The following is a 57,306-nucleotide window of genomic DNA, read 5'->3' as shown; positions in this document are numbered from 1 at the left end:
GAGAGAGAGAGAGAGAGAGAGAGAGAGAACAGGTGAGGGATATTAAAAGCTCAGCAGAAGAAAAAGAAGATTAGACCAATTTAGGACCTTATAATATATGAAGACAGTAGAATGGAAAAGAAGTTTGAAGTCTTGAAACGTTATATGTCCACAAGACAAAAAGAAGATGGACAATTACGTCTTCCAAAATTAAGAACGACACAAGGTCAATTTTCATTGTCTTTTGTGGGCAGTGAATTTTGGAATAGATTACCTGTTGATGTCAGACTGACAAGGTCTAGAAATCGGTTTCGGAATTCTGTTACAAGTCAATGGTTGAATAAGTCATGAATGAAATATCAAGTGTACACAATTCATAATTCATATTTTACATTATTAGTTTGTATATTGTAAGACATTGTTGAGTACTGATTCTTGTTTTGTCTAAGTATCGATTGTAACAGTAAATTCATTATTTTTTGTTTTGTTACGTTCTCTAAACTGATTTTTAACAAAATACTTTGTTTAGCTGTTTAAGGTGTTAGGCTCGACTAGCACATGAGCTATTATCTGGCCCCTTTTACCAACCAATCTTTCTGTATATGTAAATTATTGTATAAAATGTATGGAATGTATTGCTGTTGGTAAATAAAATAAAATAAAATCAAATCAAATGTATGCTAAGTACACTATAGGCAAATGGGATGAAACGATTGCCCCAACTGAAGAAGGAGTGCACGGCGGGGGAGGGGGGGGGGGGGGGGGGAATAAAATATAGAGAGTTAAAAACATGTCCCGTAGTAGGTATCCCTTTTCATGTTGCCCCTCTGCCCCTTTAAGATTTTATCTTTTTTTACCAGGGACGGTTCCAATATTTTCGATATTTTCCGAAAGAAAGGCCGACAATCAAGTTGAAGATCAGAAAGACAAGTGATTCTTGCCAACGTCTTGTTTATTTGAAAGGCAGTTGTTAAAATGTCTTCAATAGGCGTACTATCCCAATGCACTCAAAAGGCAGTTACGACACCTTAGTACGTCATTGCATATGGGGAAGCGGATGGCGATTAATTCTGCAATCCCAAATTCTCTCTCTCTCTCTCTCTCTCTCTCTCTCTCTCTCTCTCTCTCTCTCTCTCTCTCTCTCTCTCTCTCTCTCTCTCTCCCTCCCTCCCTTTCTCTCTCTATATATATCTCCTTTTTATGTCAGCTCTCTCTCTCTCTCTCTCTCTCTCTCCACCCGTGCATGCTACCCCTCCCCTACATCTGTGCCACCGATCTCCCCCACCCATGCCTCTCTATATGTCTCTCTCTCTCTCTCTCTCTCTCTCTCTCTCTCTCTCTCTCTCTCTCTCTCTCTCTCTCTCTCTCTCTCTCTCTCTATCATTAAGAGAGAACTTAAATCGGGGGAAAGCAAACCACAAAGTGTGACCACTACTTTTCAGACATTCTACATTGCCATATAAAAGAGATATATCGTCCGTCCTTGCAAGTCACCAGTGAATAAAAAGTCACCAATTTGTCGAGTCTATTTTATATCGCGTTCTCCTCGTTTTTCTTTATTTCTCAATACAAGCATCACAATTAACATGATTTTTGTAATGCTAACGATGCTTTCGAAGCAAGCATGTTATTAGATTTAAAAAAGTGGACAATTTAAGGAAACGGTTACGAAACCGTATCTTGAATGTTGACATGGTTTCGTTGGCAAAGAGAAAATCATAATTATAAGAATTGAATTGTGATTTTATTTTTCACAATAAATGGGGTTGAAAAATGTACATACATATAAAGCAGTAAGTGCAAATAAAAACATTAGTGATAAATTTTCAACATTATTTTGACCTGGTTACCATTAGAGTCGTAGAAATTGACAATGAAAGGATTTTTTGACATTGAATCAATAATGACAGTTCTGGTCTTGCGATTGCATTGTGAAAGAAACGTTGTGGAATCGATCGGAAAAGGTTGATCATGTAGCATCAGGGGCGGATCTAGGCGTTTTAGGGGGTTTAACCCCCCCCCCCACCCCCTTGGGCTGGCCTCCCCCCAATTTTTTTTTTTTTTGTAATGATTTTTTTTTTAGTTCTTTCTACCCCCCCCCCCCCCCGAAATATTGGTCGGCACTTTTTTTTCAAATTTCGGGGGCAAAATGAAAAGAAACAAAAATTAGAGTGCTCACTACCCCCACTGAGCAAAATATTGGTCAGGGCGATTTTCAAATTTCGGGGGGGGGGGGGGAGGAGGGGCAAATGAGGAAGAAAAAAAATTAGTACTTAATATTCTGCCATTAATAATAAGCATAACAATAGTAAGCACTGGGTTACAATCACAACAATATCAACAGATTTATTTTTTAAAAGCTTATAAAAGCGGTTTTATCTATAGTGTAAAACCATATCTATTTTAAATATCTATATACTTAAACAGAATCCTGTATGTCGATAGTATACGTATAACATCATGAAAAAATCGCATTGATGTAGTAGTGATTTAAATCACAAAACATGAGAAAACAAACATACTGTATATATATATATATATATATATATATATGAAGTCATAACACAAGTCACAAGTTACAAGTCAAAACTAAATTCGTACATTTTCTAGTTCATCCAAAATAGTATACATGCAGAGGAACAATAATCAAAATATACATACATTAAAATCAAACAATACTTTGTAAATTCAATAATAATACTCTTTAAATAAAACATAGTATTACCCCTGAAGATAGAGAATCCCCCCCCCCCCCCAGAGTTTATTTTGGGGAAGTCTTTGCGATCGTGCTAATTAATTTTGAGCAGCCTACACCTGGGATTGGTCATTGGTTGATAAATCTATAGCGCCTGTATTCACTTCCTTGCTGTCATCATGGTCGTCAAAGCCTGCAAAGACTGACTGTCCACTAGGTGTGGAGACGCCTTTGAAGAGGTCTCTGAGTGCTTTTCTGAATCTGAGATTCCTCGAGGCGTAGATGATTGGATTAAGGCACGAGTTTGCGAAGGCAAGGGTAACAAAGCAGCGGTAGATCGGGCTATAGAGATGGCTGACGTCAACGACGCCGAGGTTGAACATCAGATAGCCGATCTGATCAGGAGTCCAGCAGATGATGAAGGTGATGACGACGACTAAGAGTATTTGGAGGACGCGATGTCGTGCCTTCGTCAGCTTCAGCGCGTGCTTCTGTCGCTCCTGGCCGACGGCCACCGGGCTTGCGCGCTGGCGAAGGCTGTGGATCGTCAACCCATGCGCGGTCAGCATAATGATGACGGGGGTAATGTATTTCACAAGAAACAACGTCACGCCATTGATCTTTTGGAACGTCAACGTCGGGAATATTGTGACGCACTTCCCGTCTTGGACGAAGTGGACGTATAAACTAGACGAGTTGATGGCGACGGCAACGAGCCAAAGAACGACGATGGCGAGGACGCTGCGTCGCGGTGTAAATATGCGCTGGAATGTGAAGGGATACCGTATCGCAAGCAGCCTCTCGACCGAGATCGTCGTCAGGGTGAAAATGGACGCGCAGATCGATATCCACATGATCACGGACGAATGGATGACCCGGCAGTAGAACTGACCCGTCGGCGAATCCGGGAGCGTCGTCGCGTGCGGATGCGGTAGGACGAAGACCGACGTCGTGAAGTCGGCGGCGGCCAGGGCGCCAATCAGGGTATCGGTGGAGTAACTGTGACGTTTTCGACGAAAGAGGACAAGCATCACCAGAAAGTTTCCAATGATGCCCAGGACGGCTAGGATAACCTGCACGATCTGCCACCATTGCCAGGAGACTGGAGACCAGACCCAGTCTTCAGAGGACGCCCTCGTTGTCAGGGTGTCGTTATCATTCAATGTCCCTTCCGTTGTAATGTCCTCCATGTGACCAATGCCACTTGTACCGTTCCATGCGTCATTTGTGCCGTTCCATGCGTCATTCATCACGTACCATGCGTCAGTCGTATTGTCCAATGCGTCAGTTGTTCTGTTCCATGCGTCATTCCTCGATTTCCAAACGTCACTCGTCATTTCAGGTTCCAAAGTCGTTGACGTGCTAGATGCACCGACTCCATTTGTGGTTGGGTCCACGCTAGATGTGGGTTCTCCAGTTGCAGCCGTTTCCATCGTGACTGTCTATTTCATTCTCATCAAGATCATGTGGATTCAGAAAAAGAAAGAAAAAGATGACATACTCATAAAATAATCGAACAAATAAATAAATGCACTGTTAAATTATCTGCTGCACTCCAAAACAGTCTTGCAATATATATTTTGTTTCACAATTGCCATTCATTTCATCCATATCTATTCATGTTTCTCTCCTTCTCATTCCCCTATCTCTATTCTCTCTCTCTATCCCTCTTTCTCTCTCTATCTCTCCCTCTCTTCCTCTCTACCCCTCTCTCTCTCTCTCTACTCCCTCTCTTTCTCCCTGAAAATACATTATTTTGCAAATACTTTTTCAAGATTACAGTATGTGACTCCATTCAAGGCCGTCACACCCGATACAATCTTTAGACATTGTTATTAGCTTTTAGTCTGATTTGACAGGGTGTATATTAAACTCAACACAACATAATGCTCCGAACCCTATGAAATATAAGAAAGGAAAACGCACCAAATTAAAGCGTTACTTTGAAGAAGAACACAATCTTGCCTTTCGTACACAATAGCATACTGTTTTTATAAAATGGATAAAATTCGACCATGCTGACCAAATACATGTACTATTTTTGTATAGAGCTCTCTAACTGAAAACCGTGCTAATTTTCGATGGTTTTGTGCTCACTGATGTACCGTGTGAGTCAAAAAAAGTTTACACCTAGAAAATTGCTTATTATTTTAAGAATCATCTATGAATAGTAAATTATTATACATCTAATGAAAGAGTGTTTTATCCCAAATCATTTGGTATCATTTTCATGTGGTACATGTTCACGCTTGGATGAACAGGAGGCATTGTTTGCGAGAGTGCAAATATCGACTTGCGCCAAAGTGATGCCAACAGCATGTATTATGTTGGGATTAGCGGAGTGAGAGAATGAATATTGAATGTATCAAATGAAATGCATTGCATATGCTTTTTGCAGAAGCTAAGTCACACACACGCGCAAAAATATGTTTGTTGATATTTGATATTCAATATTTGATACGTGTGGCATGATTAATTTAGTTAGGCGAGGCGTCAAAAATATCGATACCAGCAGGCTGCCGCCTCACGTATTGGCGCATCGAGGCTGCAATTACGGCCGAAGCCTGGCTGGGGCAATTATTTTTCACTTATTAGCCCAGCCAGCTTGCGCCAGGCTGGGATCTGAGGCTCGGTTTCCATTCGAAAGGCGGCAGCCGGCGCATGCTTTTGTTCGGAGACCATTATGATGACATCATGAGTTAATTGAGGGTCCTACCGCCAGCGGTAGCCGGCTGAGCTAATTAAAAAAATGCAGCCAGGACGCACAAGTGCAGTTAGCTGCCGCTGGCTGGTATATTTATTTTTGACGCCTCGCCTTAGGGATGTTATTTGGATCTGCAAAGACCGAATTAATACCCAATTTCCAATTGTTTTATTCAAACATCACATAAGCAAATTTGGCGCAAGTCGATTTTCGCACTCTCGCAAACAATGCCACCTGTTCATCCAAGTGTGAACACATACCTCACAAAAATGATACCAAATGATCTGGGATAAAACAATGTTTCATAAGATGTAGAATAATTTACTGTTCATAGATGATTTTCAAAATAATTAGCAATTTTCTAGGTGTAAACTTTTTTTGGACTCACACTATACCCGATCAGAAACAACAGTACCATCCCGAGGAAATCGAATTTGCATACACGTAGGAAGTATTCAAATAATTATGGTGTGCAATTCTCGATCTTTGGGCATTTTAAGCACTGCCATACATTGGGCACTTCAAACTTATTTGCATAACTTTGAGGCCTTGAAATTAAAATATGATTTGAACATAATTCATTTACTTAAATTCGCAGTATTATCCTTTTCACACAAAGCACACAAGCAAAGGCATTCTGAGGGGGGGGGGGGGGCATTTTGAAAATGGATCCAGCGGGCTAATACTTTCTCACAGAATCCAACGAAACACGGAATGTTCAAGATTACAAATAAATGACATGTGCCAAACAATTCTGATAGAAAATATATAGTGGCTGAGTAATGAGCATAGAAATATAAGGAAATCCGGATAAGTAGGCACGACACCATGTGCTTAACACAACCATAGTCAAGTATGTGCAAATGGGAGCTGTGGTTTTTGTCGACGATGATTGATGCCCAGTAAGGTTTTGTGCGTTTGATTTTAATTCACTGGTTCAAACAACCAATCTACTGCAGGATTAACAATCAACAATCAATCATCGCAATTAATTGTCTCTTGAAAAATACGATTCCCATACCCGAGCTCATAAATAGCCGAATCTAAAATGGCTTAGAATATGTTAATCTACCCTGCAGTGTGCAAAATATTGTGCTTAAATCACAAAATGCCCAATCGAATCGCTTTAATTTCATCCATTCAATGCTTAAAGTTGCAATGGAAAATTTAGTTGAAAAACACCACCGTTTAACAAAAATGAAATTAGTCTATTCATTTTAAATTTCGTAAAAAGATGTCTGTACCTTTATCTGAGAAAAATATGCGTCACGGCTAGTAACGAGAATAAAAACATAATTAGAAGATGATAAAGTAAATGGTTCAAGATTGTTGAAATATTTGAGTGGTCAGCGAATTCTAGTTTTAAAAAACGTGCTATACTCACCAGCAGCTAGATGATGACACAAGTTTATGAGGAAACATGAGACCATATAAGCATTTCGTCGGTTTCCGATTCTATCACTTAGGTATAACAGTTGTTATGAGACCGTAACGAACACAAGAATTCGTGTGTTTGCATCAAACTGATAAATTGATTTTCTACTGTATACGTACATAAGGTACAGAATGTCGTCACCAATCATGTATGCTCAGCGGCGTATCCATACGTTGGCTTCAGAAGGGGTAAGACATTTCAAATGACTGTAATCTATACACTTTTACTAAGGAGGCACTGCAGGTTAATTGGCGGTACAGGGGAGGGGGCATTAATATTGCTCAAAATGACTTATTTGATGACGAAAATGTGAGTGTTTTAGAATATGGTCTAAACTGCTTGCTTTTTTGTATGACTGATACCCTTGTTCCCAACCTGCTTGCTATAGCTCGAAGTGAGGTTGCATTTCTTGTTCTTCAATGGACACCTGTCGAGAGGGGCAAACTGCGCCCCCTACCCCCCCCCCCCCCACCCCCTACCCTCCTCAAACTACGGTCGTGGTCAAGCGCGTGATTGAAAGTGTGTCGGATAATTGGTATTGTATAATAATATCATTATTATATGCAGGTGATCTAGAGCGTAACTGTGTCCAAAGCGTCACCACATCATTTAAAGGTAATATGAACCTTGCTCCGGCGACAACTGCCCTCCACGGTCAAAAATCATTTAGCGAATTCTACAACGTAGAAGTAAGTACTTATTTAAGCCGATCTTTACTAGTTTGACCAGGGGGAATTAGACCTCCCTGCAAGGTCACTTACAGGTGGTTATCTCATTACATCAGCTCTCAATTAACATAAGAAAAAGACGATCATGGGGGACCGACAGGCACCGATTAGGCATTGTTTGCTATAAAGAGGGCGCAAGTAGCTACAAGTAGTACAGTGGGGCTTTAAAGCAAACTCCAACCTTGAGTCAAACACGGAACTTTACTCTAATCCTAAACATAACCTAAATATATTAGAAACCAAATTGACATAGCTTTAGTACGCAAATCACAAATCTTACCCGAACCCTTTGTCTCCCCTTTTGAGGTAACGTGTTTTGTTGTAGTTGTTGTAGTGTTTATGTTTTTGTTTTTTGCTTGTCAGAGAATTTATGACTACAAATGATATTCAAAGTCCTGATTACCCTTTTAATGCCCCTTTCTTTTCAGCAAATTTTAGGGACACTGTGCCGTCCCCCCCCCCCCCCTCTTTTGCAAAATCCTGCATTTACCCCTGAACAGGTACGTTATAATGTCCAGGGCATCATCTAATCATTGTTGTGAGTTCATAATCATGATTTTTCAGAGAGCAAATTGCCCCCCCCCCAATAAGATCAAATGGGGTTAATGAATTCAACGTATTCAAGGTATTTCTTTTTTTTAGATTGATTTCAAGCTTGAGTTAACTTTTTACCACGATTGATTTTTTAATTCATTTGTGATTCAATTATTGTGTGCCTGCCGTTGCGAGTATTGCAACTGCAAATGTATAACAGAGGGCGGTGGTTTTCATCCAATTATCACGTTGCGCATGAACAGCTAGGAGCGTCACTTTATCATCGTTTCCAGGGGAGGGGGAGTCGGGATTTTTTTTTTTTTGGTGAGAGTGGATTCCGGAGTGCCGCGCCCGATTTTAAAAATATAAACTACCCCAAAAAGACCATATTTTAACAACTTCTTTTGCTTTCTTCTTGTAGGTTTACTTCGTAATTTTTGCACATGTATTTTGAATCGTTGTTCTCTATACTAAAAGTCCATTGATATTAGATAGAATGTGCTTCGATTATAATTAGGTAAAAAATATTATGTTACAATTTATTATGTGTAGGGTCATGTTAAAGATATGGTGATAATTTTCTGTCGAAATACAAACATTGTCCCTAATATATTATCACCATTAATTTGTGTGTCATTATCATTATTATTAACATTATTGTAGGCTCAGTTATTATTATCATTTTCATCAATATCATCATTATCATTATCTCTTTCTCTCTCTCTCTCCAACTCTCTTTCTCTCACTCTTTTTGTTGTTGTTTTTTTCTTTTTCCGAAATCAGATAGAAATATTATACATAGTAAAATATCCAAATGAAATATTAATAAAGGTACATAGACCAAATTTACCATTAATGTGTATGTCATTTTAATTTCACTCTCTCTCTCTCCCTTTCTCTTTCAACCACCCATCATGCAGTATGATATCCTTTAATTTCCGTCATAAACCATTAGTGGTTCACTTGCAGATCCCCAATCAATTATACCGGGAGGAGAGAGCCGAGGATTAAAGTGGTTCATCGAGGATTATGTTATAGTTTGATCTTAATTAAGGGTATCTTCTTTTTTTATCTTATTTGTTTACAGACCGCGATCATTGTTGAGATTATAGCTGGAAAGTCCAGAAGTATTATCCAAGAAAAAGTTAATTTGGACATCCTATTGACAGGCATAATAATTATAAAGGTTTAGGATATGGACTTCGTCAAATCGGCAACCCACTTTGGTTAGCAATTACTCAAGGAGTTATTAAGTAGCTGCCTTCAGGTATCAGACCGATTTAGAAAAACAATCCAGTAATGTGAGTTTCCAGTAGTATTTCTAGACGGATAACCTATAATGAATTGCAAGTTTCAATGAGAATTGATTTTATTTCAACATTTTCATTGTTTTTTTATTTGAATATATTAGTTTGGTCAATTATTTCCGCATATTTTGCCTTCATCCTGATAAACTGTGGTCCCGTCTACTGAGATATTTGTGTGTAGCAGTTCGCAAAGATTGTCCGAGGCCGAGTTTGTTATTCCAGATGTGATATCTCTATGAGTGATTATGTTAAATAGCGAATGTTTCGTAGGTTTGTCGTTAGGCCACATTCATTCATTTTCAAAATGCCATCAGTTTTGATTCCCTCAGTCGTGCCTGAAGACGCGGAATCAAAGCAGATCGTAGACCTAGGTCTAGAGGATCTAATCAATTAGGGTCTAGTCTAGATCTGGATCTGTAGACTAATAAGATGATCATTTCACACAACAAAATTGAAGAAGAAAGAAAGAAGGAAGAGTAGGTCTAGACTCTAGAAAAAAAAGAAAACGTGAACAAGGAGTAAAACTAAAAAAGGAAGGAAAAAGAGGAGAAGAAGAAGAAGAAGAAGTAGATCTAGACCCTAGTAAAACTTTATAGGCCTACTTAAGTAGTACTTACACTTAGATCTATCTAGATCTAGAGTCTATTATCATTTTTTATCATCAGTTTAATGCTTTAGGCCGAGATCTAATAAGTAATTCTTTTATTTTCCTTATCTGTCTGTAAATGATTATTACTATTTTAACTTATTAATTTTATACTTGTCTGCAAGGGACCCCACTGGAAATAAGCTCTCGAACTTTCGTGGGTTATCCTGTTCTGATCTGTTATTGTATATCGTTGTATGGTAGATCTAGAAGCTTGTCAAATAAAAATCAATCAATCAATCGACGCACGAAGATATCTACTGTAATGTCTCAGATCCTCATTTAGTCATCACGGTAGATAACTTCACACAGGCGCGTGCCCGCCCACAACCCACCATCGATATGCACTAGTATTGTGCAGCAGTTTGCCGTGAAACCTGTGAAAAAGTGTATACTAATATCAACGTTTATCCGAAAATTACTAGAAAAATAACAAGAAAATTGACACAAAACAGGTAATAAACATAACGACTTTTAACTCATGATCTTTATTTGGATATTTAACGAATATTTACTTCATTTTGGGTATGTTTTAGTGGGGCATCTCAACGCTGGAGTTAAGGGTCAAATTTTGGATATGTTTCTGAACAAGCGCCAAACTTTGCGCGTTGAGCGCTGTAGGCCTACATCGACTTTACTCGCTCTCATTGGCCGATCCGCTCGAGTTGCTTCAAATTTAAGTGCAAGAGGAACTACTCTATTTAAGCGCAACTTAGCACAACTTAAGTTCAATGGCACAGTCAATACGTAATATTACGTCACCCCTGAGATTTTGACACGTCCTGCTTTAAACAGGTGCACACTTCACACCTACCTGACGCACGCACGGCATTGCAAACACATGAAATAGAAAAATTAAGGAACATTTCAGAATAAATTTCCAGTTTGTACCTTAAATATGACGAAAATGAGAATTCTACAAACTTAAAAAATAGTTAAGTGAAACTTAAACTAAAGTGAAATACATTTACTTAATTGAAAAAATCATGACATAATAACAGAGGGTTTGACGAAATATCATAACTTTGGTATCGAAAAAAAAAAAAAAAATCGCTAGCTTGCTCCTCGCACAAATATCTTATAGCATTAAATGAATAGAGAACAGCGATAGCCACTCTGAAGGGCCCATGTCGGCTAGGCTAGGCGCTAATTTATGAAAATGAGGCCGAGATCGGATGAGCGATCTGCGCATGGGCTAAATGTAAGCTAAAGTTCTTTGTATGATTGGGAGGAGGGGCCAAAAACTATAGAAAATGCTTTTTTACCTGCCTAAAGGTCTGCATAGGTAGAGAAGAGTGGAGTATTTATTTTTCACCGGAGTGTTGGCTCAGTCAGTAGAGCGTCCGCCTCACAACCGGGAGGTCGTGGGTTCGAACCCCGGCCGCGTCATACCAAAAGACGTTAAAAGATGGGAGTTGTTGCTACCTTGTTTGGCGTTCAACAATAAGGGATAGAGCAACGTCGATCTGGCGCTGCTCAGTGGCTGCCGGGCTCACGATCAATTGGGCAAAAAAGAATTTCTGTTTCGGTTTAATAAAATTTGGAGTGGACTATTAGGCTATTATTATTATTATTCTAAAATTGAATATATATATTTTTGTCTACTCTTTTTCTTCCATGTCTTTGAAGATCCTATACATGTGATGTCATAGAGGGTGCTGTACCATGGATCCGAGTTACCGCCAGGGTTTCTATCCATCTAGCGAGAGAGACCAGGAGCAGCTGCGTCACCACCACCATACTCATCCTCAGCTACAGCAGCAACATGCACAACACTTACAACACTACCAGCTCCCCTACCACATCTCACCGCAACAACCTCCGTATGTGGTTGATCAGGTAGAGCCGCTCAGAAACAGAGAGGACTTTGGAAATGGTCAGGTTATGCTTCGTTCCATTTATACTGGTAAGCATTTAAATAGACATGTTATTGGACAACATTGGAGGTTTTGTCAAACTGAAATAGAGCTCTGGTGAAACAAAACAAAATAACACAAGACTTCTGTATTAATGATTCATTTTTGAATGGACTGTTTTAAAATGAGTTCCTGTGAACAAAAATAAAAGCATTTTTGGACCCTTAGGAAGAGTTCACTGAGACCAACTCTACTCTCACAATCACATGAAGAGTGATGGGGGAGGGGGGGGGATGGGTGGATTAGGGTTATTGATATTTGTTGCTTATATTATAAGCATTTTTACTTAAAATTAATGTTTATTTTTATATAAGTGCAGAATAAATTGATGAAAAACTACCAGTTCTTATTATTATAAGCATTTTTACTTAAAATCAATGTTTATCTCTTATATAAGTGCAAAATCAATTGATGAAAAACTACCAGTTCTTAATCATATCTTAAACACCTTTCCTTTTCAAGGTACAGGATCAGGACTTCCAAATTCCAACACAACTCTTCAACCATCTGGCGAGCAGCCTCTCAATTACTCTCGTGGTCTTCAACATGTTACTATCCTACAGCCTACCACTCAATCATCAAGCTTCCCACCATCATCTTCTACCACTCCTACCACCAGTCAGGCTGTTATCTTCCCCCCTCCACCAGTAATTACCACCGGTGACCACACCCCTGGAATTACCCCTCTAGATCCTGACATCATCAGCAAGGAACCGTCCACCGCTTCCTCATCGCATCTCACTACCTCTTCCCTTCCTGACTCTCTCACTCCTACAAACATCCATCTTCAATCAAACCCAGTCACGACTCATACCTCTACCTCCCCATCCACCATCTCCACGATCCGTCAGACCGTCCTTTCCCATCCCGTCATCATTCAACCTATCACAGCCGCGCAATCAAGAACGTCAAACGTCCTGACACCCTCGTCCGCTTTACAGAAGAACATTTTTGTGCTACCAGGTATCTTGAACTTGAGAGGACGTAAAGCCAAAGAGAAGTCGTCGAAGGAGGAGGAGAGGCCAGGAGCGGATTTACCCGATTTCCTGAGCTTTAAGTTTGCTCCGGATGATGATGAGAACATCAGGGGTGTGGTTGCCAGTGGACCGGTAGAGAAGGGGATGATGATCGGACCCTATGAGGGCAATCTTCTAGATGAGGACAGCGGAGCTCATAAAGAATCTACATGGGAGGTATGTTATCTGTACTGGGGGTGTTTCGTAAAGCTGTGCGTAAAGTTACAAATGACTTTACAAATAATTTGAAATGGGATGCCCAAATATGTATTTTCCATTTTTAATCTGAATTAAATTGTAGCCAAAAATACACTTTGCATTAAAAATGTTTTGTTAATAATGATAGTGATAATCTACATCTGCATATTTCAACTTTAGCTTATGCAATTAAAAGGATTTGAGAATCCTAGAGTCATGCATAACTTCACCCACATCTTTATGAAATGCCCCCCAGCAGAGATAGGGAAAGGGCATAGGGGGGCTTTGTATTATCAAAATGTATTTTCTTGCCATGGTGCCACCTCTAAGGTGCCATCAAGTTTTCAGACTTATCATAAATGGAATGTGGCTCAGTAAAACCCTCTTTTCATTGTTCACATGTCTAAGTAACTTCATACATCGTTTCAAGATATTGAACTTAACAAATCATGAACCTTTTTTGAATTTCGTTAAATGCCCAGTCAAGTACTTCATGAGTGAGAAGGATTGATAAGCAATTCTTACTGTTTAAATTTCTTATCAACAAGGAAGAAGTAAGGAAATCTGTTTTTAAAACAATATGATTTAGATATTGAGGTGTAGAGGTGCCGTGGTCGAGTGGTTAAGTCGCCAGACTGTCGATCACAACGTCTGCGGTTCGAGACCCGCGGCGGCACTAATGTCCTTTGGCAAGACATTGATCTACATTTGCCACACTCAACCCAGGTGATGTAAAAGGGTACCTGGCAGGAATTAATTCTTTGAAATGCTAGAGCGCCGTAATGGCAGCACAGCTTAGGCCGGGGTAATAATCTCCAAGTTTGGGAGCGCTTAGTGATTGTAAAAAGTCCTATATAAAAACTGAGTATTATTAATATATTAAAGTCCTATCTTATTTTATCACAGCTGTGTTTACGAGGGAAGGTCTTCCTGTATATTGATGGCAAACGCAAGGGCCGTTCTCACATGATGTCCTACATCCAGAGCGCTCGGACTGAATGTGAACAGAACCTTGAGGCCATTCAGTCGTTCGGTGATGTCTACTTCAGAGCAACAAAGATGATTGAGCCTGGGGAGGAGTTGAAGGTCTTCTATAGTGAGGTTTACAGTGATCTGGTAGGATTCAAGACAAAGTGGGATGACCTCATCTTTAATGAAGGTAAGATATTCATATACCTGGAGGGTGTTTCACAAAGATCCTAAGTTGAACTTATCTCTAAGTTGGACTTAAAAATTATGGAAAGCCGCTAGCATATATATGAAAATATTTTGTAAAAGTTATTTTGAAAGGCATCAAATGTTGATTTAAATCATTCATATTTTCTATTGTCAAGGAGATTTCATGTTCTTGATGTGGAATATATGAAAAGTCTAAAATACTTGAATATTTGCTTGTGAATATATTTTACTTTAAGGCTACAAATGGCTCTCCATAATTTCTAAGTTCAACTTAGGATCTATGTGGAACACCCCCCTGGTGCTCACCCGACCATTATACTCTTGCATGGGGGACTTTAGAAGAATAATTATCAATTGCAAATTTTTGTCCAACATGGGTACAGAGACATTCTTTCAGTGTGCCAAATTATTGGGTCTTCATGAACCAACCCCTCCCCTTCTCACAAATAGCCCTCAAAATCTATTATGTCTCGGAGGTTATTAGAAAATGCCTGAAGAAACAATTTTATAAGGTAGATGGTACAGTAGGTTAAACCACCTACGTAATAAGTTAAGGATTGGGGGGAAAGGGAAATATTGTACAATGTATTACATACATATTGATATTTATATAGCGCCTTTAGATAAACATGCTCAAAGCGCTTTTCATTAATAAATAAAACAGGAATGATAATTATTACATGTATTTTTTTAGTGTTGTGATCCTTTTTTCTCTTCTCCTTTTTTCAACAGAGGATGACGAGTTTGAATGCAAACAATGTAGCACCAGGCTTCCGTCCGCTAAGAGGATGATGAGACACGTCAAGTTTGAGCATGAGACCGATACATCCAAAGAACTATGTCCCATCGTCACCTGGAAGGTGAAAACCAAGAATGAAGTCGAGAGTAATCAACCTGGCTCTGAGAAACTGACAGAGACAGAAGACGCAGTTGAGCTGGTTAAGCACTATGTCTGTACCGTGTGCGGGAAGAACTTCCCTTCGGAAGGAAGGCTCGAAGCTCACGCCATGTTCCATGAATTCACAGAAGAGCACACATGTCCAGTGTGCGGGGAAAGGCAGAGGAATACTTTCATGCTGACGAAACACATGGCGAGACACATCAGCAGGACTCATAAGTGCACCAAGTGCGACAAGGCCTACAAGACCAGAGGTGCGCTGTACAGACATGAGCGTGATATGCATGGTATACCGGTGGTTAGGAATCACTCCTGTAGGATATGCTCCACACGATTTGCCAAGAAGCTAGAGTGCTTGAAGCACGAGATGACACACAAAGAGTTCAAGGACGTCGTAGACACACCTAAAAAGAGAGACCGCAAGATGAAACTAGAAATTGGAAAAAGAACGAAGAAACAGACAGAGAATATTGATGAAAATATTAAAAATGTTATTGGAAGTTTAAATACTATTATTGAAAAAAGAACGTCTGTACCTGAAGAAGAGGAAATTCCAAACGTAGGCAATAAAACAAGAATGCAAAGTGGAAGATTATCGATGCAGTCTCGAAACAGGAAAGCCAAAAATAAACCTCAGGAGCCCCAAGACATGTTGGGTAAAGCGGCCGACTATTACATCAAGCCAAGACCTTTCAAATGTCGCTACTGCACCAAGAGGTATGTTGATAAGACCAAAGCGTATGAGCATGAGAAGGAAGTCCATGAAGGTAAAGGAACTTATAAATGCACAGATTGCGGAAGGATGTTCATGAACGAAGCTCGTTTCCTGGATCACGTCAAGAACCACGAGCAGCATCGGTTGTACCGATGTAACCTCTGTGCTCGATCCTTTGCCTCTGAGACCGCTCTGAACAACCATCAAGGAGAACACAACGGTCTGAAGCCTTTCAAGTGTGACCTCTGCGGACGTGGCTTCCGGGTCAAGAACGCCGTCTACCAGCACAAGAGACGGATGCACCAGACGCGCCCCTTGCGCTTCTTCTGTCCTGTCTGCAACAAAGGGTTCTCAGATAAAGGGGGCTTGACCAAGCATGAGAGACGCCACAAGGGCATCCGACCCTTCGTGTGCTTGCAGTGTGGGAAAGGGTTCACCGTGAAGCATAGTTTACAGGTTCACATGCAGAGTATGCATGAGGAGAAGAGACCGTTCACATGCCACATCTGCTTGAAGACATTCACCTTGAATCATAGCTTTACATCTCACATGTTCAGACACAAGGTACAGGGTGAGGAGCCTCCAGGACAGACTGACATTCACCTTGAATCATAGCTTTACATCTCACATGTTCAGACACAAGGTACAGGGTGAGGAGCCTCCTGGACAGACTGACATTCACCTTGAATCATAGCTTTACATCTCACATGTTCAGATACAAGGTACAGGGTGAGGAGCCTCCTGGACAGACTGACATTCACCTTGAATCATAGCTTTACATCTCACATGTTCAGATACAAGGTACAGGGTGAGGAGCCTCCAGGACAGACTGACATTCACCTTGAATCATAGCTTTACATCTCACATGTTCAGATACAAGGTACAGGGTGAGGAGCCTCCAGGACAGACTGACATTCACCTTGAATCATAGCTTTACATCTCACATGTTCAGATACAAGGTACAGGGTGAGGAGCCTCCAGGACAGACTGACATTCACCTTGAATCATAGCTTCACATCTCACATGTTCAGACACAAGATTCAGGGTGAGGAGCCTCCGGGACAGACTGAACAACAACAACAAACATTTAAGTACACTGACAGCTCAACTAATATTAATAATAATATTCGATATTTATATAGAGCACATATCCAATTTATCCACCCTGCAAGGTGCTCAAAGTGCTCCAATATTACCCCGGCTCTGCTAGGCTACCACTTTTGGTGCTCACAGTAGTAAGGAATCCCTACTACCGGTCCCCATTTACTTCACCTGGGTGGAGTGTGGCAAATGTAGATCAATGTCATACATTAAGAAGTACTTATGATTTATTGAGATGTATGTTAATATCCATTAGGTTTAGGTACTACATGTACCATGACTGGGCTCACCCACGATGTAGGCTCCTCGATCTATAGTTCAATGATGCAAGCTTATCTACTCTTTGTCACATACTGTAGGGTACTCTGTACATGCGTTGAGCTACAGGTGTCACAGTCTCGTCAACATGTAGTTCTAGATTGTAGTCGGTCACTTTACTTCTGGGTACCAGTCATGTACACCATCTACAAAATTGACTTCTATTTTTATTTTAGACACGCCTAGCTTGATAACTGTCTACATGTCTGCCTAGTAATGCTGACCATTTTCCTTTTATGACGTAGAACTCTGCCTCTATATTAGCTGTCTTCCTAACCCAGATACTTGAATAGAATACCGTCCCACTGTCCACAATTACATGTATATCTACATGTACCTCAGATTGATCCACAGTGAGAGAAATGGTTTACTGTACCTCCCACATTGAAACAACAAGAATCGTCTCTCTTTTGTCCTAGTTGTCCTCATTGTCGGCCTCAAGTACGTTATTCACTCCTTGTTCCCCTGGTTTTCTCTTACCAAAAATGCTTGTTATTGTCCTTTGATTTGCAGCATTTCGCAAACAGATGCAAAGTGTCCTTCTTGCAAGTTTTCCCCTTCGCTGGATAATTCCTATAATTCTTCGTGAGATGTCCTTCTCGGCCGCATCAGAAGCACTTGGCCCCTCCGCATTCCCATTAGCTTCCTCCAGGTTGATTCCCCCCCCCCTCCCCCCCCCCACCACTCCAGGGTCGGAATGACTGCATACTGTTACCAAAATGTCCGGTAAAGGGGTACTTTTCACGCACCAAAGTTCGGCTCGTACATACACAAAAACTGACTTAGGGGGTGTTTTCAAAAGGAGGGGACAGGCATATATGCGTACCCTAAATAACACTGGGGCCGGGGTTGATTCATCTTCCCTGGCGCTCTCGAGGGATCTGCTGTACCTTGTCCATGGCTGTGATAACATCTGCTGTTTAGCTCTCATTCAGCTTTAAAGTAGCCGCAATTATGTGCAGTTGGTCTAGGAGTGTCAAATGAGTGCTATACAAGAACCCATTATTATTACAGTGAAAGCTGTCTTCAAAGACCACCCAAGGGAAACAAGTGGTCTTTATAGACAGGTTCCTTTAGTACATGTTTCAATGAAAAACCATTTTCAAGGGGAAAAAAAATGTGGTCTTTGTAGACAGGTGTGGTCTTTCTATCCGGGTGGTCACTAAAGCAGGTTCGACTGTTTTATCATTATTACCGTACTATTATTGTTAATCCTGATTTTTTTTTTTTGATTGCTTGCTTGATTGCTCGCTTGTCATTCAAGACACTAAATGTATCTTCATGGTGTTGAAAATACTGGTATGGAAACATCTTTGCTATCAAAATATGAAATCCTTCCTTGGAAGTTTGTGCAATCATTTCATTTCATTCAAGTTTACACAGAAAATGGAAACCTGTTGATTGCTTTATGGTTTTCATATTCCTTTCAGGGGTTACTTTACCTAAAATGTGAAAGACATATTACCTTTGATATCATGATTCAGAATTGAGACATAAATGAAAGTATGTCGAGCAAGTGTACTCTTGTGGATTGTTATAATTAAATTATTGAACTTTTACATGTTTGTCTAGTTTGTGTACAATTGTATTAAAATTGTGCAATGTGGAGTGTGATTGTGTAAACTGAACGAGAGTGTCTAGGTAAAGACCATTGCACAAATGTATTCAAGCAATTCAAGTCTCGAAATTCATACATATAGCTTTAGGATTGATAGATATAGCAGCATCATCAACCTGCGATTCTACTCCCGGCCTTTTAGATACAATACACTGTGAATGATTCAGTCTCTCATGGACATGTAGCAATTGGGAGGGGGGGGGGGGGTTGGAGGTGGGCAGTTTCCCTTGAATCAATTATGTTAACTGGTCAATTTTATTTGATATAGGCCAATTAGGGACATGGGGTTGAGCAGTAGGGGTGACAAGAGGGTAGAAAGAAGGGAAATTGAGAGGGTGTAAGAGCAATGAAGCTGGGGAACAGAAAATGAGAGAGAGAGAGAGAGAGAGAGAGATCTACAGAGGGGGTGGGGATAGAGATGAGGAGGGAGAGAGAGAGAGAAAGAGAGAGAGAGATCTACAGAGGGGGTGGAGATAGAGATAATGAGAGAGAGAGAGAGAGAGAGAGAGAGAGAGAGATCTACAGAGGGGGTGGGGATAGAGATGAGGGAGAGAGAGAGAGAGAGAAAGAGAGAGAGATCTACAGAGGGGTGTGGAGATAGAGATAATGAGAGAAAGAAAGAGAGAGAGAGAGATCTACAGAGAGAGGGGTTGGAGAGAGAGAGAGAGAGAGAAAGAGAGAGAGATCTACAGAGGGGTGTGGAGATAGAGATAATGAGAGAAAGAGAGAGAGAGATCTACAGAGGGGGTGGAGATAGAGATGAGGGAGAGAGAGAGAGAGAGAAAGAGAGAGATCTACAGAGAGAGGGGGTGGAGATAGAGATGAGGAGGGAGAGAGAGCTAGAGAGATTAAGGTAGTTATTAGGAACTGGGATAAAGGGAATTAGATAATGTTGCAGACAATGACGGGATAAGGAGATTAAGGGATATCATAGAGAGCAGGTGGGAGGTAGGGTTACAAAAGGAGGGAGGTTAAAAAGAGTTTAAATTTAAGAGTTGGAGTGAGGGTTCAGGCACGTAGCCACGGGGGGGGGGGGGGGGGGGGGTCACGTGCCCCCCATACAATTTCCAAGATCGTTTGAACTTTTTTAGACCCCTTTTTTTTTTTACCTCGATCGATTACATGTATGTGCCCCCCCCCCCCCCCCCAACATCGAACTCTGGCTACGTGCCTGTGAGGGCTACAAAATGGAATAGGAGCTATGAAATTACAGAAGAAAAGAAGGTCAGGAAAGCTGCTGCGATGGGAGGCCATACAGGGGGAGGATATGTAATTATATTCATAACTCCACAATACTTGACGTTAATTGTATGAAATACCAAATTACCAAATATCATGGACTCAAACCACTTGTGCTCTTAAATATTGAACATTACAACCTCCCCCCCCCCCTCCCCCTTCCTCATTCCCCTCGCGAGCTCAATCTGGGCGAAAAAATAAGACGATCCCCGCCCGCCTTGGCATGCAATGTTGGCAGTTTTCTTCAAGACCCGACCTGGGTCGACGCCCCTTTCTTTAAAAATAAACTTTGTTTTTCATGCACATAATCAGCCTTTGCCTGTCCACATTTGTTCATATACAAGACTGATATGTATGCTATACATGTATAGGGGGTTGTTGTTATTATGCGAGGGAGTTTTGCAACCAATAAAGAAGACATCAATTTTGGAGTACGGCTGAAACTATGATTTATAGAGCACCTGTAAGAGCAAAATTATGGTATTTCCTGTGGTCCATGAAAAGAAACACAGACACTGCTTCTCGACACAAGACCTCAAAGATTACTATATTCCAAAAGCCATTTGTTATAAATCATCCTAACTGTAACTGTGGGAAGTCATTTACAACATTCGTCATTTTGAGTACAGGTTTATACTTTTTGTTTGAACATGTCTATTGTATCTCGTCTGGTATGTCATAGTCTATCCCCCCTCCCTCTCTCTCTCTCTTCTATTTTCATCTCTCAACTATCTTCCATTTTATCTCTTTTCCCCCTTGGGCTTTCTCTCTCCCTTCTTCTTTATCCTCTGTTTTCATACCGTTCTCCCCCTCTCTCTGTTTCTTCTTCTTCTTTCTCTTCTATTTTCACCTCTCAACTATCTTTCTCTTTATCCTCTCTTTATACCTTCCTTAATTTTTATCTTCCGTTTTATATCTCTTCCTCTCTGGCTTTCTCTCTCCCTTCTTCTTTATCCTCTGTTTCCATACCATTCCCCCTCGATCGGTTTCTTCTTCTTTCTCTTCTATTTTCACCTCTCAACTATCTTTCTCTTTATCCTCTCTTTATACCTTCTCTTAATCTTTATCTTCTGTTTTATATCTCTTCCTCTCTGGCTTTCTCTCTCTCTTCTTCTTATTGTTTCTCATCTATTATCGTCTCATCCTCTCTCGCTTTAAATACAGCTTGAACAAAGAGAATATAACGTAACACACATTGCAAGATTCTACTTCTCTTTCCCATATTTAGGTGTACTGCACACAAACTGGCAAATCATCACAACTTGAGTAATAATGGAAACAATCATTACAAAATAGACATAAATGGAAAATATATTTATAATAGAGTATACATTTATTAGATGTAATGGTTAAAAAAAATGGACAGGACCGATGGGTGTTTACACTTTATTCACATACAAAAATATACATTCTTATATATATTTCAAAAATAAGTTCAGATATAAAAAAAGTTTGTGGAAAGACGTGAATGAATGCAATGTGATTCCTCAGCTGAGAACAGTATAAATGTGACGAGCTCTGGACCAATCACATCTCGGTATCTGTCTAAGCTATCTAATATATATATATATATATATATATATATATATATATATATATATATTTACATAGTCAATACATTCCGGATGTCAATAACGCGTTACAGCAGTCCTGCAAATCATTGAACATTGGAAATATAACAAAAAGAGGGATTCACACTTTGCTTTTAGATGATTGCAGATTTGATCAAGGCAAGAACAACAATGCTTTACCGGTAAATAAAAACAGCTCAAACAAAGAGAACACTACGTAACGCACATTGAAAGATTGCACTTCTCTTTCCCATATCTAGGTGTACACAAACTGGCAAATCATCACAACTCGAGTAATAATGGAAACAATCATTACAAAATAGACATAAATCGAAATATATCTATAATAGAGTATACATTGATAAGATGTAATGGCTAAAACATTGTACAAAAGCGATAGATGTTTTATTAAAAACTTGAAAGAAATTGTCATGGTAGATAAGAATAAACCTTTGACAATTTATAACCTCTGATAATTTATGGTCTATATCCTATTCAGATCTACCGATCACAGAAAACATATAAACATAACTTACATTGCATCATTGTGATGGGAAATAGGCACACAGTCTAATGATATTAAATAAAACAACAATAATCCTGTAAATCAAGAGAAGTGTTCAATCAAACGCCATTTTCAAAACCATTTGATTAAAGTTAGAAAAACATGTTCAATCTCAAAAGCAAGAATTTATTGGATACAAAAGAAATAAGACTAAAACTTGTCTAGATCAAGTATACACTTTCTATTCTACACTCAATATTTTGAACAATCTTTCTTGATAATGGATGTATTGTCGGTTAAACAGGAAAAAGTTGATACAAATTACTTTACCCGTAGTGAATGAAATAAATCCCGGTATACCGGGAAGCTCCTTTGAATTCTTACAGAATACATGTATCACCGTGATGAAGGATATATCAACAGAACCTTACGGATTAGATTCCTGATGACCTTGTTATGATTGTACAATGCAATATATTATAATCATCATTATAGTATAGCTAATATGAGAGAACTCAAACCAGTTGGAGTTGCTATTGAACATTCAACAAAGATTTTGGATTTGTTCAAATTCACTTCAGTTCGGTTCATTTCATATTTCACATTTCAGGTTACACACTTTCAGCTTTATTTACAAGAAATGTAATGATAGTTACAGTACAGACCTATTTGAATACACATAAATTCATAAAATCGTCGCTGTTTTCACGAAGTGACGGTAGTGAAAAAAAATTGCATTCACTTTGCGTTACGATTTTCCTCACTACCGTCACTTCGTGAAAACAAGGACGAAATATATCAAATCACTTGGATGTTTTTGTAGTTACTTGTACATTAAGGACTTCAGCTTGTCGGTTGTAGGTTTTATATTGTGTGCTGCAGGTTGTACTGCATAGATTGATTTAAAGCCCCACTGCACTACTTCTAGCTACTTGCACCCTCTACAACCATGCCTAATTGGTGCCTGTTGGTCCCCCATGATCCCCTTTTTCTTTTGTTAATTGAGAGCTGATTTGATGAGATAACCACCTGTCAATGATCTTTCAGGGGGGTCTAATCCATCCTGGCTAAACAGGTGCAGACGGGCTTTAACATAATAATCCATCTTCACCAGGAAACCTCTTTTTTTATTATATTAAATGATGAGGGCACACAAGGCATCAAACTTTTGCTTATCTCGGAGCTCCATATGCATCAACTATGAGCATTAAGTTATTCATCTTTTCAAAAGTATTAGGACATGGTATAATCAATAATTGCCTTATAAGATACTGTATTCCATACATGTTAACTCTAATGATCCTTCAATTAGTATACCAGTAATTAGTTATTTGGGTAGCCTGGTAACATCAACATTCAACAGGTTTCATTTTCAAGGCCGTAGTAGTCTGCTGCCATCACGTGGTCTGATGAGCGCCATCTATCTAGATAATTCTATTCCGAGGCAAATCTATTATTACCCCGGCTTCAGCCTAGCAGCCGTGTATATACAAGTTTCATATACAGGTCGTTCGTAAAGTCATGCGTAACTTTACGAACAGCTTTATGAAACACCCCCCCCCCCCCCCCCCCGGGTTGAGTGTGGCACATGTAGATCAATGTCTTGCCAAAGGACATTAGTGCCGTGGCGGGACTCGAACCGCGGACCTTGCGATCGACAGTCCGGCGACGTATCCACTCGACCACGACAAAACGTTGTAACTTGACGTTGATTACTCGAGCGTTATCCTCCATTCATCACTATGGGTTTTCTAAGAATACAAAAAATTGTCTATACATATAAAATCTAATCAGTTCATCGGCTCTGCAAGATACATACATGACCAAAGTTTGGCAGGCATCCATCAATCGGTTCTTCAGATAACGCGATCACGAGCTGTTTTTGCATACATAATGAGCCCTGTGACCTTTGACCTCGTGACCCCAAAATCTAATCAATTCATCGGCTCTGCAAGATTCATACATGACCACAGTTTGGCAGGAATCCATCAATAGGTTCTTCAGATAACGCGATCACGAGAACGGGATGTACGGACGGACAACCCGAAAACATACACTATGAACATGACGGACAAAGCAAGCGGACAAAATATACAGTTCCTCAGGTAGACAAAGAGACATCCCTTCACTGCTATCATGTAAAAATGTGTAGAACAGGTGAATAAGCATATGACACCTGCTCTACACATTTTTACATAATAGCAGTGAAGGGATGTTCCTTTGTCTACCTGAGGAACTGTATATTTTGTCCGCTTTCTTTGTCCGTCATGTTCATAGTGATAATGCCTCCAGCTACTTCGTAACGGAAGCATAAAAATGCTCCAGATCTCATTCATCATGTGAGATCATCTGTCAATCATTAGTGAGCTAACAAGGGACAGTGGTATGTAACTTCACCAGAGCTGACCACCTGTTTACAATAGACCATACAATACCAACATAGGAGTTGCTACGTCAGACATGCTGTACATAGCATCACCAGAAATATAATGTAGAGGTATGTATGACAGAATGCTATTCTTTTGTGAGCATGTGCTGAGTTGGGGGAAGTTATATTTACATTCAATAAGGGGTCATCATTGTCCTTTAAATGAGCACGTAACGGTTCTTACTTCTTGATACTTTTCAGAAAATGGCAACAATTACAATATCTTTATCTGATGAGATAGAGATATTAGAACCCTTACAAAAAAAACTAATGGTAAATGAATGGTGTTTGAATGGTAGCATCAATGGTAAATGGCATTTCAATGGTGTGCCAATGGTGGATTCTGTATGGTGAATGGTGTTTCAATGGTGGTGTATGATGATGAATGGTGTTTCAATGGTAGAGTCTGTATGGTGAATGGTGGTTCAATGGTGGCATTGTATGGTCAATGGTGTTTCAACGGTGGGGTCTGTATGGTGAATGGTGTTTCAATGGTAGAGTCTGTACGATGAATGATGTTTCAATGGTCGAGTCTGTATGGTGAATGGTGTTTCAATGGTGGAATTGTATGGTCAATGGTGTTTCAATGATGGCGTCTGTATGGTGAATGGTGTTTCAATGGTGGAGTCTGTATGGTTGATGATGTTTCAATGGTCGAATCTGTATGGTGAATGGTGTTTCAATGGTGGAATTGTATGGTCAATGATGTTTCAATGGTTGAATTGTATGGTCAATGGTGTTTCAATGGTAGAGTCTGTATGGTGAATGGTGTTTCAATAGTGGAATTGTATGGTCAATGGTGTTTCAATGGTGGCGTCTGTATGGTGAATGGTGTTTCAATGGTGGAATTGTATGGTCAATGATGTTTCAACGGTGGAATTGTATGGTCAATGGTGTGCCAATGGTGGATTTTGTATGGTCAATGGTGTTTCAATGGTGGTGTATGATGGTGAATGGTGTTTCAATGGTAGAGTCTGTATGGTGAATGGTGTTTCAATGGTGGAATTGTATGGTCAATGGTGTTTCAATGGTTGCGTCCGTATGGTGAATGGTGTTTCAATGGTAGAGTCTGTATGGTCAATGGTGTTTCAATGGTAGAGTCTGTATATGACTCATATGACTCTGTGATGTACATTTTTATAGTGCTTACATGAAAATCTGTTATTGTTAATTAAAGCAGCTTATAAATCATTCTATTTTGTTACAAAAATTTGTAATATTACAGTATTAGGGGCATACCTTTAGAACTTTTATCAAGTTATTTATCTGATCGTAAACAATTAACAATTATCAATGAAGTTGCCCTTACAAAAAAATGTTCAATGGTATACCAATAGTATACCATTCGGAAGTACCACTGAAAATACCATACGGATACCATTCACAAACACCATTTAAATACCATTCGGAAGTACCACTGAAAATACCATACGGATACCATTAACAAACATCATTTAGATACCATTCGGATACCATTCTCGTTACGCTCGCTACGCTTGAATGGGCACCATTCATCTACCAGTGCAATACCATTCAACCTAATAATAATTTTTTGGACGACATTTGCATAATCACCAATGGTAGATGAATGGTACTATTTACACCATTGAAATTTGAATATGAAATATGCAAATTTTGTAACATTGGCCTACCATTCACCATTCACCATTGGCCTACCATTCACCATTCACCATTGGCCTACCATTCACCATCCACCATTGGCCTACCATTCAACATCCACCATTGGCCTACCATTCACCATCCACCATTGGCCTACCATTCACCATTCACCATTGGCCTACCATTCACCATTCACCATTGGCCTACCATTCCAGATCCACCATTGGCCTACCATTCACCATTCACCATTGGCCTACCATTCACCATTCACCATTGGCCTACCATTCACCATTCACCATTGGCCTACCATTCCAGATCCACCATTGGCCTACCATTCACCATTCACCATTGGCCTACCATTCACCATTCACCATTGACCTACCATTCAACATCCACCATTGGCCTACCATTCAACATCCACCATTGGCCTACCATTCACCATTCACCATTGACCTACCATTCAACATCCACCAATTGGCCTACCATTCAACATCCACCATTGGCCTACCATTCACCATCCACCATTGGCCTACCATTCAACATCCACCAATTGGCCTGCCATGCCAATGGTGAATGATAGATTAATGTTACAAAATGTGCATATTTCATATTCAAATTTCAATAGTGTAAATAGTACCATTCATCTACCATTGGTGATTATGCAAATGAGCGTCCAAAAAATTATTATTAGGTTGAATAGTATTTCACTGGTAGATGAATGTTACCTATTAAAGCGTAGCAAGCGTAATCTCAATGGTATCCGAATGGTATTTAAATGGTGTTTGAGAATGGTATCTGTATGGTATTTGCAGTGGTACTTCCGAATGGTATACCATTGAACATTTTTTTGTAAAGGAAATTGCCAAGAAAGACTAATAAGTGATAAATACAAGAAAATAGTATACGAGAATTAACATCGACAGCAAGCTTGAGAGATAATGAGAGATAATGAGAGATAATGAGAGAAAGAGAGAGCATAGAGAAGAATAAGTAAGAAAGAGAGCGATGCATGAGACTTGAAGAAGGAGATGGGAGGACAAGAGCAAATAGAGAAAGCTAAATAGGAACAAAGTTGAGTTATAGGGAGACGCACTCAATCCTAATACAGAAAAAGAAGTACTCTCATATTCCTCACAAAAATTAGTGTAATGATTGATTATTTATACTGGTACTTTCCGTTTACAATTAAATGACGGAAGTCTGTCCAAGCTCATCAAATTACAGAGAGACTGAACGTATTTTTTCAAAGAAGGGTTTAGTGTGTGTTGGGTCGCGTGACTAAAACATAACATAACAAATTAATGCATTAATAATGTAATTATTTCAGCTGAAAAAGAGAGCCATTTTTTTAATGATGGAGGGCAGTTTTGTCGCATGAGGGGAGGGGCTTACCGGCAATAAGCGTTCCATGCAAAAGACATAGCTTGCTTACTTATACTGGTTGAGAAACTATAATGAATGCAGACATACAGAAGGTCTACTGAAAAGGCATTTGTGGTTTTTGCTTATTTAATTACCCCACAAGCACGTCAGTGTATGTGTCTGATGTTAAACTGTCGATTTCTGACCTCTCGATAAATCCAACATTTGCTGCAATAAGTCTTGGTGTGAAGTTTGATTCAGCACGCAAGATGGATCGTCATGTGTCATCTCTTTGTCATGGACTTCACTACCACCTATCAAATATAGCTTGTATTAGACCTTTCATAAGTGCGAAAGCATGTGAGCATGCTGTCTGAGTTATTGTGTTGTCTCGTCTTGAATATGCCAATTCATTATTGTATAGGATCAAGTCATCAAAAATGCAGCGTCTTCAGAAGGGTCAGAATCGTGCAGAAAAGCTGATCTACTTGGTCCGTACGCACGATCATGTCACCCTGTTGCTAAAAGAACTGCATAGGCTTACAATCAAGCAACGCATTGAGTTCAAGATCCTGACGGTTGTCTACAAGTGCATCCAAAACAAAGCTCCAGTGTATCTCAACTCTCTCATCATACCCTACTAATCTGCTCGTCCTGGCCTTCGCTCTTGTACTGAAAGCTGGCGACAATGCTTTCCAAGCATGTGCTCCTCGACTCTTGAATGAGCTTCCACATGCTATTCGTTTATCAACTTTGCTGGATGTCTTTCGAAAATGTCTCAAAACTCTCCTCTTTGACCACGATCAACAATAGATTCTTTGATAATTTTTATGTAAAGCGGTGTGTAACAACAGTTAGTTTGTAAGAGCGCTATAGAAATTATTTTATTGTATTGTATTATTGTATTTTTGTTTAGTTTTGTTCTTAGTTTTGTTGTTGTTTCTGTTTTGGGTATGTTTTTCATTTTTTTATTCTTTTTGACGATGCCACAACATAGTCTAAGTTTGTTGACCTGAAATGACCTTTGACCTTGATTTTGTGACCTGAAATTCTCATCACATGATTGGGGATACTTGATAACCCTGTAGATCAAGTTTTATTGAATAAGAACTTATACTTTCAAAATTAAATTCAAAATTCAAAAACTTAACCCTAGGTTAATTTTTTGATGTTGACGCCGCCGCCACCGGAAAAGCGGCGCCTATGTCTCGCCTTTTGCTACGCAGGCGAGACAAAAACCAAGGGACAAGCAAAAAAATAGACGAACAAATGTCTTAAATAGTTGAAAAGGAGACCATGTCAATAGTACTATTTCCTGAGGGGCGCGGCCCCGAAGCAAATGGTACTTTTGGAGTCACCGAGGCCCATAGTTTTAACCAGTACCTCGAATAGAAGGCATGGTATATTTGTTTTATATCCTGCATCAAAAATTTATTTTAAAAAAATAAAAAAATGGGGGAAAAAAATAACATTTAGAACAAGAAAAATGTCAATGAACAATATTTACCGTAATTCGTAATTTATCTCGATTCAGTTATACACTATTCATTTATGAATCATGTATGGGGATCTTTCCTTCCTTATTATAATGTTAAAATCTTCTTCTTTTACCCTGTTCTGTACTATACCACTTCTGTTTTGCTCTCTTTTTCTCCTTTTCCCTTTCTCTCTATCCCGGTGCTCCTTGTCATCACATATATTATTACACTGTAACTTGTATTGTTATTGTTAATGTACTTTGCTATTGTATATATTGTTCATTATAACCTGCCGCCTAACCCACTGGGTTGACAGGCCTGTTTTTTGTGTGTACATGATCTCTAAAAAAAGACTATTTTGTTTTCATTAAATTAAGATTTTAAGAAGAAAAAAAATCAATTAAAAAAAAAATTCACATTTTCTTTCCAACTCCCAAATAGTACTCTCATATAGTACTTTTTTAGAGCAACCTTAAAATAGTTGAAATATTTCTTGTCACCTGACGAGCTCTCAACCAATCAGAAACCAATAAATTGTTGATGCATGATATAAAATGTTATATCTGTTTAAATTCCACATACTAAAAATCTTGCTCTATGATTGGTCAAAAGTAAATCACGTGATGAAAGATAGTTCGCCCATCATTGATGGAAGAAAAGTTTGTTGCACTGTGTAGATAGTACTACTATCTACACGCACTTTCACTGAAGATAGAAGTACTATCTACACAGAGCAACACACTTTAATCGTATACCTTGCATATTGCTCTCCTCTTTAAGCGCTTTTATTGACTTTGGTCACGCTCGAACTATGGTCACACCACCATACTGCATACACTGTACGTTTCGTACACCGTTTGCTAGCTGTTAATTGATGACTTGTTGCTCTAAAATGACGGAAGAAATGTGGAATATAAAGCAAATAATCACCTTTTGGTTTCAGGTGATGGCAAACTATCACTTCCTCGGCGATCTTAATGTATACGGTATCTTTCCTCAGCTTCGCTTCGGAAAGATAGCTACATCCAGATCGCCTCGGAAGTGATAGCTTGTCCCATCACCTTCACCAACTGTAATTATTTGCTTACTACCTATTTTGTGCATGTAATATCTTATTGGGACAATGAATGATCCACACACAAAAAAGCAGAATACTAGGCCTATCTACAGGATATCATATGCACTTAAAAACATGCATTTATATCTGTCTATTTATATGCACATTTAAAATCAAATTATGCAAAACGTTTATCCACATATATTCAGTTTAAAGATTGCAAAACTATTGGGGGAAAAGAAAATTGCTTCCAATATAAATTGAGTTTAGGTATACCTTTGATTTTGATGCCTCAGAGGCCAACGATGAGTAGAACTCATCACTCAGCTTTACACTGTGCAGAAACAGTAATCGAAGATGAGGCATGAAGCAGAGACCTCTTGCGTAATGAGAGGATGCAGCAGAACCAAGATCTGCGTTCCTGTGATCTAACTTCTCAATCTGATGATGTGACAGGACAGGTTGAATAGAGTGAATAGTATTATCATGAAAAGACGACATATCTAATTTACATATTTTTCATTGTTATTAATGTAACATCATTAACCTCTACTTAGTCTTTTAAAGCAAGGAAAAGAGAAAATGAGAGAGAAATAGAGGAAAAAAAAGAGAGACAGAGACAGAGAGATTGTGATAGAAAGAGAGGGCTAAAAAGCCCAAGGGAAATGGGGTGGTAAGAGAAAAGAAAGACAAGATGACGAAAGACAAAAAATGTGGTTAATCATAGTTATAAAAGAGAGACATTGTCTTTTCAAGCAGAATAAAAGTGTTATATCCGTCCATCTACAATGCGCATGTAAAATTAATTTCTTGTGATTATTGACAAAATTTAGATAATTCCTAAAAATATAAGGCTAAAAACTATTTGAAGGATACATGCTCTAAAAATATGCATGTATATGAATTGATGTCATTATGAAATCAAAATCCAGTCTATTCCCATGACTCATGCTCCTAATTATTATCAGTATTATATTGATTTGAACAAATAGTGACAATGATGATGAATGATTTTTTTTGTTTTTTGTTAATGTGAAAAACATATATCAACATATTTTCAGTTTGAAGATTGCGAAGCTATTGGGGGGGGGGGGGGGGGGGAAATGTTTCCAATACAAAACGTGTTTGGGTATACCTTTGATTTTGATGCCTCAGAGGCCATCGTTGAGTAGAACTCATCACTCAGCTGTACACTGCCTAGACCCAGTGATCGAAGATTTGGCATGGAGCAGAGACCTCTTGCGTAATGAGAGGATGCAGCAGAACCAAGATCTCCGTGACTATGCGATAGCACCTGAATCTGATGTGACAGGATAGGTTGAATAGAGTGAATAGTATTATCAAGAAAAGACGACATGTCTAAAAAAAAAATTCATTGTCATTAAGAAACATGAAATGAAGAAAATCAAATGTGATTAATTATGAATAGTTGGAAAAGAAAGAGAGTATGTGTCTGTAAAAGCTGTATAAAGATGTTATTCTACAGCATACATAATAGTACGGTAGTCAGGTCTCTTAGGCCCATATTTTGGAATTCTGGGGACAGAGTTTACAAAAGCACCAAACTTTCCCTATGTATTTATTAGGTCAATAGCTTCAATTTTTCCCACAAGAAACACTATTGAAAATCGCATCTTCATGCAAAAATATGCTAGCTTATGTAAATTAGTAGTAATAATATCAATCATTATTCCAATGGATTGCAAATATAATGATGCATAAAAAAGAACCAAACTTTCTCTATGTCTTTATTAGGTCTATAGCTTCATTTTTTCCCATTGGACATATTATTGAAAATTGCAGCTTCATTATAAAAAATGCAAATTTATGCAAATCATCAGTAATTTATGCATATAATTTACTCCATTGGTATTGTGAATATCACAAAGGTTGAGGCACCAAACTTTCCCAATATATTTCAGGTCTTCAGCTTAACTTTTCACCACAGGACCAACCAAACCAAACATCATCTTCATGCAAAATTATGCTAATTTATGCAAATAAGCAGTCTTTTTGCCTTGAGCAAATATTTACAGTAGTTGACACCATGTATTTCGTAGATCTTAGAAATGCGCTAAATGCTGCATTCTTAAATAAGAAATATATCTATAAAATATCTAGCTGACTGAACCAAATTTTATTCAATGCAAATTTATGCTAATTTATGTAAATTATCACTGCTTCATGTTTTACCCATGTGTGAATTACAACTGTATTCTGCAACTTGAGAACCAACTAGCTGATGTTAGTGTTTGCCAGCAAGTACATGAGGACGGCATCATGTACTTGCTCGCAAACACTTACAGCAGCTAGTGTACTCTCGGACTACGTTGTGGACTATTCACGGTTGGTACTCTCAACAATCTTGATCACAACCCATCCAGCACCACTGCAACTGGTTCTTTCCATGGTACAGGCATTAGTATGTTTCAGTATCCAACAGCGTCAGATACAGGATCTCCTGAAGCAAACTCACAATACCATCAGAAGTCACTAAGGAGAGCCTGGCATTACCTGACAGCTTAACCGTTGTACCAACTGTTGCAATAAAACCATCAACAGTAGCTATAACCAAAACCACCTCGTTCATCGACCGGTAGATCAATTGATGGTCACCTCCAAAAAGCTGTGAAAGAAGAAGGTTGGATGGAAAAGGCAGCCAAGCGCATTGACAAAACATATGTTGAAGAAGGGGATGCCATTTCATGGTCAGCCCATCATGCATCTAAAAGAGGTGCAGTGCAGCCTGCCTTGACACATCTCTTACCACTGTTTTATGAGAAGGCCGCTACTGCAGCAATGAGTAAGCATTGAATGAATGTTAATCTCCAAGCAACGCAGCTTCTCAAACCTAACTAGATTCCAGTGATAGCCTTGGATGCACCCTATATGCACTGCCGAAGTATGTCTGAGGTAATGGCTTTGGACACATGGTGAAGACAAATACATTGTCATGTTCGGAGGCCTTGCTCCATATAGAAATGGCCTTGTGGAATACTGTAGGGGATTACTTGGAAAGTCGTGGGTGGACCTCTGTCCTTAAACACAAGCTGGCATTACCTCCGCTGGAACAGCGTACTCCTTTTCCGGTCAACCCATCTTACAAGAACAAGACATGCCCATCAGGTGACAGCCCTTGATTTAGGAAAACTCCAAGAGGATGCTTACAGGCATGAACAGGAAAGTCCCAATAGAGATGGCTAAAGATGTCAGGAGACAAGAGATGATGAGCAAGAGTCCCACTTCCCAATACTGGAATTCAATTCTTCAATTTGAGATTCTTTTTCTCGCTTTTGTGAGAGCTCATCGAGAAGTAGACTTCTCTCTCTATTATAAAGTGGAGTCACTCAAGGCGCTGGTTCCCTGGTTCTTTGCACTTGATCACCAGAACTGTGCAAGATGGATCCCTGTACATATACGGGACATGGAAAGCCTGCCAGAACCCTTTGACAGAGAGATTGAAGAAAAACCGATTCTCATGCATTCCCATCGACCAGGCACATGGGCAGAACAATGAGACAGTGAAAGGCTCTGGTGATGACATGGGGCTAACAGAAAATCTTTAGGCCTTCAAAAAGTGGATGGTTAATGGTTCAGAACAGGCACAACTAATTAAGGAGTTCGAAGAGGAGAACATCTGTAAGCCTCCTCCAGAATATCAACAGTTTCACCATTAGGAGGGATTATCTCGTCCCAGAAGTCAGACAACGAGTCTGATTGAGACTATCAGTGAAGTGGGCAATCCATTTCTAGATGACAAACCAGAATTGGCGACACTTGATTCAAGTGATATCATGGATGCTTCTGTGGTCAACACTTGCGAAACATTGAAAGGATAGGCAAGGAACAGTTCCAAGAATACAACACTTCAGTCTTAGTTGAACCAATACAGAGAAATACACTGAAACTAATCAGGTCACCTGCAACCAAGAGAAGGCAGAAACAGAAGGAGCATATCTCTTTGCTCAAATCTGACGTGTCCCTGTTCTTTAAAATAAACATTGTTGTGCATCACAGAGGGGCAAATATGGAAAACTTTTTTCGACATGAGAACCACCCATACTCCTTTCTCTATCTGACAAGAAAAAAACTGTACTTGGGAAAGAAATCTGATCTTCTAAATTGCTTTGAGCAACACACTTCAACAGAACCTCCAAGTTCATTTGATGTGAAAGTCCTTGATGGTGCTGCCATAGTTCACTTTCTCCCAACGGTCAGTGTAAAAAATGGAAGATCTGTTGATTCACTTTCTCGCATAATAATTTGACTTTAAAAAAGAAAAGAAGTGTAAGCCATTGTTATAACATAATTAGAGAGAACTCCTTCCCTGAAAGATATATCTGTGGTTTATAATGGTCCAAAGTACAAAGCGTCAAATTTTCTAGAATTTTCAAAATAGAGTATGTAATTTACCCATGGAGTTGATATACTGTGAAATGTCTATGAAATAGAATAGCTGACACCGGATCCCTTTCTGGCTCAGCTCTCTCAAGTTGTTTCGCTCATTACACTAATGAGCATGTGTGTGTGTATCAACTAGAATTGTGGTAGGAGACGCACCCCTATTCTTTAGAGACGGCCGAGAAATATAAAACAATTTTATTTATTTTAATACTTGGCCTTTTTTTAGGTGAATTTACTCACACAAAGTTGCTAAATATTGATTTTCAAGTCATCACAACACATCAGTTTTCCATTAAAAATCGGCTTCTATTAAAGTGACTCAGTTACGATGTTTAAGGTTGATGACAAAAATTGCCAAATTTTATCTATCGGTATTATATTCCTTCTACTGTACTAACCCTCTAATATGCAAAGAATCGTGAACAGATTCTCAAACCACAAAGATATTTATGGTTTTCTTTTAAGGTGTCACTGTGCGACACTCTCTAACAGTGACTTTGTGAAAATTTATGTTCACCTAAAATGTAATTAAATTGTAATAATATAGTTAGGAGAATTAAGGGATCCATGGGATCAGTTTTTCCCAATTGTTATCATTAATAATGGTCCGTTTTCACTCAAACTTTCAGAATGTCTTTATAAATTAGGATTGAACTACATTATCACCATTTTATCTCATCTAAACAATGTAACCAAGTCCCTTCAACATCGAATTTTGTAGAACTTTGCAGGAATTATGAATATGTCATGTACATGTACGTCCTATCTGTGAAATTGAAACATTAGCAGTGACCTAGTGTTCATATTATGCAAGGAATCCAGTTTCCCTTCTAGACTTCACTGTCAGACACTATTGAGTGACTGACTGACATCTTTTTTCTTTGGTAATGACATACTTTAATGAGCTGTAACTGGTACATGAGCATTTGTCTGCATCAATAACCGACTACTTGTAACGGCCAAAATTAAACTGATTGAATCTGTGTGCAGCACAAAACGTACTACCATTCGGTTAACCCTAAAAAGGCCGGGCTATTTGAGGTCTTAGTACGGCCGGGGGGGGGGGGGCCATTATGCCCCCCCCCCCCCATAAGATCTCGGCCGTGAAGCGGCCGATCTCCGCGAAAATTTGCACGCAGGTCAAGTGAAGTGTATAGAATACTATGATGATTTCAATTTTTTGAAAAATTCACTCATTTGCATATTTATGGTAATTTATGCAAATAAGGTCATAAAAATCACATTTTTACCCGTAAATCATATATTATTCATATTTAAGCATTCTTTGTAGCTACATATATTCATTAGACCATTATGAATAATAATAAGACAACAACATTTGGAAGTGCCAGCTTATTCCTTATGTTATCTCTTGTTTTTATCATTTCTTATGTATTTCATTGTTTTTTTAACTTATGTATTTTATTGCTTTTGTTGTTTAATTTCATTTATAACTACAATGCAACTATTTTGACTCCCAAAACAACCATCTAAACTTTAAACAAGACCAAATAACCCATGTTTGATCTATTTTTAGGAAAATGACTTTTCCATATGTTTTGTACACAAATCACCAAAATGAGCGATTTTCGGGCTGACATGCAAAGACAAAAGGTCACGTGACCTTGTAACCGTAGGTCAGATTTTCACAAAAATGATTTTAAAAGTTGCATAAGACTCGAAAAAAAAAGTCTGCGAGCGGCGGGGCGCCATCCATATGCGTTTCCGAACAATCAGACAAATCGTGGAGGGGGGGGGGGGGGCCATGATGGCCCCCCCCGGCCTTATTAGGGTTAAAGGGTCAGAAAATCAGACTATTACTTAGGTGATTGCAATCACTTATGTCGATTTGTCCTAATATTCAAATTATGCAAGGAAACCAGTTTACTTGCTAGACTTCACTGTCAGACACTATTGAGTGACTGACTGGCTTTTTTCTTCTTTGGTAAAAAGATAAAATGAGCTGTAAAGGGTACAGGTACATAAGCATGTGTCTACATCAATAACCCACTTCTTGTAATGGCCAAAATTAAACTGATCAAATCTTTGCGCAGCATAAAACGTACGACCATTCGGTACAATGGTCTAAAAATCAGACTATTACTTACTGGCTCTATAGCTCTTAAGTCGATTCGACAACTAATGGTCGTTATTTTTAGGGAAATTCTTTAAGTAGTATTATCTTTCAAAATGCTGTTTGAATTTAACCTTTTCATTTTTTTGGCCTGTAAATGGGACAAAGTACCTTTAAGAGAATACTTGATACTTTTCCGTCTTTCTCAGCGAGTGTTCCACCATACTGCATATGTAGCTCTCGCTACAATAAATCATATTTACGCCAAAAGAGCGCTTCTCAAAAATATTAAACTTTTTAAAGGTTTTTTGTTGTTGCCGACTCTGTATGCAGCAATTAGCCAGGTCCGTGTTCGAAAATCCATGCGGGGAAGGACCTTCATTTTACTGCGAGGCACAGTTGAAGGCGCCGATTTGTGCTTGTAAACTTGTCACAAATAATAGAAGCAACATCATTTTTTATTAAACTAAAGCTGACAGAATTTTTTTCCTCAAAGTCCATGCAAAAAGAAATCCAGACATAGTGTGGTTCTAGTTTCTAGTGTATGACTGACCCCCCCCCCCCTTAGATTTTTGCATCGATTAAGAAATAATGGTAATTATGATTTAGGATTCATCGATTAAATACAGTAAACAGGCCCCTGATACCTTGGACTGTGAAGCTGCAGCAGAGATTCCTGTGTAGAATTCATCATCCAGACACATAAATACAAAGTCCAAGCTTCGTAAGTTCTGCAATGTGAAAAGACCTACTGCTGCTACATGTGACGATGATGGGTTAGCTTCAAAGGACTTGCTAACACCCAATGTTTCATGAATCGAAGAACTTCTTCTGACCTGTACAACAAATAGAACAAATAGAATTTTAGCATCAATCTGTAAATCTTATTTCCGATATAATTTTGGTTTAAACTTTACAGTAGTTTTGCGTGTGGCCATTTGTAGTATACAGTTAGAAAAAAATAGACCATTGTTTATATTATTTTCACCACAGACAGATTGCGTGGATGTGGGTATATTACCAAGGATATAAATATACCAAGACCAAGAAAAGAAGGAATCAAATGTTTGAAAAATATAAATTGAATCAAATTTGAGTTATATATAATCATAATGTGAATGTATGAAGTACATGAACGAACGATAACGATTATAAAGGCATATTAAAAAAATAACATGACCCTACATTAGATATTTAGTTCGTTTTATAGTTGGGTGACCTATTTCCCGTGAAGGATGTGAGTGTGGGTGTGTGTCCGTGGGTATTTCATTGCTCTAAAATTGCCATGTAATATTTTTTTAAATATTTTTTTTTAAATAAACTCAAGTTTTACACTTACATGAGGAAGAGGTAAACGATGATATGACTCTCGCTCTTGTGTGTGACTATAATTACACCATGCAGCCTGCTATTATACTCAATATCAACAGGTTTTAAATGATTATCGGTCAGAACAGATAAACAGACAATACACTATAGGTCTCTTTGTGTTTGTATTTTCTTTGTAGCAAAATTTGCATATATTATCACTGGAGGCTCAACAGATGACAGTATTCCCTCAACTTGAGAACATTTCACAACTACACAAATAAAAATTTAAAAAATGAGATACGTCTATAATTCTATTCACGGAACTTACTCCTTCTTGCTCTATTGACTCAAGTGTGAAGACCAGTGCAGCGATTGGATGATTTATAATCCTAAGATCTTCCTTCGTCTTCAAAAGACTCCTGACGGGATCAATGGCTTCTGAATCATGACATTCAAAAGCAACCTCAATGATGAATTTCATTTCATTAACTTTCTTGCATAGAGTTTCCAGGACCGACTTTCCTACTTCACCTCCATGAGCTGCAGTGAAGTACAAGACATATCTGAATTCCTCGTACCGGTAGTTTTCTAAAAGAGTGTCTGCCAGGATTCTGTTGAATTCTTGACAATCTTTGTGGAACAGCGATGCAAGGTAGAAACTTGCTATGTACTCCTGCAGTAACTTATGAGGGAAAGAGAATTCCTGGATGAATTGCTTTCGCTGACTTTCTCTGATTTGCAAGGGTGCTGGCCTTTTTTCCATGCTAAGAATCCCGACCTTGCATGCAGTCCTTGCAGCCTCTATGCATGAGTCGAGCGCCTTTTCATAGAAGATGAGCCGTTTAACTAACAGTCCTTGAAATGCAATACAACCAAGCTCTTTCATACTTTCATCAGCTTTGTTCATGCGGCTTCCATAGTCCTCTTCTAATTCATTTCGTTTGGAAGAGTATTGCTCTTGAAGTGAAAAGACAAGACGCTTCAAGAGTTGCGAGAATGTTTCCATTGTCTGAATATTTTCCCGCCCAGATGGCGTTTTCCACAGGCAACATAGCATACAGCAGAATATCGGGAAGGGTGCCATGTACACAGAGACCACTTTGTTTGTATCAATGAAGTTAATGAGGGTCGAAGCAGACTGAGAATCATCTTTGAAATACTTTTTGATATATGTTGACATGTTTTTCTTTGTGAAGCCCTTAACCTTACCAAACGTGTAGTGGTCATTGATCGCCATGATGCTCTTGATCTGATCAGCTCCAAAAGGACGGGTTGTGATGACAACTTGGGTATCAATGAATCGTTCTCCTCTTACGATCGAAACGATAGCGTCATTGCTGTCTGGCTTTTTGATGTCAATATGTCCCTCGTCTAGACCGTCCAATAAGATTAGGACTTTTCTCTGATTTTTCCTCACATATGCATCGACCCGTTCCCCTTTTATTTCTGAGTCATCTGGGAAATGCGCCATGACAGTATCCCCGAAGAATCCGCTCTCTTTAATCTCTCGAAATGATTCAAGAAAAAGCAGATTGATTTCTTGAAGAATTTTACCCTCAGCCCAATCAAGAGCTATCTTAGCAAACAGCGTTGATTTCCCTACACCAGCTTCTCCAATGAAAGCTAATCGTGTTACAAAACCTTTCGGTGTGTCAGTTTTTATAAATTTAAACAACCCGTCATAATCTATTGGCTCCTCCTTATCCCCTTCCAATCCCAACATTAGGACGAGACTGACATAGATGTGCTGAAGCCATGTCCGTGACTCAGAGTCCACAGGCGATGTTTTGATCTGACCAAATTTCTTGCGATATCTTCTTTTCAGTTGTTCTCTTAACTTCATCATTTCACTTGGCATCGCCTCATTGTCGCCTGAGGAAAAAGAGAAGAGCATTATTGCAAGATAATGATGTAAGAAAATTAGATTCGTGGTTTGAAATCATTGCCAAGAAAGTTGATAATGTATTGCTGTTTCTGTATAAACAGGTTCTGCTGATAAAGTATGGGCAAAGGATAAACCTGGCATACGGACGCAGATCCGGGCGTTTGAACCCCCTCCCCTTAAAATTAATTCAATCAAATTTGCAGTGGGTATGCAGGGCTGTCTTTGGCAGCCAAGGTTCTAGCTGTTTTTCAGTCTGGTGGGATTCTCTCTTGGTTCATCAATTCTAGCTGGATATGCCACTGGCTCAGATTTATATGCGTATAAGTTAATGATGGTGGGACTTTGCTTTTAAAAGCGAAATTTCAGAGGGGTAGGAAAAGAAATGCAAGGACAGTGTGAGTGAGAGAATGGTTGTCAAGATGCCATGTGTATGGACATTTTGACCAGTTATCCCCTATACAAATTTCAGTATGCTAACACGCGAGCTCGTCAGCGTGCTCGCCCACGAGTTCGTCGACGAACTCGCAGACGAACTCGCAGACGAACTCGTTTCGTTCCAAATATGCAAATTAGCTACGAGCATGCACGCGAGCTCGTTGGCGTGCTCCAAATATGCAGCTCGTCACCGGCTGATAAGCTCGTTGGTGAGCTCGTTGGCGTGCTCGTTGGCGAGTTCGTACGAGTTCGTCAACGAGTTCGTCGACAAGCTCGTCAACGAGTTCGTCGACAATCTTGTGGAAAAAAAATGGCTGCGAGCTTAATGGCGTGCTCAACAGCATGTTGGCATTAGGGACTTTTAGATTTGCGTGGACTGAAACCTGTGACGTCCATTGAAGGCAGTGCATAAAAAGGACGTCGACCGTAGCAATCCACATTGTCTTCGTGCAAATCTAAAAGTCCCTATTGAGAACTAATTTGTGTCTACATATAGAGGTGAACCTGATGATCCTGTTGAGCTATTGGGATGCATATATATTTATCTAACTTATCAACCTTCCAATATCCTGTTAACATCTGCAGGCTGGCTGTGCAGGGACAATTCAGTTGGCAAGCTGGTGAAGAATACAGTGATCCTCTTTAGAATAAGGGAAAGTTAAAAGCTCATTACTTCTGGGATATCAATCAATGAAAACACTAATATATCAAAGTACAGAAAGAAAAGATATAACATAAAATATAACTTAAAACAAGTATCTTTTTAACCCTGTAAAATACATGTTACCTGTATGCAGGGTTCACAACTTCACACAACGATATGAATGAATAAATGATTTCCAAATTATATAATTACACTGTATAATGAAATTAAATATGTGAGTAATTACACTGTATAATACTCTGCCTTTGAAGAAATATTATTATCCATTTTGGTAATTATTCCATCATTCTAATCACTCATAATATTACAAAGATCCAAACTAATAAAGCGGTATTCATACAATAACTATATAGCATCCCCCTTCTTGTCAGTGTATTCACCAACCCAGGGTACCAAGTAATGATACATCTACATATACTATAGGATCTCTAGAACAATCCCTTCTTTATATCCGCTAGCAAACTAGTTTTCAGTATTCAGACAAAATGCATTAATGTGCTCTCATGTTGCCTAAATGATAGGGTTTGTCAGTCAAGATACAGGAATATTTACATGAATATAACCTTATCACATAGATTATATCTAATGTTACTTTAATGAAGTGAATATACTATGTGCTATATAGATAGAGAAAAAAACTTCCCAATATATGAAAAGATATCTCACTAGAAAGAGAATAAATACTTTATCTCATTAATCATTACTCTACACTTCTCTTTCATAAATGTATAAGAGAGGTAGGCCTAACTGTTGGCCTATAAATACACAAGTAGAACATTTAGTTATAAGGTGTGAGGAATTAGTTTTTCTCTTACCTAAAACAAAGGAGCTGCAATACCATTCAAAACCCATGTCTGCTCTCTACAAAAGCAAGATGGAGAAAGACTTGCCCAAAGTGGCCTATAACTAACACATCAATTCATTCTTATCAGGAATGCTACCAGTGGTAATTCCACAAGAGAGAGTAAACAAGAAAGTGAGAGTGGGGAGAAGAGAGGAATAGAGATTTGTGTCTTAGCACTGGGGAATCCTATGTACATAAGGAGAGAGCAAGTTAGAAACAGGGAGTTGACCTCGAATCAAGGTCTGGGTGTGTGCTCTTATGTAATACCTGATAGTGACATTTCAAGGTGTTAAATATATGATACAGTCAGAATAAATGGCAACCCCCCCCCCCCCTTCCCAATCTGGTATGCTGCAAATAAATGTTTCAAAGTTTCAAAAGAATTTAATTAAATTTACAAGTAATTTGACAGGTTACTTCAGCATGAAAAAGCTATTGTTTCAATTTCAACACAAATTTTCTGAACTTTCAATGTAATTGCATATACAATTTATGTTCTGACAAAGAGGCTCAAAAATGTATCAAAATAATAAAGTATGCATTTGTTTACCTTAATTATTTCAGGTGAGAGATATCTTCAGATCGATATTTTTTATTTAAAAAAAAAATTACATAAAAAGGATGCTGGTGGAGACAAGAAACTAGGAAGTAGGAACTCATTTTCCTTGGCCCAAGACATTTTAAAAATACATGTACATATACTAATAGAATAAATAAAAGAAATTGGCATCCTGAAGGGAACTTTAAAATACATATACATGTATACCGTGTGAGTAAAAAAAAAGTTTACAACTAGAAAAATGCTAATTATTCTAAAAATCATCTATGAACAGTAAATTATTATACATCTTATGAAAGAGTGTTTTATTCCAAATCGTTTGGTATCACTTTTGTGTGGTATGTGTTCACGCTTGGATGAACAGGAGGCATTGTTTGTGAAAGTGCAAAAATTGACTTGCGCCAAAGTGATGCCTACAGTATGTATTATGTTGGGATCAGCGGAGTTAGAGAATGAATTGAATGTATCAAATGAAATGCATTGCATATGTTTTTTGCAGAAGCAAAGTCACAAGCAAACACACTAACAATGTTCGTTGATATTTTATATTCAATTTTTGATATGTGTGGCATGATTAATTTTGTTTGGGATGTTATGTTGATCTGTAATGACTGAAATAATACCCATATCGCAATTGTTTTATTCAAACATCACATTAGCAACTTTGGCGCAAGTCGATTTTTGCACTCTCGCATACAATGCCTCCTGTTCATCCAAACATACCACACAAAAATGATACTAAATGATTCAAGATAAAACACTCTTTCATAGAATGTATAATAATTTACTGTTCACAGATAATTTTTAAAATAATTAGCAATTTTCTAGGTGTAAATTTTTTTGGGACTCACACTGTATACCTAACTGTTTTCCTGTGAGCTGGATCACCTGTTTACCAGCGAGATCGTGGCGAGCTCTGGGGAGCTCTTGGGAGCTCGCCACGAGCTCCTCAGTTTAACCCCGAGCTCGCCACGAACTCCCCCTTTTACCCACGAGCTCGCCACGAGCTCCCCCTTTTACCCACGAGCTCCCCACGAGCTCCCGAGTTTACCCCCGAGCTCGCCACGAGCTCCCCAGTTTAACCCCGAGCTCGCCACAAACTCCCCCTTTTACCCACGAGCTCGCCACGAGCTCCCCCTTTTACCCACGAGCTCCCCACGAGCTCCCGAGTTTACCCCCGAGCTCGCCACGAGCTCCCCAGTTTAACCCCGAGCTCGCCACGAACTCCCCCTTTTACCCACGAGCTCGCCACGAGCTTCCCAGTTTACCCCCGAGCTCGCCCACGAGCTCCCCAGTTTACGCCCGAGCTCGCCACGAGCTCGCCACGAGCTCCCTCTTTTATCCACGAGCTCCCCAGTTTACCCGTGAGTTCGCCACAAGCTCGTGGCGAACTCGTGCACGAGCTCGCCAAGATTTTGTAAGATTGTCACAAGCGTCCTGGGAGCGTGTTACGAGCTTAAAGCCTAAAAAACGATCTTATTAAGCTTACCACGAGCATAATACGAGTTCGCGACGAACTTAAATTTGTATAGAGGATTGACTGAAAACCAGAAATAACAGTTTCTAGGGAGAATTGAACGGCAAATTGTTTCTGAAAGCTCTTATTCACATTATGGCAATACTCTCTTTGTAAAGAGACTCTTTCCCACCCTTATGAGATAAATTATCAATAATCGTGCATCATTTGTTTCAACGTGCAGTGTGAACGTAGGACAGTAGGAAGTTACTAAAAACTTACTTAAACAAGTGAGTTTGAAAAGTAAGTTTGAAAAGTGAATTTGAAAAGAGTACCGGTACATCTCACAATTTAATATATTCCCAAATTTTAGTTTAAGCAAATACAGGTGTCAAAGTCAGAAACTGTTCACAAGCTAAAGTATACGAGCATTGTCCATTAGGCCTACATTATACGTAATATGTGTTATCAATTGATGATTTTTAACAATAATGAAAGATTTAAAGCGTTGGGAGCCAAAAATTCCAAAACTTTGAACACATAATCTTGATGGCAAAATTTCCTGTCAATTCTTTAATGATGAGAAAGAGGATGTCTTAAAACACACACTTCTGCAAAGATTTACCCCTAAAATGTATTTGAAGACGAATATTGTTCTGGAAAAACATTGACAATAATTCCAGAAGTGCCTCGTCCATAAATTGCGCATTCACTATCTTTAATAAATAAAGCTAGATTGGATCAAAGATATTTTCGTTAATATTATCAATATTACCTCACAGAATTTGAGTATGTTAAATCGATGATAGACAGTTGATTTTTTTAAGCCAGTACCTTTTTGAATAATTGCATGTGCAATCAAACGTAGTGCTCGTCTCTGGACTGCCCTGAGAACGGATCGAGCTTACAATAGATACTCAAATACAAAGAGAATATGTTTTCCCTCTTTTAATATTCAGCTTTTTATGAAACAAGATAGATATCTCACCTTTATTTTTGGAACAGTCTTCTGTTTGTTGTACAGTGAATTTTGCAGATTCTGCTGATGTAAAAATAGAATTAAAAGGAAGTAACTTTTAATGAGTACTTCACAGATTTCCTCAACAATTTATAATATTGTGGAAAGGTTTGAATATCTTATTATCATGTACTTATTATTATAATTCTCTTGTATCTCTGCTTCACAAAAAAAGATTCATTTGAACTTTGACCTGAATCTTCTAAAAGAGTTTAATATTGTGAACCATAACAAAAATTTGATATTTCTGTTTTTTTTTTTTTTAAACTACAACCAGCCCGTACAACACTAAACTTGTTTACTTTACATTCGGTACAACCAAAAAAATATTATTCCGAGTAAATATGATTTATTCAAATTATCATGACGTGCATATTTCTTGTTTTTAGGCAAATTAATTTTCTTAAGCCAGGAATGGCGCTCTACTGTTTACTGCTTTGAATAAACATATGTACCAACGAATGTATTGCTCGTCTTTAGACATCGTTAAAAGCAGGGTGGCATAGTGATTCAATTGTGCATTTTGTGATTAAAGCACCATATTTGGCACAGAGGTATAGATTAACAGAGCGATGTGCCATTGAGTTCCACGTTTCCCTTTTCTTCCTTAGTAGAGAGAATGGGTACCATAAGTATGGAGGAACGTTCTTGGTTGGAAATTGAAAATAATGATTTTGACATACAAGAAATTTCACTAACTCAGATTTGCTGAAATATTTTAATTTTGGACAAAGCATACACGGAAAAAAAATACGCACAGCAGGCCCCAAGGGCCAAATTTGAGGTGTCTCAACATCGAGTTTTGCTTCGAAAATGTTCGACTACCTGTGTGCCAAAGTTGGTGCTTTTATCACAAGATGCACAATTGGGCTTAAATTTGACATTATGCCGCCCCACTATCATGTCCATGATCTGCTTTGAAACTTTTGAGTAGTAAAAAAAATGTTATTGATATTGTATCTTTGAACCATTGTATACACAGATCTCTTACCGGGTACGTGAGTGCTTAGATATTGGTCTGCCAGGTTATCAAATCCAGCTTTTACTAGTGCCAACCTCAATGCCGCCTTTTTAGTCGAAGGTGTTTGTCCCTTTCGCCACATCCTGAGCAGATCCAATGTTCCCATATGATTCCCTCCTTGATTGGCGTTTTCTGCAATCTTGCGACCAATTTCTCCGGGCCTAAATCCCAAGGCTTTTCCAAGATCATCGATGTCTGAATTTTTGTACAGGGCCTTGGCTATCTCCTTCAAGATGTCGTCAAAATCAACATTGGCCACTGAGCTCATTCTGTATTTAGAATATATAGGTAGGAAAGGAAACTGTGTTGATTAAATGTAATCATGACATAGTTAAATTGCAACATCAACAACATCAGCACAAATTCGCTGCAGCTGCTTGTGAAACATGTCTCCTCCACCTCTAGTAAGCCTGCCTTTTTGAGAGCAGCTCTAAGAATTGTAAGTTGCTAGGATGGTTTGACTGTCTCTGCCCAGTTCTGAAGCATCATCACGTTACCATTACTTGTCTTTCTACAATGGTACCATCCAAACTATGACTCAAGAATAATAAACAAATAAACACCTATATCTGATGAGCAAGATACAACTGTACATGATCACATCTAATTCTGAAAGACAAACTCAAATGTTTGGATTACATAATACTTTGTTGCCGTGTTCGCACATTTAAATAGGTGACGCATAAGGCTATTGAAATTGCCCCAGGTTGATTTTTTAGAAAGTAGTAACAATTGTGTTGTACTCAGCTATGTAATGGAGGGACCCTCTATAGTTCATAACAATGGCAGATTGGGAGGGAGGGGGGGGGGGAGGCACAACTAGCTAATATGCCCCTCTCCCTCCTGAAACCCAAGTCAAAGTGGCATACCTTAAGTACACAACCACCCAAAAATGTCCCCCTTCAAAATTTTGTAACAAAAGGCACATAGAGAACGGGATAACTGTTCCTTTCCTTTGTTTTGTTTGCCTGCTCTTTTAGATTTTTGTTTGTATCCCTCCCCCCCCCCCCCCCCCCCCCCCCCCCCCCGCTCCTCTCAAACCCCTTAATCCACATTTGCCACTCTCCACCCAGGTGCAAATGGGTACCCTAGCAACTGCTGGGGTAATACAAATTGCAGGCCCCCCCCCCCCCCCAATCAAATCCTGGATCCTATGACACTACAATACATGCATGTACATCCAATGATAAAAGTGGAGGTGTTATGGTATACTGGTTCATTCACACAACTCTTAAACCGAGGTCGTTTAGAGTTCGAATCCTAGCCTTGTACATGTACTAAGTTTTACTAACATTTAAAAAAATGAAAAATGAAAAATCCGCCCACCTGCCTCTACTCCAAAAAAAGCAATCGAGGACAATTACTAAACAAATTTTTTCTTGGGGGGGGGGGGGGGGGGGCCTTATAAGTGTATCACAGTGCACAGTGGACATATGCTAAAGTGCAGCTAAACATGTCTGTACCTTTTACTTGGTGTGTCATCACTCGGGGGTTCAGTCATCTCTTCGGTTCGCAGCCTCTCTGCCATCGTGAATGGTATTCAAGCTGAGGAGAAATGTCAACATATAAATAGAGATACAAATATGAGAAACAATCACAAACATGTGAAACATGGGATACACCATATGGCGGTTCAAGGTTTGTTTGGGGCATATCACTATAAGTAATACGGTTAACCTCCGCGGGGGGCATGACGTCGCCGCGAGCCCATGTATTCTATTGTTTTTTAATGAGATCGGTGACCGAAGATGGTGCAGCTATCTCCTCCTGAACCGTCCCCTCGGGGTACCGGTGCAAGGTATCATCCTCCGCGGGAGAATCTACTCTATGGAATTGGCTATGCTCCGCTCGAGGTCCGGCTCTGTGTCGACATCCACGGCGAAAACGAAGAATCAATTAAGGTCGTCTATTAATACACGGCCGGGATAGTAATGCAACTATGTGTGATTACTTTCTGTATCTGAAGCCCCTTTCACACCAGGCCATACGTAGAGTTGCGTACCGACTACGCCAACATGTCTATTTTTTGCGTACTTTCAGGTAGGCACTTGACGCAGAAAGACACTTTTCTTATGCAATTTTTCGCAAAACTCGCTACTGTAAGCCATGCCTACGCAACAGTACGCTACCCTACGCCAGTTGGACGAAGCAGTTAAAAAGCTTGCGCACACAGTATGCAATCGTAAGCAAACCTGTATGCCAAGCCTACGTAAACGTATGCAACCCTATGCCTGTTATACGCAATCGTATGCGTAGGTACGCCAATTGCATACGCAAAGTTACGTAGTGCCTATGCACAGGGTATGTAACCAAACGCCATCGTACGCCAGCCTACACATAACCTACGCAGGGACTACGTTAAAGCAACATTTTTTTCATTAATACGCAGCCTAATTTCTGCGTAGTCGGTACGCCACACTACGCAGATCCAGTGTGAAAGCGGCTTAAAGAATAACTAGAGTTGGATCGGGAACTTGTGGTGTCATCAAAATGGCAAATAAAGTTGGGTGGTAACTTATGGTGTCCTCTAATTTGCAAATAAAATTCTTGATGGTTTCAATTTATGTATATATTTACACATAAATATAAATATATGCATGTACTAGCGGGTCCTGCTAGTACATGTATATATTTAAATGTCCTAAAAATTCTTGACAAATTTCAATTTTCAGAGACTTTTTTAACTCTCACTGCGCTGGTCACTGTATACATGTATGTGACAAACAGACAAAGTATTTTGAAACACACATTGCTTCACCAACAACAACAAATGTAAATAGTGATCAATTTATATCACTGCTTAGCGCATGAGTCAATTTTGCTAGATTTATTTTAGAAAGTTGCAAATTGTGTACAAGATCTTGAACAATGGTAAATGAATGAGGAAAGGTTCTTGTTTGGGGTACGAGGGGTCACTGGTTTCAATCACTCCTAACATTCTTAACACTCACAAACTAAGGCCAGAAACTATATACCTGCATGTACCATGCTTGGTGGGTTTATAAATGATCTCACCAAAAAGTGTGCATGTTGCACACAATTAGCATAATCATCATGAATAGGTAAATTTATAACACTGTTAAATTATGCAAGTTGCAACTATATATTTATATATGTTTTTTGAAGGAATTCCAAATTTTGTACAAGACCATTTCAAAATTCAATTAAATAATGGTAAACAATGGTAAACAATGGCCAAAAAACAAAAAACAGAAACAAAGCATAAAAAGGAAATTCATCTATATTTTACAAGTAATTTTCATTCGACTCTATGATGTCCTAATGAAATCCTAAATATTTTTTACACAACATTTTATGATACAGAGCACAAGGTCAAAGAAATACAGGTATGCAAAAAGTATGCATTCTTGAAGCAAAAGGCCTTTGCATCGTAAGACTAAAAAACTAAGTTTTATACAAAAAAAATTAATGAAAACTTTTCAATAGCCTCTTTCAATGTTCATTATTTTTAAGGCTACAGACTACATGACCTATGATGTTGGTCTTGTGTCCCATCTGACAACTATTTTGAGGGTTCACTAGACCAACCAGGAAAAAGAGCCCCCTAAATAGGCCAAAAATGCAATCACGGGGGCGACTTAAAAAAGGAAATGGTACAAAATCGCCCCTGTATTAACAACTGCTGCACGACTACGAGTGGCCGCTCTCTTCTAGCGCCACTACTACAGCGGCTGGCATGCAGAGCGGCCATCGAGAGTGCACGTGAGAGCAAGCACAGACTGTGTCACTGCACTGCACTAGATTATACATGGCCAGAATTATCACAATCCATGCTTTGGAAATTCTGCCCAGATTCGGCCCAAAGTAGAAAAAAGCCCCCTAACCCTCACCGGGGCAACGCCCCTTGATCCCACGCCAATTTACGCTCTACCTGATCAATAATCCTCCCCTTTGAAAAACGTTCCACGGGGCCTGCATGTAACATACGGGTGTGGTGCATGGTGATGCAAATTTTTTTCTGCCCCCAAACGTTTTTGCTCATTACGCCATTGCCCCTGAAAGGTGAGCCTCCATGAATGTTTGCCCCCCCCCCCCACCATCCCAAACTGCTTCAGGCGCACCTGCCCATATAGCTAAGGTACTTTGAGCCTTGAGGATGTCATTTGTTTATTCACATTTGTTTCCATCAATGATTTCATTTCATGTGTTTAATCACAATGTACATGTACATGCAAGACCTTTATAATGTTATCAACAGAGATAGGTTTCAATTTGCTACCTTTTCTCTTTTCATTCAACATGGACTATGAAGTTCTACTTGGCCTCTTCAACTCAGTTCAATCAACTAGACCCCAGTAGTCATGGACCTACTACGAATGGACTTTCGACGAAGCAGTTCCTTTGATCCCCAGTCGCTACACTCGGCTCAACTAGACAACAGCGTTCTTTCTGGGCAGCGTCTCACGAAACCGTCATAAGTACAAGTTCACCGACATCCCATTGAAATGTGTGTATTAAGTTTAACACACGTACGTTTCAATGGGATGTATGTCGGTGCACTTGTACGTAGATGACAGTTTCATGAAACGCTGCATGCCCAGTTGCTGCAGTGTGGGGATATCTTTCTTAATCTTATATAGGGTCTACCTACCTATCTAACATTTGTCAACCTTCTATTGTTGATACATCATTCTCGTAAATCGTAATTTGTTTTGACTTTGTGTACAGAATCTGGGCAGCGTTTCATGAAACCGTCATAACAGAGACGCCAAGTTCAAAGATCTGCAATGCGTGACATTTTCATGATTCGGCGTGCGAGGGTATAACACACGTATAAGGTATAGCGTTTTTTCAAAATCTAGCGCGCGCGTCGTGTGTAAGAGCATTTTCAGACCCTCGAAATGCGTGATACTTGGTAGCTCTGTCATAAGTACAAGTTCACTGACATCCCATTGAAACGTGCGGGCTAACTCAGACCAGGGGACATTAACTCGGCCCAGCTGCAAAAACGGTCATTTTTTGTCATTTTACCCTAACTCTAACCCTAACTCTAACCCTAACCCTATCCCTAAACCTAACTCTAACCCTAAACATGCAAAAAATTACCGTTTTTGCATCTGGGCCGAGTTTTCCCCTGGTCCGAGTTAGCCCGACTCCGTTAAACTTAATATAGAATTCTGTACACAAAGTCAAAACAAATTACGATTTACGGGAATGAAGTGTCAACAATATAAGGTTGAGGAATGTTAAATAGGTAGGTATTTAAGATTAAGAAAGATATCCCATACTTTCCAGATGGTAATTTTGTGTGCCTATATTCAATTCAATATTGGTTTTGGAATCGGAAACCACGCGTTTGTTCACATGCACAAGTTTGTGTGTAGAGTCTAGATGGCGGTGGTGGGAAGAGGAAGGAAACATAATAATACGTGTGAAATCAGGTATAGGGTCTACATGTATACCGGTAGTCTCACTCACCTCTCTGGTGAAAAGCAGTGCTAACTAGCTATGTGGATCGGATCGGAGCAATGGTGGTTTCCTGTTTCACGACAGTATCATTTCTGTCTACAACTTGGTCTTGGGCAGCTTGGATGATGGAAATCAAGATTCTACGTCAATAGTACGTGAGCATACGAACCGTAATGCAACGCCCCGTGTAGCACTGTATCGTAGCGGGCGCGCGCGCTTATTACCTCACGGGGAATCCCCTAAAATGTCTGCTCTTAGAGCACACACAATCGTTATATTAGTCCAAGAGCCGGGGGGGGGGGGGGGGGGGGGCGTTATTTTTTCTGCGGCACAGATTGGGTTAGGGTTAAATCAAGACCTCTTTTTTTTTAAGCCCCAATCTGTGCCGCAGAAAAAAATGACGCGAGCCGGGGGGTCAACCTAGCTGGAAAGGAAACCATTTTTTTTTCAGTTAAATAAATTGACAAAACAGAATTACAGTATTAGGCACGGGGGGGCACGTGCCCCCCTAAAATTTCCAGGATCGGTTGAAATTTTGTAGACCCGTTTTTTTTTACCTCGATCGATTACATGTATGTGCCCCCCAAACATCAAACTCTGGCTACGCGCCTGCCTCCCCCCCCCCCCCCCCCTTCTCTCTCTCTCATGTCCCTCCGGCTGGGATGAGTTTCTGAGGTGGGGGTGCAAGGGATCGGGGTATTGTGTACTAAAGCTATGTTGAAAATCTTGGGGCCTTTTTACTATGTATATTTGTGCATTGTGTCGATGTTATGTTATGTTTTTCCAATTTCTAAACAATTTTTGAATGTAATTATTTCCTATTTCAATGTCATGCTTTTGATGTCTTTTTATACATGATTTTAATGTAAACGCAATATGTAAAATCCCACGATGAATTTCCATGTTATTATTGGACGAAATAAAATTGAATTGAATTGAATTGAATTGAAGAGAGTGTTTGTTCATTTGAAGAGTTATAAACTCGTAAAGGCTTGCTGTAGTGCAGGTGTGGATTACAGATGTAAATTACAGATATTTTATTTTGCATAAAGTGTGATGTCTAGATTATTACTGGGAAATACCTGTGCCACTGTGGTTAAAACAATTCTTGATTGCATAGTTTTAGAGCATGCAAGTCAAATGATATTTAAGTTTAATTCATCAAACAGTACAATGGATGAAGACATTTTATAAGACAGTTTTTTTTTAAGGCCAGTTTTTTATAGGCGAGCAGAAATATGCAAATTAAGTGCCTGTCAAAGTCAGTGGAAGGTCATACAATTCATTTAAAGTGACAATCCAATATTGAGGTTTTTAGCACGAATTTAGGATATGCAAATAGATGTGAATAATCAAGCTTGTGTATGGAGACAAGATAGAGATGTTAAACAGTTATTTTGGTTTATGCAAATCTGTAAGAATCTGTTTAAAGGAAAGTCAGGTCAGTTTGAGAAACTCTCAAAATATGAGTTTATCAAAGTAATGCATGTTAGAAAATGCATAAGGTTTTGTAGCCATTGGTTACTCTGATTTTTTGTTAGTTAAAGGACGAGGTCAAGATTGACAGTTTACAAAAGCAAAATGTGTTTAAATGAATCTTTATAATATATATAGATACAGTTACTTGGTATATTTATTCAGATATTTAGTTAGCGCTGACAGTTATCGGCTGACAATTGTTGATGTAACGCCCCCCATTTGATTGCTTTATGATTTCATATTCCTTTCAGGGGCTACTTTACTTAATATGTGAAAGACATACCTTTGAGATCATGATTCAGAATTGAGACATACATGAAAGTATGTCGAGCAAGTGTACTCTTGTGGATTGTAATAATTAAATTATTGAACTTTTACATGTTTGTCTAGTTTGTGTACAATTGTATTAAATTTGTGCAATGGGGAGTGTGATTGTGTAAACTGAACAAGAGTGTCTATGTAGAGACCATTTCACAAATGTATTCAAGCAATTCAGAATTGCATTTGGACGTCTCAAATTCATACATTTTAGATTTGATAGATATAGCAGCATTATCAACCTGTGATTATACTCCTGGCTATTTAGATACAATAAATGAATGAATTCAGTCTCTCGTGAACATGTAGCATGGGGGGGGGGGGGTGGGGGGGGAAGCTTCCCTTGAATCAAATACACTTGTGAACTGGTCAATTGTATTTGATATAGGCCAATTAGGGACATGGGGTTGGGCAGTAGGGGTGAGAAGGTGATATAAAGAAGATCAATTTAGCAATGAAGCTAGGGAGCAAATACTGAGAGAGAGAGAGAGAGAGAGAGAGAGGGGGGGGGTGGAGATAGAGTTGGGGAGGGAGAGATACTAAGGGAGGTAGCAAAGAATGAGAGAGTGAGGGAGATTAAGGTAGTTGATGCGGACTGGGAAAAGGGGGAGGTCATGAGAAAGGGGATTAGATGATGATGTAGACAGTGATAGGATTAGAAGGAGATTGAGGGATGCCGTGGAGAGCAGAAGGAGGAGGTAAAAAAGAGTTAAAATTTGAGATTTGGAGTGAGGGTTACAGAATGGAAGAGGAGCTATGAAATTACAGAAGAAAAGAAGGTCAGGAAAGCTGCTGCGATGGGAGGCCATACAGGGGGTGGATATGAAATTATATTCATAACTCCACAATACTTGACGTTAATTGTATGAAACAGTTAATTACCAAATATCATGGATTCAAACCACTGGTGCTCTTAAATAATGAACATTACAAAGCCCCCCCCCCCCCGCCACTCATTCCCCGCCCTCCTTAGCATGCAATGTTGGCAGTTTTCTTCAAGACCCGACCTGGGTCGACGCCCCTTTCTTTAAAAATAAACTTTGTTTTTCATGCACACAATCAGCCTGTGCCTGTCCACATTATTTTGTTCCTATACAAGACTAATATTTATGCTATACATGTATAGGGGGTTGTTGTTATTATGCGAGGGAATTTTGCAACCACTAAAGAAGACATCAATTTTGGAGTACGGCTGAAACTATGATTTATAGAGCACCTGTAAGAGCAAAATTATGGTATTTCCTGTGGTCCATGATAAGAAGCACAGACAATGCTTCTCGGCACAAGACCTCAAAGATTACTATATTCCAAAAGCCATTTGTTATAAATCATCCTAATTATAACTGTGGGAAGTGATTTACAACATTCGTCGTTTTGAGTACAGGTTTATACTTTTTGTTTTGTACATGTCTATTGTATCTCGTCTGGTATGTCATATTCTATTCTCCCCCCTCTCTCTTCTATTTTTATCTCTCAACTATCTTCCATTTTTATCTCTTTTCCCCCTCGGGCTTTCTCTCTCCCTTCTTCTTTATCCTCTGTTTTCATACCATTCTCCCCTCTCTCTGTTTCTTCTTCTTCTTTCTCTTCTATTTTCACCTCTCAACTATCTTTCTCTTTATCCTCTCTTTATACCTTCTCTTAATCTTTATCTTCTGTTTTATATCTCTTCCTCTCTGGCTTTCTCTCTCCCTTCTTCTTATTGTTTCTCATCTATTTTCATCCCATCCTCCCTCGCTTTAAATACAGCTTGAACAAAGAGAATATAACGTAACACACATTGCAAGATGGGTGTTTACACTTTATTCACATACAAAAATATACATTCTTATATATATTTGCAAAATACATTAAGATATAGAAAATGTTTGTGGAAAGACGTGAATGAATGCAATGTGATTCCTCAGCTGAGAACATTATACATGTATATATATATATATATATATATATATATATATATATATATATATACATATATATATATATATATACATAGTCAATACATTCCTGATATCAATAACGCATTACAGCAGTCCTGCAAATCGATGAACATTGGAAATATAACAAAAAGAGGGACTCACACTTTGATTTGAGATGATTCCAGATTTTATCAAGACAAGAACAACAATGCTTTAAATAAATACAGCTCGAACAAAGAGAATATAACCTAACGCACAGTGCAAGATTAAACTTCTCTTTCCCATATTTAGGTGTACTGCACACAAACTGGCAAATCATTACAACTCAGGTAATAATGGAAACGATCATTACAAAATAGACATAAATGGAAATATATTTATAATAGAATATAAATTTATTAGATGGAATGGTTAAAACACTGTACAGGAGCAATGGATGTTTGAAATAGAACTTGAAAGAAATAGTCATTGTATATAAGAATAAACCTTTGACAACTAAATAAGCTATTACATTGGTCTATATCCTATTCAGACCTACCGATCATAGACGAATATAAACATAACTTACATTGCATCATTGTGATGGGAAATAGGCACACATTCTAATGATATTAAACAAAACAACAATAATCATGTAAATCAAGAGAAGTGTTCCATCAAACGCCATTTTCCAAACCATTTGATTAAAGTTAGAAAAACATGTTCAATCTCAAAAGCAAGAATTTATTGGATACAACAGAAATAAGACTAAAACTTGTCTAGATCAAGTATACACTTTCTACACTCAATATTTTCAACAATCTTTCTTGATAATGGATGTATTGTCGGTTAAACAGGAAAAGGTTGATACAAATTACTTTACCCGTAGTGAATGAAATAAATCCTGGTATACCGGAAAGCTCCTTTGAATTTCTTACACAATACATGTATCACCGTGATGAAGGATATATCAACAGAACCTTACAGATTAGATTCATGATGACCTTGATATGATTGTGCAATGCATTATATTATCCTCATCATTACAGTATAGCCAATATGAGAGAACTCAAACCAGTTGGAGTTGTTATTAAACAAACGACTGAGAGTTTGGATTTGTTCAAATTCACTTCAGTTCAGTTCCGTTTATTTCATATTTCAGGCTACACATTTTCAGCTTTATTTACAAGAAATGTAATGACAGTATAAATAGTACAGACGTATTTTGAACATGGTACACCTAAGCTCATAAAATATATCAAATCACTTTGATTTTTTGGTAGTTACTTGTAAATTAAGGACTTTAAAAGTAAAATTGGAAATGAGGAAAAGAAGGAGCCTAAGTTAAACACAGCTTATTTGTTGTAATAATAATAATAAAAATGGATTTATTAAGCACATAATAAATGGAAGTTTCTCTATGCGCTTTACAAAGTAAAACATAAGCATGTACAAGTATATTTCACTAGATACAAGAAGAAATACAAAAACCTTAAACTAAAGACATGTAGCTAAAAGTATTGATGCATTAAGAGCAAAGTTAATACAGATAGCAAATATTTAGGAAAGATCAATTAGAGTAACATATTGAATTATAATACATTAATTAATTGCAATGTCAACAATTACAAACGAAACGGGTAAGTTTTGAAAGTCTGTTATGTGGGAGCCTGATGGACATGGAAATGAGAACATAGCTTGTTGGCTGTAGGCTGTATATTGTATGCTGCAGATTGTATTGCATAGATTGATTTTACATACCGGTAATAATCCATCTTCACCCGTCCGGGAAGCCTCTTTTTTATTATATTAAATGGTGAGGGCACACAAGGCTTCAACTTTTGGTTACCTTGGAGCTCCATATGCTTCAACCATTATTATAAAGTTATTCATCAAAAGTATCAAGACATGGTCAATAATTGCTTAAAGCCCCACTGCACTAGCTACTTGCGCCCTCTATATAGCAAACAATGCCTAATCAGTGACCATTCGCCCCCCATACATGATCTCCTTTTTCTTACGTTAATTGAGACCTAATATGATGAGATAACCACCTGTCAGTGGCCATGCAAGGAGGTCCAATCCCTCCTGGCCAAACTAGTGCAAATAGGCTTTAAGATACTGTATTCCATACATGTTAACTCTAATGATCCTTCAATTAGTATACTAGTAAATAGTTATTCGGGTAGCCTGGTTACATCCATATTCGACAGGTTTCATTTTCAAGGCGGTAGTAGTCTGCTGCCGTCACATGGTCTGATGA

General features: G+C 38.8%; 3 protein-coding genes across 3 annotated transcripts; 1 reads left to right on the top strand and 2 right to left on the bottom strand.

Moving 5' to 3' along the window:
* Positions 1-2,787: 2,787 nt before the first annotated feature.
* Positions 2,788-4,321, bottom strand: LOC763631 (galanin receptor type 2-like). Its single transcript, XM_001199666.3, has one exon. It carries the CDS (start codon positions 4,105-4,107, stop codon positions 2,788-2,790), a length of 1,320 nt encoding a protein of 439 aa, XP_001199666.2. The 5' UTR covers positions 4,108-4,321.
* A 4,986-nt stretch (positions 4,322-9,307) lies between these two features.
* LOC100889890 (histone-lysine N-methyltransferase PRDM9) lies at positions 9,308-17,617 on the top strand. Its single transcript, XM_003724218.3, has 5 exons — positions 9,308-9,376; positions 11,658-11,934; positions 12,407-13,137; positions 14,065-14,317; positions 15,070-17,617. Exons 2-5 carry the CDS (start codon positions 11,694-11,696, stop codon positions 16,563-16,565), a joined length of 2,721 nt encoding a protein of 906 aa, XP_003724266.2. The 5' UTR covers positions 9,308-9,376; positions 11,658-11,693; the 3' UTR covers positions 16,566-17,617.
* A 16,541-nt stretch (positions 17,618-34,158) lies between these two features.
* Positions 34,159-51,515, bottom strand: LOC105442745 (NACHT, LRR and PYD domains-containing protein 5-like). Its single transcript, XM_030978895.1, has 7 exons — positions 51,358-51,515; positions 47,382-47,463; positions 45,889-46,187; positions 44,868-44,921; positions 38,365-39,908; positions 37,373-37,561; positions 34,159-34,167 (listed from the first exon to the last, which is right to left on the bottom strand). The coding sequence occupies exons 2-7, from the start codon at positions 47,444-47,446 to the stop codon at positions 34,159-34,161; spliced, it is 2,160 nt and encodes a 719-aa protein (XP_030834755.1). The 5' UTR covers positions 47,447-47,463; positions 51,358-51,515.
* Positions 51,516-57,306: the final 5,791 nt, after the last annotated feature.

Source organism: Strongylocentrotus purpuratus, unplaced genomic scaffold (genome assembly GCF_000002235.5).
Source record: "Strongylocentrotus purpuratus isolate Spur 01 unplaced genomic scaffold, Spur_5.0 spur5_scaffold_1, whole genome shotgun sequence".
In the NCBI taxonomy this organism is placed as follows: domain Eukaryota; kingdom Metazoa; phylum Echinodermata; class Echinoidea; order Camarodonta; family Strongylocentrotidae; genus Strongylocentrotus; species Strongylocentrotus purpuratus.
This window is presented reverse-complemented; position numbering and strand designations above follow the sequence as displayed.

Excerpts from the sequence above, each read along its gene's own strand:
- LOC763631 (XM_001199666.3), bottom strand. The coding sequence starts at position 4,107 with ATGGAAACGGCTGCAACTGGAGAACCCACATCTAGCGTGGACCCAACC.
- LOC100889890 (XM_003724218.3), top strand. The coding sequence starts at position 11,694 with ATGGATCCGAGTTACCGCCAGGGTTTCTATCCATCTAGCGAGAGAGAC. Across the intron at positions 11,935-12,406 it reads GCTTCGTTCCATTTATACTG|GTACAGGATCAGGACTTCCA; the intron begins GTAAGCATTTAA and ends TTCCTTTTCAAG. Across the intron at positions 14,318-15,069 it reads TGACCTCATCTTTAATGAAG|AGGATGACGAGTTTGAATGC; the intron begins GTAAGATATTCA and ends TTTTTTCAACAG.
- LOC105442745 (XM_030978895.1), bottom strand. The coding sequence starts at position 47,446 with ATGGCAGAGAGGCTGCGAACCGAAGAGATGACTGAACCCCCGAGTGAT. Across the intron at positions 44,922-45,888 it reads TCTAAGCACTCACGTACCCG|CAGAATCTGCAAAATTCACT; the intron begins GTAAGAGATCTG and ends TTTTTACATCAG. Across the intron at positions 39,909-44,867 it reads AGACTGTTCCAAAAATAAAG|GCGACAATGAGGCGATGCCA; the intron begins GTGAGATATCTA and ends CTTTTTCCTCAG.